Source organism: Leiobunum rupestre, chromosome 11, assembly GCF_980474605.1.
Source record: "Leiobunum rupestre chromosome 11, qqLeiRupe1.1.hap1, whole genome shotgun sequence".
NCBI lineage: Eukaryota > Metazoa > Arthropoda > Arachnida > Opiliones > Sclerosomatidae > Leiobunum > Leiobunum rupestre.
This window is the reverse complement of record NC_143394.1, coordinates 30458808-30530896: the sequence shown is the minus strand read 5'-3', so window position 1 is coordinate 30530896 and position 72089 is coordinate 30458808. Positions and strand designations below refer to the sequence as shown.

Here is a 72089-nt window from a genome sequence, read left to right as displayed (position 1 = left end):
AAAGGGCTCCGAGAATTTATACGGCTGGCGAAAAGAAAATCTGAGGGATACAAAATATAGAGAGAAAACATATACAGAAAAAATACTGCCACGGCTCCTACGGGACGGTTCGCCGAAAAGAGCGAGTTTTTGGCCAGTCAAAATATATATTACCAACGCGATATCGGAGGGAGAAAATTGCCAAAATATAGCGGACCATATTTTTACAATCCGACTCGGCTAAATGCGCTGTAAAGTTGGTACTTTGAAAATGAAGGGAGCTTCAAAATACGGTCGGAATCTACGTTACGGTCAATCTAAAAGTTGGCGAGGTCCGCGTACTACGCTGATAAATTGATAAGCAAAATATAATAATAATATATAATAATAATCAGCTAGGCTAATACCCAAGGCACCACCTTAGGCCTAAGTCATCAAGTGACTTTTGAAGCCATTAATTCAGGTGGCCGGGTTACAATGCGTAGGAGAGTGGTGGCAAGCCCTGCATGCCACGCGAGCTAACAGCTCCCTACACTAACTATTACCGTCAACCTCAACAAGTTTTTATGGAAGGGGAAACTGAAGAGCTCGGGAGAAAACCCCTTAAACCAGTGGGGAGAGAACTTGCAAACTCAACGCGGAAAGAGTTTTTCAGAGTTTTCACCCAGTGCCACAAGCTGGGATTGAACCCGGCTCCTCTAGCTGCGAGGTGAAAGTGCTGACAACTCCGCCAACCAATGATATAGGGAGAACTATGAGAGGATAGCCAAAATATGACCCTTAGTACAATGTTGGAACGACCAATAGGGAGAACTATGATAGTAATCGCCACTATAGCCTTGACCCGAAGAAACGAATTCTTAATGGGATACGCTGTTGTAGTAGATTCTCTCGGGTCCCAGGGCCGGCTACGAGGGCCTTATAAGTCGCTAACGATACCCGACGGAGTTTAAATAAGCAATGAGATAAAATCAGGCGATTAATTGAAAAGACAGAGATTGAGATTCGCTGCTTACGAGAGACCAATACGCTTTGGGAGAGGTCTGTAATTGCGGCCTGAGGAAAGCTGTCAAAGACTGATGACCATCGAGCAGTCTCTCGAGAAACGGTTGTCGGAGGAATGCAGACAACGAATACCACACACTGGGAACCAAATAACTAGTGGATCTGGGTGACTTGGGTTACTGTTTGACACCCTTATCATCACGCGTGTTTTCAATCCATTTCTAAAATGGTTTAGTTTCTAGAGGTCGGGGATGGTTAACTTTTATTCAATAGATAAAGCTCTCAAAATTATTCGAAAAACTTTTTGATCAAGTAATTTATATTTCTGTATTATCCGATTAATTTTTTGATAAATTTGTAAAATTAAACGGAAAAACGACGTTTTTTTCGATAAAAAGCTCAAATTTTACGAATAAAACATGTTTTTTTAATCATTTTCCGAAATATTAACCGGTAAATTTCTTTGTTTACATTTTTTCCCCCGAAAAAATCAATTTAATAATGGATAATGATTAACCGTCCCCGACCCATAATTAGTTTCTTCACCTCGCTATTCTCATTCGTGTTTATTTCATTTTTGTTTAATATAATTATTTATTTTTAATACAAATAATGTTGATTACGTCAATATAAGTACTTCTACATACATTTTCCTAGTTTTATACTTATAATAGTGCTATATTATTAAGCTGTTTATCGTCACGTGATTAATGTACCTCTATTGCTAAGTATAGTGCAGTGGTGATCGAGGGGTCGGACATTTACCTGTTTTGTGTACAGGATTTTGGATTTTTTAAAAATCCAGGATTTTTATTGTGGATTTGTCATACAAAGTCTATGGGAGCAAAATTCTTGGATTTGTGGATTTTTTTTCCAAATTTTGTACGGGATTTGGCCAAATGTCCGACCCCTCGCGAAAAAGTTTGGGTAAATTGGATTATATAATTAGCGAATAAGTAGATAAGTCCGTTATAAAAAGGGATAATAAAGCTAAACCCTACAAATTTGAAGAAATTTAAAGTAAGTTTTTAAATTTCTTCAAATTTGTAGGGCTTAGCTTTAATATCCCTTTTCATAATGGACTCTACTTAATCGCTAATTATATAATCCTTTGCAATGCAGTCCATATGTGGTTCCTTTTAACTTAACATTGGGTAAATTGGAACATTTTTGGGGCAAAGTTTTATTTAAAGTGGTCCAATACATTTTCGGTTGCCATGGCAAATCGTATGGGTAGTGCAACGTCCCCTTTTGGGAAATTTCATATCTCATAGGTCTACATTACGGACGACTTTTAAAAAAAATCGGAAATAAACACCTCGGGTAAGCTCAAGTTACGGCGAACTGATAGAGTTAAGAGGCAGAAAAAACAGAACGGAAATCGCGTTCCAATAAAAGCACGCTTGAAATCTTGCCAAATTGCCCTCAAAGAAGTATCGCCGCGAGAGGGCCAACTTTGAAGGACAACTATTAAAGGTGAGACGCGAAATGGCTGAGTGCCGCGAAGGAGCGTTTTTAGGCCAATCTCCGAAACAAATCCGTCCCAAGTTAATCGAATTAACGGGCGACGTGTAATGCCTCGCATTGCGGCTTGGCACTCTCGAAGAACTGGTGATTACGTCGCCTTCCGAAGCTACGGAATCCAGGCCTCACTGCACGCTACGCGGATCACTCGGAAAACGGTGAATCTCTGGCTCTGGCGTTCCAACTTAAGGCGGTATCGCGGAGAAGCGCGCCCGAAGGAGAAAATGGAAGCTAAGGCCGGAAGATTTCGGAAATAATGGAATTAGTTGGTCGCGCGCGTTGCCTAATTAGGAACGAGGGCAAACAAAAACGGCCCGACCAACACTCGCTTTTGTATAATTGACGGATAGCGCGAAAAGGTTGTTAGTTACACTTCAGCATTACTCCTTTTTCACCTATCTACGAGTGGTCAAAGTCCACTTTGCCACAAGGACGTACTGGGGAGGCAGCCTCGATTTTGAGAATAATAATTTCACCGGCTCACTTTGCTGAATATTTATCCCAAATTTTCTTTTTCTAAATAGAACGCCTAAAAATTTAATTTTTCAAATTGGATCTCACTTTGTTAACTGAAACTCACTTGGCCAAATTAAACTCATTTTGCCACTGAAACTCATTTTACGAACTGAAACTCATATTGCAACTGGAAATCATTTTATCAACTGGACCTCATATTGCAACTGGAAATCATTTTACAAACTGGACCTCATTTTACCAACTAGATCTAATATTGCAACTGGACCTCATTTTATCAATTGGATCTCACTTTACGAACTGAAATTCATTTGGCCTACTAAACCTCATTTTACCAACTAGACCTCACTTTACCAATTGAATCTCACTTTACGAACTGAAATTCATTTGGCCAACTAGGCCTCATTTTACCAACTGGACCTCATTTTACCAATTGGATCTCACTTTACGAACTGAAATTCATTTTGATAACTGAACCTCATTTAAGCAACTGGATCTCATTTTTATAACTGAACCTCAATACCTCATTTAAGCAACTGGATCTCATTTTGATAACTGAACCTCATTTAAGCAACTGTATCTCATTTTGATAACTGAACCTCATTTAAGCAACTGTATCTCATTTTGATAACTGAACCTCATTTAAGCAACTGTATCTCATTTTGATAACTGAACCTCATTTAAGTAACTGAATAACTTTGCCAACCGGACCTCTTTTTACCAACTGGATCTCATATTGATAACTGAACCTCATTTAACCAACTGCATATCATTTTCGCAACTCAAGGCTCTCCCTGAGGAACGTCCCTGTTTCGACATTCCTTATTCCTCTTTATAGTTATCAAAGTATAGTGTTTTTATTATATATACTATATGTAGTGTTATTCTTTCATTTACCAAATCAGGAGTGTAGTCGGTGAACCCGAATGAAGCGGTTACTCAGGCACACCAATCAAATAAAGTTTGGAAATATAAGCACCTTTTCCATTGCCAATTTCTAGTTGGACCAAATAAAGAGGAACAAGCAGGAAGGCCTTTTTCCGCTAAATACGGCCAACCGCCGCTGATAAAAAGAAATGAATGAAAACAAGCAAATTAATAAGTTTTTAAGGCGTGAAGGCCCCGAGGGCCTTTCCGCGTTGGGTCGCGCTTTGTAAGGGCCAACGGAGAGAGGTGGGCCCTAGTCAAAATGAGTGCCTGAAAGTATAATTACAGGAACAAAGCGGGACAGACGGCTACAGAAATGAACGATGACGACTCTTCAAACACGTCTTAATTAGAGGAAAACCGAGACCCAAATTACCTAGATTAAAAAATATACTCGCTTTTCTTTCATTTTCCTGATACAAAGTTTTGTCTAAAATAAAGCGTAAACGCCGTGGCCCGTTGCGCGACTAACCGGAGTTCCCAAAGGGGAAATTATACGCCATAAAGTCTTAACGACATCGCTTAGTTTTTAACTTGAAGAGAAAATTTACTAAGTTTTCTCTAGGGAAGATTTTAATTACAATGGAGATTTTCGGATTTATTTTTAAAAAGAACTATACAATCGATTCAATTTCTTTCTAATTGATAATTACACTTAAGCTTAATAGTCTTTCAACAACAAGGCTGATAATTATATTTCGTATTTAAGTTAGATTAGTTTAATCGTAATAAAAATAAGGGTGACGATTAGCAAAAACTGGACGCCAAATTGAAGTTCAGAGTTATTATGCAATCAATATTTAGTTCAATACAGAACTCTCTGGTGTAAAAATATGCCCAAGGCAAAATACAGGGTGTTTCAAAAGGTTGTACAAAAATTTTAAGGAGTTGTAGGGGGTGAGTTGAGAAGTATGACTGTTTTTTCCCCATTTTTCTACGAAGAGTTAAAAGAGCGCCAGAGAGCTTCAACGGGTGGCAAACTAGTCCCTGGAAGTAGGCTGCAACAAGCGCAAAACTAAGCAGCTGGATGGCAGGATATTCTTGTTACCAAAAGGATTTTAGGTCGTTTGGGGGGGCTTACGGTTAAAAAAGGACAATTTGATCTCTTGACATTTCGGTTTGGGTTGATTGTACATAGTCAGTACATTTAATTTCATTGTTTTTATTTTTGGCACATTTTATATTTGTATTTAAAGTGCTAGCGTATTTCATGTTATGTTTTTTTACCCGCGAATCCAGTAAATGGTTTCCTCCCTGTTATAAAAGGGATTTGTATTTTAAATGGAAAATAAATATTGATTCAGTCATTCATTGCAACAGGGAAATGCGAACATGAAGGTTTGGGTTCGTGTGATAGGTAAAAAGGACTTTGTAAACAAATCGAGGTAACCAGCGTAAAAAAAGTAAACCTAAACAGTATTTAAAGTCCCTGCTGCTTGTTTTTGCACTTGTTGCAGTCTACTTCCAGGGGCTAGTAGGCCACACTTTGAGTAGTGTTCGGAATTGTTTATTCATTATCCACAAATTTTCCGATTTATTTAAAAAATGTTGGTAAAAAGAATATCATTTTAACTTATTTAATTATGTTTTTACGCAACCAAGCATTTATTTGAATAAAAGTGGTATTTATAAATAATTGTTTGTTTTATTTAAATAATAGGCTTATTCACTTTCGAGTATTTAAACATTTTACAAGTTTTATTCAACTATAACCAATATATTGGTTATTTAAATAAATATTATTTAAATATAGCCGAGCTTATTTTATTCATGGATAAAAATTAATTGACTGCCGAGCACTAACTTTGAAGCTCTCTGGCGTTCTTTTATCTCATCGTAGGAAAATGGGAAAAGAAATAGGCTAACTTCTCAACTCACCCCCTGAAACTCCTATAATTTTAGCATAACCTTTTGAAATACCCTGTGTACTTTTACAAAGAACCAGAAAAGGCGTGGTATCAAAATGACCATTAAAACAATTGGAAGTGCCATATACTTCTGGTTAATAGGTTACTTATGGCTTAAGCGATTGCTGATTATTGTATCTAGAAACGACGCGGGAATATTCAGCCTCGTAGCCAATCCATTTGTTTCTAGGCGTACGATGAAATAGTCCCAACAAACATTTGACAGATTACTCCGGCAACGCGATGTGTCAGCGCGTCAAAAATGGGGGAAACCACTCTCTCGAAATCCATGGAAACTATATCTCTGAAAAAAATTACGATTTAAGTCCTAACTCCGCAAAATTTCTTCCGGCAACTGTTTTCAATTAGCGAAGACAAGTTGAACTTCAATAAAGGATAGAAACCTTTGACTTAATTAAAGCGGGGCCCGCAAAAAAAATCCAGCAGCCGGTCCTTTCTAATTTCTACTTCAATCAGAAGTCCTTAATCTCCGAATCAATTCGAGAAGGAAGAGGTAGGCGGTGGCCTTTTAGCCACGATTGGGCCAATCTCGGATCGGGGATCGAACCTTTCACCTTCGAGCTCACATTCATCCATAACCGCCGCGGCCCTAAACCTCTTCCCACACTAAAACCAGCCACCATATGCTATTCTCTCACTCTCGCTCTCTTTTCAAGAATTAGGACTCGCCTTCTACCATCGACTTCCAACGGTTAAAGAGAAGCGTAAACGGTACAACAATCCTAGGTTATTTTTCAGTGCCAGCGAAAGCTCGTATATTAAAGAAAATGTCTTCCGAGTTAGCCGTAATAAGGGGACCCCAGACAGAGAGAAAAAATGCCAAAGAAGCGCCATGACGTTTTCATTAAAAAGTGAACTCGGCCAGTCTGCGAAAGGCCGCTCGCGTTTCCAAAGAATAACGAAAGAAAAGAAGTTTTCTTTGTGAAAAATGAGACGCGAAACCATATTGGGGAAAAGGGATTAGAGAGGTTCTATACAATAGCCTTTATTAAGTAAAAGAGACGTTGAGAACGTCAATAGAAATGTTAATGCATTCCGAGAAATATACACGCTTTGATTAACGTGACTTTGGATGACTTGTTGATTATTTGGTCGAATTTGGTAAATTTACAATGTTTATGTTTGAGTCGACTTAAATATGGAAAACACGGATCTGTTTACTTCAAAATTTATAGAACTTTGTCCTTATATCGCGCCGATAATGGTTCTTTATTAGCAGTGATGTATCGTATTTAATATAATTAAGCTAAGTTAATATCTATTTAGAATAGAAAAATATTCAATTCAATTTTAAGAGGAAAACATTTGACAAGAATTTGACCTATTTCCGCCTGTAGAAGTGTTCGACATGCGGTACACCGGCGTTCCGGGTGAAGTTAATTTACAGGATTTCGTTTACTATCGCCATCTACAGAGCTGATTATTACAATAAACATACACTGGAATTTATATCGAGACTTGCGTAATTCTAATATTTACATTTGGCATATAAATTTAGTACGACATTTCACCATTTAAAGAAACAACAGAAATCTGCATTGTATAAATTATCAAATAAAATACGTGATCAAAACCTAATAATTGGTAACTTACAAGGAGACTACCCGAGGTGTTACACACCGATTTTGTTCAAACTCGGGGGATTGGTAGACCTTCATGTACCTTGAAAAATCCTAAAGGGATTTTATTCAATGGGCAACGGTTTTGCCATGGCAACGAAAAATGTTTTTGACAACATAAAATAACAAGGGATTTTGACCGATTTCCCTGTGAAACAAATTAAAAAAAAATTATCAAAATGTGACCAATTTTGATTTTTTTTTCGTCAATTTTTATCAATTTTTTGTATAATTTTGGTATTTTCATTTTTTTTTTCAATTTTGTAAAATGTTTCACAGGGGGACCCTTGGAATCGGTCAAAATCCCATGTTATTTTCAATGGAAAAATTTCCATTATCTGTTGTCAAAAACATTTTTCGTTGCCATGGCAAAACCGTTGCCCATTGAATAAAATCCCTTTGGGATTTTTCAAGGTACATGAAGGTCTACCAATGCCCCGAGTTTGAACAATATCGGTGTGTAACACCTCGGGTAGTCTCCTTGTTAGTAACGGTACCTGAAATAAAAGTAATTTTTTACCACGAAATTTCTTAGAAGAGTCGAAGCGAGCGATAATTACCCAGGGGTAATTGATATAGGAACGGGATGACCTCATTTGCTAATAAAATGGTCTCCCTAGTTTGAGGATTTCCCTCGGTAACTAAACCATCTTTTATTTTTTACTTTTATTTTTTTACAAGCTTAGGCGAATGGGTATATTTGCTTTATGACGCCTAGATTGCTTTCGGTAATTAACTAAAGCTAAATTTTTACTATCCCGCATCCTGATGACGCCGTTACTGGCCGCTTCACTAGTTTATGAACGAGGTTAAGCGGGAGTGGGTGGATCGTTAAGTGACGTCACAGTGTCAACCGTGACGCGAACAACAATAGATGCTCCGGGACCTAAGCCTACTAAAAGCGTCGCCTAATAACCTCGCTAGGAGATGATCAACCTATTACCCGCCTTCGCGCGTACTACGCGGTTACGCCGCGAGATCCGATGAACCCGAACTGACTACGACCTCCTAAGAAAGAGACGGGCTTAGGGACTGTGTTTGTTAAGGGTGATAAAGGGTAATTTCATATAGAATACTTTTAACGACCCGAAATTCCGCGAACTAAAGATTGGGGCTTCCTTTGTGTCTAAGTCACTATTGAGGCGGCGCTTTAGTAAGAAAGCGGGGGTGGCGGGGTGGCGGGGGACAATACACGCTAATTAGACGAAGTCAGATGAAGCGTGGACGGAATGGGAATTTTACATACAATACCGCGAAAATGAGGACAATCTGTTAGATTTTTATCATAATCCACTCAACAGTTACTTTGCCTCTAAAGGAAAGTTTCGTGAGAAATTTGATCGAGATGGCGGCTACGGCTAAAAGGCGTATAATGTAGTGTAATAGGGAGTGAGTTACACCGGGAACTTAACTATAATAATAATAATAATAATCAGCTAGGCTAATACCCAAGGCACCACCTTAGGCCTAAGTCATCAAGCGACTTATAATGCCTTAACAGGTGGCCGGATTACAATGCAAGCCTTTCGTGCCACGTGAGCCAACAGCTCCCTACACTAACTATTACCGTTAACCTCACCAAGTTTTTATGGAAGTGGAAACCGAAGAGCTCGGGATGAAACCCCTAAAGCCCGTAGGGAGAGAACTTGCAAACTCAACGCGGAAGGAGTTGTTCCGAGTTTTCACACAGTGCTTCAAGCTGGGATCGAATTCGGCTCCTCTGGCGAAAGTGCTAATCATTCCACCACCCCGACTATTAATGACTCGAGAATATTTTACTTTTCAATGAGACCTTGTTTCACACTGAACCTTAGTTTAATAATATTGTAACTTGGCCTACAATTAATTTAGAGTTATGATTTTTTAAAGTAAGGTAATGTTAAGTTTATTGTACTTTTGAAAAGTTTACCATGAAAATAAAATTTTGTGCTATCGAGCCACTGGATTGTCAAAGGGGATGACGCGTTTTTTGTTACCGAACTGAGCAAGGTTTTATTAAAGAAAATTTCATTATGACATCAATTTTTGAGAAAATACGTTTTTAAGAATCGGGATTAAAACAAAAACATTACCCGCGTAAAAATTTAAAAACAATATTTATGACAAAATTGCTTTGCAGATCGTGTATTATTTTCAAATACAATTGTCTTTGAAAAATATAGCAATTTAGAGAGTTGCAATTTAAAGTTAGTTTTGATTTTCTATGGTAAAAAACTGTAACTGTAAGTTGCAATTATTTTGAAGACCAAACCTAGTAAATGAAAATTAAGAAAATTTCGAGTTAGTAGTAAGTATAAATGTTAATTGCGCACATACTGTAAAAATTACCCTTAAGTAAAGCTTACATTACCATATGAAGTAATGTAAATCAATATCAAATACTGAATTATCCGTAAAAATGGCGCTTACAATGTTTTGTCATGGGACAGCCAATTTACAGTCGATAATTCGCGACCGAAAACTATCGCTACGCCCCCTTTGGTTCACCATTGAAACCTAGAGGTATCTTCCCATCGCGCCGAATCCCATTCGACCGAATTCCGCCAATGTTTTTGATGAAATTAGCCCACAGGCGGGTTTTGTATTTTTCTAATCGACCAACGCAATTTTAAATTTTTACGCTAAATTTTTATGTCAAAAATAAATTGCTTAAAATTTGTATTTGTATCTAATAAAATTTAATAAAATAGCATAGTATAAAAACTGGGTGTCTAAATAATAACAATTTTTAGTTTTCGTCTGCTTTAAAAAATTTAGTGGAAATAGTTAGGCTTAGGAAAGGAAAGGAAATTTTGGTGGTAGTCTGCAAATGAGTTGACCACTTTAAAAGTTGCCTGGTTAGATTAGGTTAGGTTTGGTTAGGTAACACTGCGTGCTGTTCTGACAGATGCTGAAACGGATAAAACCGAATACTAAACCCGGAGAAGTGCGGGTTTTTCGGTCGAATGGAACAATCCCATTAGACCGAATCCTAAATCCGCCAAAGTGAGGCTTTTTTCGGTCGAATGGGATTGGGTTCGGTCGAATGGGGTTGGGTTCGGTCGAATGGGATTGGGTTCGGTCGAATGGGATTGGGTTCGGTTGAATGAGATTGGGTTCGGGCGAATGGGATTGGGTTCGGTCGAATGGGATTCGGCGCAATGGAACAGATTCAAACCTAGATAGGTAGCGGCTAAAGCAGACGCTATTAGTTTTTTGTGTTTTTCCTCATCGTAAATTTGACATTATGAATAATGATACTTCGTTTGCTTATATTTTGATAAGTTTAGTTGAGAAAAACACGTTCTTATACCCTTTTAAGTTGTCTGTAGCAGACGCTAGATCATCGGAGCTACCTCGGTTACGCCACCTAGACTCGTTTCTGTCGCATATTGAGAAATATAACCAAAAAGAAAGTGTATGAAATCGGCGCGTTCAAAAACTAAATTTATTTCATAAAGAAGAATTGTTATAAGTAAAATTTTAATTAATTTTACTTGACAAATCTTATACCTACACCAGAGGTTTTCCTTTTGAATGTTCACCAAAAAGCAATTAGGATTAGAGGGGTATCAAATGAAATTTCTCAATTACAGACTAAGTATGGATTCGATATCGGAAACCCTACTCCAAAACGATCATTTCAATTAATTAATTAATTGAATAAGAAAATAAAAAATGTTTAGTTCCCACTAAAGAGCGTAACGGCGTGACGAAAATGTTTACACCCATAATAAAAATTAACATTTTGACTCGCGCTAGTGGAAACTAAGCTAGTTTTCATCAGCGCATGTAACTCAATTTTGGTACGTACCATAATTTTTACTGGTGAAAAGAAAAATATACTCACTTAAGTGCTAGTTGAAACTAAGCCTATAATTCTTGGTTTCCACTAGGGAGCGTAACGGCGTAACTCTCAGCTTTGTCATGTATAAACATTTTTACGCGTGTGAAAAATTAAATTATGACGCACGCTAGTTGAAACTAAGTCTAATTCTTGGTTTCCACTAGCGAGCGTAACGGCGTGACTCTCAGCTTTGGGATGTACAAACATTTTTAAAATAAAATTATGACGCACGCTTGTGGGCAATAGGCTTAGTTTACACTAGCGAGCGTAACGGAGTAACTCTCAGCTTTGTCATGTATAAACATTTTTACGCGTGTGAAAAATTAAATTATGACGCACGCTAGTTGAAACTAAGTCTAATTCTTGGTTTCCACTAGCGAGCGTAACGGCGTGACTCTCAGCTTTGGGATGTTCAAACATTTTTAAAATAAAATTATGACGCACGCTAGTTGAAACTAAGTCTAATTCTTGGTTTCCACTAGCGAGCGTAACGGCGTGACTCTCAGCTTTGGGATGTACAAACATTTTTAAAATAAAATTATGACGCACGCTTGTGGGCAATAGGCTTAGTTTACACTAGCGAGCGTAACGGAGTAACTCTCAGCTTTGTCATGTATAAACATTTTTACGCGTGTGAAAAATTAAATTATGACGCACGCTAGTTGAAACTAAGTCTAATTCTTGGTTTCCACTAGCGAGCGTAACGGCGTGACTCTCAGCTTTGGGATGTTCAAACATTTTTAAAATAAAATTATGACGCACGCTTGTGGGCAATAGGCTTAGTTTACACTAGCGAGCGTAACGGCGTAACTCTTAAGCCCCATTTTCATGCTCGCTGGTAGCGGATAAAAATCGTCAAAATTCGCATCCGCCACTCGCAAGCGTGAAAATAAAGCTAAAATATCTGTTTGAAACAGATCGAAGCGGAAAGTGAAAAAGCGTATAGCTGAAGCGGATTTTGACGATTTTTACCCGCTACCAGCGAGCATGAAAATGGGGCTAAAGAGTTGTCACGTAAAAGATTTTTACACCCGTTATAAAAATAACATTTTGACGCGTGCAAGTGGAAACTAAGACTAATTTTTGGTAACGGCACCACTCTGAGATTTGGGATGTACAAAAACTTTCACACGCGTGAAGAAAAATACGTTATTACGCGCACTTGTAGAAACTAAGCTTTAGCCTTTGTCTGTACTACGTAAAATAAATTTGATCGTCAAGTAGCACCGCGCTTTTTTCTTCGAGAGGAATAAAAGCAAAGCAGCGCCGCATAATCGAGAATCAATTATAGGAAACAGCAATTGACAATAGCCCCCCAAAAAGTCTCCTCTCCGTGGGAAAACGCTCCGATATTGAGCCGAAATCGGCAGCTCTAGTAACTTTTCTCCGTGGCGCGGCCAAAACTCCGGCGAAGATCCGATCTGGGAGACGGAACGGTTCCCACCACTCGAGTTCCGTTAGCCTACAGGTGTCGTTACGTAGTCTGACGTCACCGGCGAGGAGGAGTGGCCACGCGGGGGAGTCGAAAACGATCAGCCATCGTCGTATATAAAGTTGGCTACCCGGCACTACGTCGAACACAAGAGGACCAAATTCCAAACGAAACACTCATTTCGGGAATCCAGCACGCCGAATCAGAGACGGAAAATTGACTTCCAAACAGATCAACTCGCAGTTTTTCAACGCCTAAACTGTCCCGACACTTAGAAAAATATACAGTTTAACTTTAACGTACTTTATTAAACAGTCCCCTCGCCAGAAACGACTGAAAACAGCGAATCTTAAGTAAGTTTGACTAACTTTGTGATTTCGTTTAGCGCTATTTTAAAATAGATGTCGACTTTTACGTCGCTATAATTCGTTTAAGTACCGCGAATAATCCGATAAAAATCAATAGATTAATACACTTATCGCGATCAAGGCGTATTTTTTCGCGTTAAATTTCAAAAAGCAGCTGGTTAGAACGATTACGGAGACTTATCGTTACGTAGTCTCTTATTTGCTTCGATCTCGCAAAACCCAGATTTTTTCGAGAATATTGTAGTTAGGCGGAAAAGGAAAAAAAAATCATTTCCTATAAGAAACTAGAATGTTTCCAAGACCATAAGATCGACGTAATATAAAATTGATGTTAAACGGTTTATTTTAGGCTGACGGTAAAAAGGAGGTACGGTATTGGTTTCGCGGTTTCAAAATGAAATTTTAACGTTCATAAGTGGTCAGCTTAGACACGCCATACGGACGTTGGCTCACGCGGATATTTGGCCAAAATTGACCAGTTTTTAGAAACGTTACTTTCAAATACAGAAATACCCTCATCGATATTAGTTTAAAATATTTAATTTATTAGTTTTTAAAATCAGATAAGTTGCCTGATTAAATTTGAAATAATGATTAAATATATTTTAAGTCAGTATCACGTTTTACAAGCTATAAAATTAATAATTTTGCTATATCTATTTAAAATTTTAATACTTTTAGATTTATCTCTAAAATATCACGGTTACTAACTACCTTAAAATGCATTCGTAAAGTATCTTTTATATAGAATAGAATATTATAATTACAATTTTCCGTATTCTGTGACGTACAGGACACGTGGGAGTCTAAACAATACGTGCGTAAAACGATAAAATATATGGATTATTGTATAAATAAGAATACACAAGATAATTGCCTCGTAGCACGAAATATTGAAAAACGGTGGTTCTATAACTTCGCTGATTGTTATTAGAGAGATTAATCTCGGGTATTAAACGTCTAACGACAACGAATGGGAGCGCTCTATATTATCGACATTCCATTTTAAATGTAAAGAGTAATTGAAAATACCCTATTGGCGTTATGATGAGGCTTAGACAACGAAATAAACGTCATAAAATGAATCGTATAGCCAAATTGATTTGCTCCACACGTTCTCCGTAGCCGTTTCATGCACTAACACAATCAACTTTGACATTAGAGACTTATGTGAGATTATTGACTGCAGTGTTTAAATTACTAAAAAAAGCCTTATATTTTAAGAGTAAAGTTTGATGTCTAGTATTTTACTACGGAAGTAGAGTTTTCGAAATTTTTAAGAACACGAAAAATGTAAAGTGCAAAAGTCAAAATAAACCATTTTATTTAAAAAATAAATAAAAAGCAAACAATACAATTTTGATTTTAAAAATTACTAAACCGATCAATTAATTTTTATTAAAAAAATTCAAAGAAGCAGACAATCTAATTTTGATTTTAAAAAATATTAAGAAGCAAACCAACCAAATATAAAAAATACTAAGAAGCAAACTAACCAATTTAAAAAAAAACTAAGAAGCATACAATTCAATTGGGATTTTTAAAAATACTAAGAAGCAAACCAACCAATTTAAAAAAAAAATACTAATAAGCAAACAATTTATTTTGATTTCAAAATTACAAAGAAGCATATAATCCAATTGGGATTTTAAAAATATACCAAGAAGCAAACCAACCAATTAAAAAAAATACTAATCTATTTTTATTTCAAAAATTACTAAGAATCAGACAAATTAATTTTGATTTCAAAAATTTCTAAGAAGCATACAATCCAATTTAAAAAATACTAAGACGCAAACAAACTAATTTTGGTTTAAAAAATACTAGTTAAGAAGCAAACATCCATTTTATTTTACAAAAATTTCTTAAAAGCAAACAAACCATTTTCGTCAAGTATAACTCTAAGCAAACAAGTCAATTGCGTTTTACATAATTTTCTTCGAAATAAATTATGCTCGACAAATTTGAACGGGACCAAAGAACAGGGCGAATTCAAATAAACTGCGGCGAAGAGTGAATCTAGCAGTGAGCCGTATATATTTACTCCTTATTTTAGATTTCTCGCGGGAAACATTACAGTCTTTTGGCAAAAACCTCCCATAAAATGGCCAGAAATATTTACGACTGCCCACGTTCCATTAAGTTCGCCCCCCCCCTCCGATATCTAGCGATGTTTAAGAGGCCGAGCCCTTCAGCCAAAACATCAAAAACTAATCGGAGTTCCCAAAACAAGCGAGTCAGGCCTCGAAATGCCTGAAATTCGAGTACTTGATAGGATCACGCTCTTCATTAAGTTAATGTGTGGCAATTAGCAAAGCGATTAACGACTTGACAGATGTTTGAAGTTCTTAAGAAACTTAAGAATGTTTACGCGAAGAGCGATAACAGGCGTAATATCGCGTACTTACGCCTGTAAAAGCGTTCTTTCCGCAAAGCATTGGTGTTCGGTCATAATTTACAATATTTTAGTCCATTCTTCATTTTTGCCGGAAGTCTATGAGGATGGTTTTCGAAATGATCCGGATTGGCAAATTATTTAGACGCTAACGAATGTTATGAATAAATTTATGAAGTCGAAATTTAACTAAAATTATTTAATTTACTAACTCGATAAGTCTCAGTAATTCTAGGCCCTGTTTTTTGGTGCAAATGAACCAAAAATGTTTAATGAACGAAATAAGACCCTGCAAAAACTACATCCAACCATAATAACTTAAAAACTCTTTGTAGGTTATTTTTTAAATTTTGTTTAAAACTCTACAGAAATTTATAACAGGGAACTTAAAAATGGACATTTGTAGTATGAAATTTAAAGAATTCTATTTATTTGGAAATAGAATAGAATACCAAAAATCTATTTTGGGGGCTGCTCTTACACTTGGCCTATCCGACCAAAAAATACTGGCACCGCCCTTGAACTCACGTGTAAAGATATGGGTATCAAAACCAACCGTAATGACTCTACATAAATGAAAAATCCTCCCATTTAATAACGGTGCCAAATTCACTCATCTAGGTATCGTGCATTGGACAAATAACGAAAAAGGGTTCTGACCTCTCGCCCGTGACACACCTTGTTCTTTTAATCAAACGCAATCAAGGCCCTCGTCAAATGAGAGGAGTCCCAACCCTTCCCAACCCCTGTATGTTTTTTTCGAGGCACTTGTACAACATTCCTCTCGAGCCCTTATTCGCCTCTCATCGCGACATCTAACGGCAAAAAAGATGGGGTGACCGAGGGAATGAAGGCATTCCCCAATGAATCGCGTGTTTCGCCCTAATGATACTTCGAAGTCAAGGAAAAACGGACCCCGCTATAACAGTTTCAAGCTTGTTTCCGCGACACTTAGCGAGTCTCGAGACTCTTGGAATTGACGGACTTAAGAGGCGCTACGATTAACGGCGCGTATGAGGTACGGGATACGTCGTCCAACTACCTTTGCCCGGTCCCTAGCGATAGTCGTTGGATTTAAGACTCGAGTTTCTCTTAATTTTTTTGATCGTATCCACTCTTGGAGGAAGCAATTGAAGTAGACACTGGCAATTATATATCTCATTTTCACTAGTTGCCTCTTAGCTCGTTTTCTTCTTCTTCTTTGTGTTTTCAGTTTTTAGCCGCTGCGCTGGGTCACCTGTTTTATTTTTCATTTAAGTCCCTCCCAAACGCGACTTGTAAGACTGACCAGATCCAGTATACGCAGTCTAGAAAAATTACACAAAGAAGATTTATTGAATTTGAGGAAAAAAAAGGTCTTAAAATGGCGGGAAAAAGAGCACGCGCCACAATTAAGAAACGTTGATAAATTGTTCGCCGGTTTCGTAAGATTTCGGTTTAAAATCCTGTTGGCATTAAATTTATCTCTACTCTAACGACTATAATTCCCTCGGGTTTAGTTAGACGTTACCAACCATTCCAAAATAATGATCGTCATTCGTTTTAAAACACAAGCTGAACCGTTACCAATTAAAGGGACTATCGTCCGCTAATAGGCACTAAGATTTGTTTTTAACGTAACTAACGCCAATCACCCTTAGCTTCTGTTAATTATGGTGGCGTAAATGTGAAATTCGATAATCAATCGTAAAAATTAATGACTTTAATTACTAGAGTATATAGCGGTTAGTTTTAGCTAGGAACAACAAACGCAAGGAGAACGCAGCTAGCCTTTAAACACGCTAACGTAATGTTGCGTACAAATTTCATTGGATTAGCCTTTACGCTGAACGTTTTACGGAAAGGAGGAAGACAATTCTGAATTTTCCCTTTCCGACGGCAGCAGGCGCTAAAGCGTCTAACCAATGAAAACTGTACGCGAGAAAATGAACGACTTTTGACGGGCTGCGTTCTCCTTGCGTGGGGTGTTGTGTTTGTTGCTCCTAGGTTTTAGAGTATCCTTCTCAATGATAACTGATAAATTTCTCTTATTTTGTAGCCCGCTAAGAAGAAAGCGCAGTTGTAAATCAATCAGCCATGACACCAGCCATGTTAAAAGTCTTAGCCGCCACCCTCTGCTTGTTCCTGGTGCTGCAAGAACTGGCAGCGGCTCCCAGCCTGTACGAGGATGAAAGTAAGTAGTCCCTGCCAAACTATGTTTCACTCTCGTCACCACGACCATCAAACAAGTAAACCTCTCGCTTCATAATTCATAATACACTTTCACGGTTATATAGCACGCTCAAATACACATCGTACACCCCTCCTACCAAACACTAACTACACAGCATGTCTCGAGTAAAACGTACTATTGTTTCAATGTTTCTGTCGCCTACTGCCACCTCACACTGTTAAAGGGGCCGATTTCACGGGGGTTTTCATCCTAGCGTTCGTCAAAGTTTTAAAATACCAAACTTAGATTGTAAATCAAAATAAATCCCTTACTGTTAAAATAGTTTTACCACTAAAAGTCCATTCACACGAGTGATAATTGTTGCAAAAACATTGTTGGCTAACATGGCCTGCAAACCGAGTTGCTCCGTGTGAAATAATTAAATATTTCCACAACTAATCGGACACAGAAATGCTTCGGTTTGACAAGTTTTAAACAACGACCGGTTTCTGTGCCCAATATTTAATTTTAATACAGTGGCGTAGCCAGGATTTGGTTCAGGGGGGGGGGACACTATTGAAAAAAAGTAAAAAAGTAAAAAAAAATTAAATGATTTGTACGTACGACCATACGTTTCGCCCCTGTTTTAATAATAGACGTGCAAATCCTTTTTATTAAACAAAACTACATTAAAATATGACTATTGACATTAATGTTAATTGGCATTGAACAGTAGTAGATGTATTTTTGTAAGAAATACTACTAAATACGATAAAACTTAATACGATAAAACTCGCTTGGTCACAAATGCAACCTGTTTCTACAAACCTGAGTCGCAAAATGTGTTCACCGACAAATTGAAAAAAATGTTGGCTCGTGTGAACTGACCCTTAGAAAGTTAATTTCAACTTGAAGTACCAGTCTTACAATTTGAGAAATGTATCGAAATATTTTTATTAAAACTATACATAAAATTATCCGTTATAAATGTAAACGCAGAAAATGGGAGTAAAAACTTTAATCGATATTTCAGAATTTTCCGTTGTCTAATATACATACGAGCAACAAAGTAAACCAGCTTTTCTCGTAAATAAAAACATGAGGTACGGGAAGGTATCGCGTAAATCAACCGGGATTTTATTCAATCTAACGCGGGAGAAATCCCAATAGGACATCGGCAACTGGCCCGCAAAGCCTACCTGTTGAAGAGCGGCGGAATAACCTTCTAACTATAGAACACCCATTTCCAAAATAAATGTAAAAATCCGAGAAAAAACCGGAAAGGGGACGTAAAAAAAAGAGTAGTGCCAGAAGCCACACTGTTTCTCGAATATATGAATAGTTGATGGTATCGGTCACATTTTGCAGACGCCGTAGAATAAAATATAGAAACCTCTGGGGTCTACGAAATGCTAACGTTCTCAAAGTAACGTTAAATTTCAATTTTCTCGCCTTTTACTTCTAAATCTAGCTTGTCTCGAACCATTCGGTTTGCAGTTGAAAAAATCAACAGCACATTTTTTAGCCATTTAAAAAGAAATATATTTGGTATACATAAAATAATTTTAATACATTTATCGGATTTAATTTCATAGATAATTTAATGAAACTTTCTTATACGGTTTATGTATACGTCGAGAAAAAACTCAATAATATTTGCTTTAAAAATTCAAGAGTGCCGCGTAATTTTTTGGGGCCGACTATCGGAAAACTGGCGTTTGGATTGAGTTTATGAATTATATAGAACCGCCCAAAGTTTGCGTTTGTTGATGAGAGATAGAAACTGATATCGTTATCTTTTTTTTTCGTTTGAAAATTGGATCGCTTGCCTTTGTAGTCAGGGTCCGTTACGTACTCGCTAAATAAACACTAGTTTTACTGGGATAGACCAATTCACAAATTGCTTACGGGGGAACTAGACATTTAGAGTGATACCCTTATAGATTCGCCAATTTAAGCTTTTGGCTTGAAGGGTATAAATATTTATTTAATATTAAAAACATTTCGAACACTATTTTAAGCGATGCTTTAAAAATAAAATTCAACTTAATTAAATTTAATCATAAAAATAAAATGGGCAATTTTGAAATAATTTAAAATATTTACCTTTGAAATAGTTGGCACCATCTGTGGTAATTAAAAATCGGATTCTAATAGCATCAAATAGGTACAGGTGTATTATTCTTTAAACTATAACTGAAGTAGGTGTAGTTGATATCTGTTACCTCCCTAATGTTTTTTGTCAATTGGAAACGCGAATGCCAAAATAATAGTAACTAAGGTTTTGCAAAATCGATCGAGATAAATATCGATTCATCGAGAGTAAAAAGGGCTATTTTTGAGAAACGATCAAAATTAATGTAGAAGTTATACACGTCAGGTTAAACCACCCCTCTGCTGTTGTAGGATAAATTTAAAATGGCGTATGGATCAATGCCAAACTAGTATTTTCCAATAACCATTATTTTTAAACTGAATTGGAAATATTTTGTAATATTATCTTTATAACCTGGCAATGTTGAGAGATAAATTTGACAAACGAAACCTTGCAATAATCACTAAGTCAGGTTGCAAACGGAAAAAATAGTATTGATTCAATAAATTTCTAACTTAAGTTTACTTATACAATATTTGGATGTAATCCAATGCCACGCAGCCTTGGCCTCTAAAATTGAACCTTAATATCAAATGGCCACGTACAAGAATATCGTAATAATATTCCTAATTACGAATAAAATAGACCCCATGCAAAGGCCCCAAAAGACCAAATTTGATATTCTTGTTTCTCATTTCTTATTTCTTCATATTCATTTTGGGATGTTGGGTGGATAAGGATCGTGGATTTTCAATGAAAGAAAATATGGGTAATCTCAGGGGTCGAGGAAGGGCTTAAGTTTCAGGCGCGTATAGAGAAATACTTCACCCATCTCAGTCCCATACGAGTATATCACTTTTAAAAAACTTCAATAACGGAAAAAAGATCGAAAATCTCGGTCAAGCAGACTTCCCAAAGGCAATTTCGACAAACGGAGAATTTGCGCAACTTTTCGAATTTCGATATTTCGAGATTATTTCCCTAAAGAAAATGGTTCGAGACAAAATTGTCTTTCAAAAGCGTACAAAGTCCTATTATCCCTATTCTGGAACTGCGTTACGGAACGGCCTATTTCAATGGAGTGGAAAATAATAACAACAAACTAGAGTTAAACGACCGTATTTGAACTTTAAAATATGTTTTCGTGGCGGGTACAGTATCTCGGAGTTTCGTTTAACTTCAATCGTGTATCATCCATTTTGTTGAAGTACCGATGTTTAATTTTTATTCAAATATGGTCGATAAACATTTAGTTTGTTTCTATTTCCATAAATGACGTTATAAAAATAAGTATGTTACTGAACGATTTCGGTTAATGATAGTCTGGTGCAAAGCGAATTGGAAGTTTAGGAACCGCAAACCCGCCACGTCCTTGTTTGTAAGATTACTGCTGCACTTGTTTGATGGCATCGTTACCAGTGGCGTAGCTAGCATGGGGCGGATGTAATAATATGCTACTTACTAGTATATAGTTTGTGTAAGTTTTTATTTTTTTCACGGTTGGGTGTCACCCCCAAATCACGCCCAAACGGGTGGCATACGGGGCGGACCACCCCCGCCAACCCCCTAGCTACGCCACTGATCGTTACTTGACAGTTCCAAAGACAACCGATGTCAGTCCTTACCCAGGCTAGAACTTATGTTATTATTGACGAACCAGACTATCATTAAGCAAAAGTATGTATTTCTTATTTTCTTTATACTAAGGGAAAATTGATACGTATAGACAATTTTGGTCGTAGCTAACAATCCACCGCATTCTCTAGCTGTAAACTCCTCCTCCACAACCAAAAACCAAATCAGACCCAATAGACGCTTCAATAAAACATCTACAAGGAAATCGTCAAATAGTAATATATCCGAGAGCCAGGACCTGCGAGTTACAGTTTATTTGGTGTTTGTTGATATAATGGAAACAAAGTCATTCTCCTTAAGCATAATTAAATACGTTCTTGGTCATACTCTGTCTATTATGTTACTTATAATAGAATTTTACCGTCAATGACTCAATGACTTTACCTCGGAAAATTCTTACTTTATCATCATGTTAGATAGCAAATTTAATGTAAGGTGTGTCCTGTGAAAACTAATTCTACACCAGTTCAAAATTAATTCCACATCAGTTCAAAACTAAATCCACATTACTTCAAAATTAATTCTATAATACTTCAAAATTAATTCAACATCAGTTAAAAATTCATTCCATATCAGCTCAAACCTAATTCCACATCAGTTCAAAACTAATTCCACATTAGTTCAAAATTAATTCCATATCAGTTCAAAACTAATTCCACATCAGTTAAAAATTAATTCAACATCAATTCAAAATTACTTTCACATCAGTTCAAAACTAATTCCACATTATTTCAAAAATAATTCCATAATACTTCAAAATTAATTCCACATCAGTTCAAAACTGATTCCACATTATTTCAAAACTCATTCCATATCAGTTCAAAATAAAGTTTTGCAATAAGTGTAAAATTATTTTTACAACAGTTCAAAATTACTTTCATATCAGTTCAAAATTATTTACATATCAGTTCAAAATTACTTTCATATCAGTTCAACATTATTTACATATCAGTTCAAACCTAATTCCACATCAGTCCAAAATTAATTTCACATCAGTCCGAAACTAATTCCACATCAATTACCAACTAATTCCACGCCAGTTTCAAACTAATTCCACATCAGTTCCAAACTTATTACACATCAGTTCCAAACTTATTCCACATCAGTTCAAAGCTAATTCCACACTAGTTCAAAGCTAATTCCACACTAGTTCAAAACTAATTCCACACCAGTTCCAAACTAATTCCATACCAGTTCCAAACTAATTCCACATCAGTTCCAAACTAATTCCATACCAGTTCCAAACTAATTCCACATCAGTTCCAAACTAATTCCATACCAGTTCCAAACTAATTCCACATCATTTACAAACTAATTCCACATCATTTACAAACTAATTCCACATCAGTTCCAAACTTATTCCACATCAGCTCAAAGCTAATTCCACACTAGTTCTAAACTAATTCCACACTAGTTCGAAACTTATTCCACATCAGTTCCAAACTAATTCCATACCAGTTCCAAACTAATTACATACCAGTTCCAAACTAATTCCACATACGTTCAAAACTAATTCCACATACGTTCAAAACTAATTCCACATCAGATCCAAACTAATTCCGCATCCGTTCAAAACAAATTCCACACAGATCCAAACTAATTACACGTTAGTAAACAAGAGCGCGGACTTCATATCCCAAATGAGCACTGATTTCGTGTCTCAATTGAGCGCGAAAAACAGAGCGCGGATTTCATATCCAAGATGAGCGCTGATTTCGTGTCTCAAATGAGCACGGATTTCATACCAAAAAAAGAGCGCTGATTTCAAGTCTCAATTGAGCGCGAAAAAAAGAGCTTGAATTTCATATCCCAAATGAGCGCTGATTTCGTGTCTCAATTGAGCGCGAAAAGCAGAGCGCGGATTTCATATCCAAGATGAGCGCTGATTTCGTGTCTCAAATGAGCACGGATTTCATACCTCAAAAGAGCGCTGATTTCAAGTCTCAATTGAGCGCGAAAAAAAGAGCTTGAATTTCATATCCCAAATGAGCGCTGATTTCGTGTCTCAATTGAGCGCGAAAAACAGAGCGCGGATTTCATATCCAAGATGAGCGCTGATTTCGTGTCTCAAATGAGCACGGATTTCATACCCCAAAAGAGCGCTGATTTCAAGTCTCAATTGAGCGCGAAAAAAAGAGCTTGAATTTCATATCCCAAATGAGCGCTGATTTCGTGTCTCAATTGAGCGCGAAAAGCAGAGCGCGGATTTCATATCCAAGATGAGCGCTGATTTCGTGTCTCAAATGAGCACGGATTTCATACCTCAAAAGAGCGCTGATTTCAAGTCTCAATTGAGCGCGAAAAAAAGAGCTTGAATTTCATATCCCAAATGAGCGCTGATTTCGTGTCTCAATTGAGCGCGAAAAACAGAGCGCGGATTTCATATCCAAGATGAGCGCTGATTTCGTGTCTCAAATGAGCACGGATTTCATACCTCAAAAGAGCGCTGATTTCAAGTCTCAATTGAGCGCGAAAAAAAGAGCTTGAATTTCATATCCCAAATGAGCGCTGATTTCGTGTCTCAATTGAGCGCGAAAAGCAGAGCGCGGATTTCATATCCAAGATGAGCGCTGATTTCGTGTCTCAAATGAGCACGGATTTCATACCAAAAAAAGAGCGCTGATTTCAAGTCTCAATTGAGCGCGAAAAAAAGAGCTTGAATTTCATATCCCAAATGAGCGCTGATTTCGTGTCTCAATTGAGCGCGAAAAACAGAGCGCGGATTTCATATCCAAGATGAGCGCTGATTTCGTGTCTCAAATGAGCACGGATTTCATACCCCAAAAGAGCGCTGATTTCAAGTCTCAATTGAGCGCGAAAAAAAGAGCTTGAATTTCATATCCCAAATGAGCGCTGATTTCGTGTCTCAATTGAGCGCGAAAAGCAGAGCGCGGATTTCATATCCAAGATGAGCGCTGATTTCGTGTCTCAAATGAGCACGGATTTCATACCTCAAAAGAGCGCTGATTTCAAGTCTCAATTGAGCGCGAAAAAAAGAGCTTGAATTTCATATCCCAAATGAGCGCTGATTTCGTGTCTCAATTGAGCGCGAAAAGCAGAGCGCGGATTTCATATCCAAGATGAGCGCTGATTTCGTGTCTCAAATGAGCACGGATTTCATACCTCAAAAGAGCGCTGATTTCAAGTCTCAATTGAGCGCGAAAAAAAGAGCTTGAATTTCATATCCCAAATGAGCGCTGATTTCGTGTCTCAATTGAGCGCGAAAAGCAGAGCGCGGATTTCATATCCAAGATGAGCGCTGATTTCGTGTCTCAAATGAGCACGGATTTCATACCTCAAAAGAGCGCTGATTTCAAGTCTCAATTGAGCGCGAAAAAAAGAGCTTGAATTTCATATCCCAAATGAGCGCTGATTTCGTGTCTCAATTGAGCGCGAAAAACAGAGCGCGGATTTCATATCCAAGATGAGCGCTGATTTCGTGTCTCAAATGAGCACGGATTTCATACCCCAAAAGAGCGCTGATTTCAAGTCTCAATTGAGCGCGAAAAAAAGAGCTTGAATTTCATATTCCAAATGAGCGCTGATTTCGTGTCTCAATTGAGCGCGAAAAGCAGAGCGCGGATTTCATATCCAAGATGAGCGCTGATTTCGTGTCTCAAATGAGCACGGATTTCATACCTCAAAAGAGCGCTGATTTCAAGTCTCAATTGAGCGCGAAAAAAAGAGCTTGAATTTCATATCCCAAATGAGCGCTGATTTCGTGTCTCAATTGAGCGCGAAAAGCAGAGCGCGGATTTCATATCCAAGATGAGCGCTGATTTCGTGTCTCAAATGAGCACGGATTTCATACCAAAAAAAGAGCGCTGATTTCAAGTCTCAATTGAGCGCGAAAAAAAGAGCTTGAATTTCATATCCCAAATGAGCGCTGATTTCGTGTCTCAATTGAGCGCGAAAAGCAGAGCGCGGATTTCATATCCAAGATGAGCGCTGATTTCGTGTCTCAAATGAGCACGGATTTCATACCTCAAAAGAGCGCTGATTTCAAGTCTCAATTGAGCGCGAAAAAAAGAGCTTGAATTTCATATCCCAAATGAGCGCTGATTTCGTGTCTCAATTGAGCGCGAAAAGCAGAGCGCGGATTTCATATCCAAGATGAGCGCTGATTTCGTGTCTCAAATGAGCACGGATTTCATACCTCAAAAGAGCGCTGATTTCAAGTCTCAATTGAGCGCGAAAAAAAGAGCTTGAATTTCATATCCCAAATGAGCGCTGATTTCGTGTCTCAATTGAGCGCGAAAAACAGAGCGCGGATTTCATATCCAAGATGAGCGCTGATTTCGTGTCTCAAATGAGCACGGATTTCATACCCCAAAAGAGCGCTGATTTCAAGTCTCAATTGAGCGCGAAAAAAAGAGCTTGAATTTCATATCCCAAATGAGCGCTGATTTCGTGTCTCAATTGAGCGTGAAAAGCAGAGCGCGGATTTCATATCCAAGATGAGCGCTGATTTCGTGTCTCAAATGAGCACGGATTTCATACCTCAAAAGAGCGCTGATTTCAAGTCTCAATTGAGCGCGAAAAAAAGAGCTTGAATTTCATATCCCAAATGAGCGCTGATTTCGTGTCTCAATTGAGCGCGAAAAGCAGAGCGCGGATTTCATATCCAAGATGAGCGCTGATTTCGTGTCTCAAATGAGCACGGATTTCATACCCCAAAAGAGCGCTGATTTCAAGTCTCAATTGAGCGCGAAAAACAGAGCGCGGATTTCATATCCAAGATGAGCGCTGATTTCGTGTCTCAAATGAGCACGGATTTCATACCCCAAAAGAGCGCTGATTTCAAGTCTCAATTGAGCGCGAAAAAAAGAGCTTGAATTTCATATCCCAAATGAGCGCTGATTTCGTGTCTCAAATGAGCGCTTAAGAGAGGAGAAATAATTTCATATATCAAATTAGCGCTAAAAAAGTAGGATCGCTGATTTTTAATCTCAAATGAGCGCAAGAAGAGAGTGTCAACTTCGTTGCTCAAAAAGACGAAGCTTTAATTCATCGAAAACAGACTAAAAAAGCAGCGTTTAATTTATAATTCACAATGGCAAAAATGAAATAGAACAGCGTCAGTTATTTGAGAAGCTCACACGAAGAGCGAGTGAAATATTCATCACCTCACATTCTCACTATATCAAATTTCGGAAAAGAGGAGTGACACTTTTATCGTTGTGAACCGTCATAAATCTTAAACGGCTTGAAACGAAAAATTGCCTTTTAGCGTAGGCCGACGATTTGTTTCTAAAATGCACTGAAAAAACCTATAGATCGATTTACAATTCATAACGGGCAAAGACGACTTTAAAGGAGTAAAATTCATCTGATGTAACGTGGTGATAGCGTTATTTGATAGTAGATGGCGCTCTGATAGCAACATGACGTCATAATTTTTATTTTCAACGATTGGTTGAAAGTTTTCAGTTTTAGTTTTTGTCGAGATTTAAAATACAAAATTATCTTCCCTGATTGGATAGTTTAAAATCGTATTATAGTGCCATCTATGGCGAAGAGTGTTAACTACGGTTAAAATTAATTGTTAATTTAAATTACAAAAATTATATATCTAATAAAGTACTATAATTTAGTAATTAATTAATAACATTTTAAAAACGTTTATTTTTAATCATCTTTATAGTGTCGCCATCTACCTCAAACATTATTAAATAGGAAGGTACCTCGGATGGATTTCGCCCCTTTTTGAATATTTCCCTGTAGGCAATATGTGAATGTGACATGCATCAATATGCAGAGTTGCCAGTTGATTAGTTTTCTCACCCGATTTAAAAAAAGGATTTAGAAAAAAGCTATTTTTTAAAAATACAATTATAATAAATATGGGTTTTGGGTTAGCTTTATCTCCATGTCGGATTATTTATGTCACTGCTTGCCGTAGGACCAAATTCTGATACTGGTTTCGAGGGGGTACGAGCTACAGGGCGAATGAGTGCGAAATAAAACGTTCGATACGCAAATTGCTTACAGGGAAACAAACAGCTAATACGACGCCATTAGTGGTTCGTTTTTAATGCTTTAATTTAAATTAAATGGCGCCAGTTTAAACGTTTTGGAGGGAAGGAAATAAACGATTATCGATTTATTTAAAAAAAACTTTTAACCCTATTTTAAGCGATGTTTTATGTAAATACTATAAACAAAATGTCAGCTCAGGAAAATTTCATTATAAAAAAATAAAATGTTTCGCCATTTTTTTGGGATTTTAAAATATCTACGTTTTAGGCCGCCATTCGGTAAGACTTCGGGTATTTACAAATCGACCTCTAACAGCTTTACTCCTGTGAAAGGATCTTCTCCGTAATGAAATGTGTATCGTTGTACGTATTGACCACAAAGGATAGGATTTCCTTTGACCAACAGATGCTCTTATAATATAGGCAAGAAAATTAATTATTAATTATTCCAAAATCTCCACAAAATTAATAAATACAAAAACCTAAATTACAAGTACAAATTAACCTAATCGTTATAATTCAAACTAGAGAATTAATTAAACGAAAATAAATAATATTAAAAAATTATTCAACAAAAGCTTAGAAGATGGGGGTATGGAAACTGGTAAAAAAAAAACTCTTCTTGGAAATATAGGGATTTTGTTCAAGATGGATGTGTTTGCTGTAACCCAAAACCCAGTTCCCCATTCCTACGCTATCCTCATATAAATCACTTTCCCATTCCAAATATGTTTAAAACGTTTTTTCCCCAAAAAAGCAAACGTGATGAAAAGTAACAAATCACCATTCGGAAATATATCTGTTTCGGCGACTTTCTCTACGGTCCCCATCAATTGCAACTTTAAACATGCAGGGAAAAAATTAATCGGTTGCTTCATTTGAAACGTTACCGCGTTGAAAGCACTAAGCTATGTAAAGTCACATTTAAAACTAAAGTGTTTCATCTTAGTCGAAAACGTAGAAAATTGACGAATTTTTTTCCAATTGCTTAAAAGAAATTTTTATAACAGTTAGTATTATTAATATTATTATAATAATATTATTAATATTATTTTAATAATAATATTAACATTATTATTATATTTATTGTAATAATATTAATATTATTATTATATTTATTGTAATAATATTAATATTATTGTTATATTTATTGTAATAATATTAATATTATTGTTATTTTTATTATTTTTATTATAATATTAATATTATTATTATTTTTATTGTAATAATATTATTAATATTATTTTAATAATATTAACATTATTATTATATTTATTGTAATAATATTAATATTATTATTATATTTATTGTAATAATATTAATATTATTGTTATTTTTATTGTAATAATAATAATAATATTATTATTGTTATTATTTTTATTATAATATTATTATTATTATTATTTTTATTGTAATAATATTAATATTATTATTATTTTTATTGTAATAATATTAATATTATTATTATTTTTACTGTAATAATATTATTATTATATTTATTTTTATTGTAATATTATTATTATTATTTTTTTTTATTATGACATCTTTTATTTCATGGTGAGGCTATACAATAATAACATTATGACATTTCATAGGTATAAAGGAATATTTTTTTAAACAAGTTGTATAGGAAAAAGAGGAAAACCGTTAAAAAAATATGCACAAGGTCTGTATGTCAAGCAAAAACGGTAAAAACGTAATTTAGTTTTTAGAAGGTTGATCAATCAAATCAATTATTTTTATTGTATTAATATTATTATTATTATTATTTTTATTGTTATAAAATGAATATTAATTGCATAATTTATTAATATTGATAGCTCACAAATAAAGCATAAGCAAGTAAAATTTTTTCAAAAATCTACTGAAATATTCGATAAGACTAAAAGTCTGGAAAGATGCTGCTACACTTTGATCTTAGCCAAACTACGAATAATCTGATTATTAAATTTCAGAATGTTTATATTGTAAGGAAACCCAAACTAAACTTAATTTCAACGGCCAAAAGTGTATTTGACTATAGAAGGCTACAGTGTCACCCCATTTACACCCACTCTACTAAATATCCAAAGTTTACACACCGTAGAATTGTACATCAAACGGAGCAGACGATGGAAAACTAAATTACAGATATTCTACAGCACTTAACCGCTCTTAGGAATTCATGGGCCAGCCATTCAACACAAGGCATTGAGACTGCCGCTACCGCTAATGTTAAGATATTTCGGCTTGTATCAAATAGCTTCGCCAATTAGCAAACTTTGATGTCCGGTTCAATTTAAGTCTGTTCGGATATACACTTGTTTGGAACCCTACTAAAGTCCGCGACAACGCGCGCTCGCTTCATTGAATAGACCAAGATCGCGAGTGATTATAAAGATTTGCGGAGTCTTTCCAAATTAACAAAAATTTAACCAGTTGCCCTAACAACTATCGCCCTTGTAACCAACTCGGCAAGGACTTGTACGTATATATATACATTTTGTAACAATAGAATAAACTTTGCGTAGAAAATTAGACGGTGATGCGGAAACTATAGGAAATAGCACCCTAGGAAACTCAAGCGGATTGCTCTTCGTATAAACGGAAGAATCCGCTTTGGTAATTGGCCACCATACGCCCATGTTGATTCGAATAAGATTCCAAGTTTTAATCGAATTAAGTCCCGAGTTGGAGGGGTCTATTTTGATTAGCATTGATCCTGGCTATTTGTACGGAGCAAAATATAGTCCAGCAACTAACAACAAAGAATCCCGATTCCGTTTGAAATCAACCGAGATAAAACGCTTATCCACGCCGATAATTCTCTCCGGAAACTCAAGGTATCGCGCTGATTACATTTTTAATCAGTGGAAAGCGATAGACTGTTTAAACTCGGATTAAAACTTATTGTATCTTTCGCTCATACTCTCCTAAACTTTGACCTTAATTATAGACTATCTAAATATATTTCGTTTGGTATTATTCCAATTATGACTATAAAACTTAAAGTTTCCAAATTTGGATTGACTCTGTCGGTTACCCTAAATCTTTGGCGAAAAGTAAAATTTAATTTTCGCGGATTAAAATGGGAAGTTGTTTCGATAGCGTATCTCAGGGGAAAGCTGAATATCCACTTTTGTTAAAAACTTTTCCTTTATTTTGGACTACGTGGGATTCTCAGTAGTTGGATTTTCCAAATATTTTCCTCCGAGTTAGTAAAACATTTAAATGAAAGAAGAATATTTACGCGACAGAACAGCCTTTTTATTTTTCAACGCCGGGAACCGCGCAGCGAGACGTTTTATAAATAAAGTAATTTACATTATCCCTAACTGTGTCATTAATTCTAAATTATTTACATAAGAATAACAAACGGGAGGCGCTTATTGGAAAGCGTATTAACGCTAGCTTGAACGTTGTTTGAAGTTTAAAGTTGAGTTTAGGCCTAAGTCATCAAGCGACTTTTAAAGATATTAATTCAGGTGGCCGGGTTACACTGCATAGGAGGGTGGTGGCAAGCCCTTCATGCCACGCGAGCCAACAACTAGCTACACTAACTATTACCGTTAACCTCAACAAGTTTTATGGAAGAGGAAACCGAAGAGCTTGGGGGAAAACCCCTTAAACCAGTGGGGAGAGAACATGCAAACTCAACGCGGAAGGAGTTTTTCAGAGTTTTCACCCAGTGCCACAAGCTCGGATCGAACCCGGCACCTCTTGCTGCAAGGCGAAAGGGCTAACCACTCTTTGATTACAGCTCGCAAAAGTTAATATTATACTTTTAGAAAGTACTAAGCTGAAGAGCAACTGTGTAATCTTTAAGCACAAATATTGCAGCGTGAAGATTTCACTAACAAATTACGCAAGAAACGTCTTTGGGAAATAATTTTAAATATCGCATTCCATGACCTTTGACCTTAAATATCATGACAGCAATGGATACACGTGGTTTAATGAAGTGCTGAAATACTTTAGTGCAAATGTACAAGTTGTAGTAAATCGAGTCGCTTTAGTATTGGACACGAATCGTAATCATAAACCCCATTCTTTATATCACATCGACCACCAGCGCTCCTACCGGGAAATTCACTTAACATTATACGCACCTGATAATGTTATATTAAAATTATTTTTTAATCGAAAGAGTGGTCGCGATCTTGATGAAATGTTTCGCGATTCCGCTTTAAAAATATAAAAACTTTAATTTGATTTCGAATTTCCAAACACCAAAAAGTGGGTTCCAGGAATAACATATTTAGCATACCTATGTTCATTTAAAATCTATAGTTTTTTCATTTACTGTGTCTGAAATTGCTTTGTACAAAATGTAATTCTTCATTTTTACATAAATGTTATTAGCGCTTTTAACATTTCTTTATACGAGACAAACCTATCCGTATCCAGGTAACGATCGTCATATTACCGGGATTCTTTAGAACTAGAATAAATTTAGGTTTTTTTTTAAATTTAGAAAAGGAAAAAATACAGTAACACGGAAAACTAATTTAAATATTTTCCATTTCCGAAAACTAGAAAAAAAGTAATAAAACGCCTCCACCCGAAACTCATTTAATGAAATTTTAAACTCCCTAAATTCTGTCGAAGTTCATTAACGGAAAGACACACCTGAAAAATATTAAAATATTCTAAGCTATTATTGAAGTGAACCGAATTGAAAAAGTGCACGCCAAGAAACGTTCCAAAGAATAGCTATACTTCCATTAACTGTCTATATTGAACAGAGTAAAATTTAATTTCCACTACAAAATGTTAACAAACTGTTTGCGCAATGTTGTGAGTCTAAAGGAACTCATCACTTTCTCGTCCCGTTAAATAGATAGTTCATTATTACAGAAGGAGCTTACAGCCAATAAGCGGTCACTTAACTTTGCGCTTTAAACTTTCGAATCGACTGCTAATAGATTAAAATCCAGTAGCTAATGAATCAGCCTTGCCAATAGTGATATTTTTGACTGGGGGGTCTTTGTAACCCCAGACCCCACTGGTCTATTTTTCTTGAGGTCCACTGATCCTCGGGAGAAGAAAATGAGCATAAAAATTAGGAAATTATACAAAGAAGAACGGAATATAAAATTTAGATATTATATATAAAATATATTTGAAAAATTTCTATAAACAATTCTCATTTAAATTGGGAGTCCTATCAGTGACCCCTCGACCCTATGATTGGTTTATTTCGATGGTACCAAAAAACTTAATTGAAAACTAGTTAAGATAAAATTCCACGAATATTCGTTTTAAAATCCGGGTTAAAATTGATCAAATCGCTGCGTAGGCCACCACCTTACACATTTCATTTTTTAAATTGTCGAAAATGCGTCATTGTTTACGGTCGATTGTTTATCAAACACTCTCAGAGCTATTGAGAGGCCAATCCCCAAAATAAAGGAGTCAACACTTTATCGAGAAAGAACGGAAGACTTAAGTCAATAAATCTATTTCGGGTTGAAGACGATTTATTTTCGCCTTCTCCCGCCCGGTGGCGCGCGAGTGGCGGGATCAAACATCGATCAAAACAGCACCTTCTTTATATTGAGAGAACTTCACGGATCACAGGCTCCAAAACAAACCCATCCCCGCTTCTAAAGGTTAAGAAGGAAGTGCAAAAACCTTCCTAAGGGTATGCCCTTCGGTAGTCGATGACAGGCCATTCTGAAGGTATTCGACCTTTGAGAAAATTGTCAATATCGAGTTACCGACTCAGCTTTATACATCGAAAAGGTTTTTGAAATAAAATAATTTAATTCCTTAGCGAAAACTGTCAATTCAGAGTTACTGTTATTACTTATTCCAAGAATTGAGCTTTACATACGCTAAATATTATTTTTAAATAAAACTAGGATGTAGTTTATTCTGCAAGGACATTGAAGGGTATTAACCATGAAATAGCGTTTACAACAAAACCTCAACGTAACTGCACCGATTGATATTAAATGAAAAGGGTCTCGTCTAGAAACTTTGTTGAAAAGTTCCACAAATCTGTGTAAAACTACATTCTTAAAAAAAGGTGTATTTTCAAACCTTTAAGGGTTTTTCTGGTCCCATATTTAACACCTTAACAGGTTTATAAAGGATGTTATTCTACACTTTAAAAAGCAGTTTTCCTGCTAGGGTGTTTATTTACACTGTTTCGGGTGCTTATGTCCTCCGTTTTGGTTCCTTTGTTAACAGTTTGTGGTATAAAACTATTCCCTTCAGGGTTATTATCTACTCCCTCTAGGGTACAAGACCACTCCTTTTAGGGTACCAAACGACTCCCTTCAGGGTGTTACACTACCCCCTTCAGGGTTCTACAATACTCCTTTAAGGGTTCTATAATACTCCCTTTAAAGTTTTTAATACTCCCTTTAAGGTTCTAAACTACTGCCGTAAGGGTGCTACAATACTCCCTTTAAAGTGTTAAAATACTCCTTTTAGGGTACTAAACTACTGCCTTAAGGGAGCTACACCCTTACCAGGTGTTAAATCACTCAATTTACGGGGTAATATAACACCCTTTATACACCTTTTCAAGTTTTCAATTTGGGACAATAAAAATCCCTTTAGGGCGTTTAAATTAACATTAAAGAGCGGTTTTTTACCGATATTACACCCTTAATATACCATTTAAACACCCTTTTTTAACAGCGATAGCCAGATTATCATTTTTAAATAGAATAAAAACATCTTCAAGGAAATTGCCTAGAAGTAATATTTCGGAGAGCCAGGACCTGCAAGTTGCTGTTTATATAGTGCTTGTTGAAATAATGGAAACGTTTCACCTGTACGGTACGCAACAAGTGTTTCCTTTTAACAAGGTAGCTTTTTTGACGTATTAAGGCTTAGTAAAAACACGGCGTTCTTTTTATAGGTAAAAAGTTTCCATTATTTCAACTAGCATTGTATAAACAGTAACTTGCAGGTCCTGGCTCTCAGAAATATTACTTCTTGACAATTTTCTTAAATATGTTTTATTTAAACGCCTATTAAGCTTCACGATAAATTTGGTCAAAACCTAAAGCCAGGCGCTCACTGCTCTTCGTAACGTCTCCGTCCTACCTTTCACAAGCCTGTGCTTCGTAACGGAGACAATGCCTTGTGGAAGGCAGGACGGATACGAAACGGAGAGCCAATAGGCGCCTAGCCTAAGCGTTTGGCTCGTAATAGAACGACCACGTCATTATATTCTTAGCCATTGTCCAGTTAAAAGTCGCTCGAAGACTTGGGCCTAAGGTGGTGCCTTGGATATTAGCCTAGCTGATTATTATTTATTTATTTATTTACATCGCACGCGCTGGTGATTAGACCATGTTTCTGAAAAACTCTTTTAAATACACTGTACACAGAAATCATCTTAGGCACAGACAAGCTTGGACGCGATAACAGGTCATTACGACATAATTAAACGTCAAACAAAGTAATTTACGTTGAAATAGGCCTAATTATGAAAGCCGTTAAGCTTAATGAGGCTATTCCTCACAGTTATCGCGTGGTCTCATTATAAATTCTCAGTCTTAAGGGGGCTTAAATAGCTCGTTAATACAACACACACCTCCGGCCCTCTAAATTACCAAACGCTTAAAGATCTTAAGTACGCGGAAATTAATTAAGTTGCCTTTTAAAAAGACGCTAAGCGTATTCTCAATTATAAACCAATAAAAATTGGATCCTTAATTTAATTATACATTTTGTCTGCGTGGCAAACAAAATGTATAATTAAATGTCAATTGTGTTGTCGTCCATTTTAGAGAAATTAGCGTATTCAAAGAATATGGAAATTTGATAGTTAAACGTTTATGGAGGTTATTCAAAAATTGGAAAATACCACCCTTTCCTTGTCTGAAGATTCTAAAGTACCCGAGTAATGGACTGGTTAAGAATCTGAACTTTATATTTACAATGAATTGAGACTAGGTGGTAACATTCATTATTATAACACAAAAATGGTAAGTCGCAACCACACGCAAAACAAATAGGGACCTAAAACTATAAATTTAAAACAACTAGCCGTACTATCGTAGTACCTCGATGGCTCAATAGTTGTTAGTAAGTATTAGTGTATTAGCTCTCCAATTGATTGAGATTTCCGAAGCTTACGTAAATATGTATAATTGCGCTTCCGTAAAGGGACTAAATAAGTGGTGTATAATTGCAAGTGGGCAGACAGTGTAGCTTTAAAGTCCTATTCCTCTGTCTACGTCCAGAAATTTCACACGCTAACACCTTCCTCGTCTTATCGCCAAGGCTTAGCGACACATTTTATTTGGAAAAATTATATTTTTGTCAACATACATTGTAATAGATTAACAATTTTATAAAGAATTACAATAAATTTTCGCTCTGCTGCAAAGATAGATGGCGGTACTTTACAGAGTCGTTTCGGTGTAATACGTATAGATTAAAAACTTCTATTTCGAAGTGTACACGAAGAAATACTTGGGCGAATTATATATTTTCAAATACAAAATAAATCTCAGCACTGTATTATACAGGGTGTTTCAAAAGGTTATCCAAAAATTTGAAGGAGTTGCAGGGGGTGAGTTGAGAAGTATGCCTGTTTTTTCCCATTTTCCTACGATGAGTTAAAAGAGCGCCAGAGAGCTTCAAAGTGTGGCCTACTTGCCCCTGGAAGTAGGCTGCAACAAGCGCAAAACCAAGAAGCAGGAACTTTAAATACGGTTTAAGTTTACTTTTTCACGCTGGTTACCTCGATTTGTTTACAAAGTGCTTTTTTACCTATCACACGAACCCAAACCTTAATGTTCGCGTTTCCCTGTGGCTTGGTTTTGCGCTCGTTGCAGCCTACTTCCAGGGGCTAGTAGGCCACACTTTTAAGCTCTCTGGCGCTCTCTTAACTCATCGTAGGAAAATGGGAAAAAACAGGCATACTTCGCAACTCACCCCCCAGTGGCGTAACGACAACGTTTGGGCCCCCCGCAGGATATCAAAAAGGCCCTTTATAAAAACAACTTTTTTATTGGTTATCAAGCATTAGTACAGTTTTCGTACCAAAAAATTAATTCTTAAGACGAAAGGGCCCCCTATTTTGTGAAAATGTCATGGGCCCCCCCCCGCGGTCGTGGGCTCTGCGGGTCCCTAGTTACGCCACTGTCACCCCCTAAACATTTTGCATTACCTTTTGAAACACCCTGTATATTCCTTGTTAAACAATTCAGAAATGTTTTAGAAGGTAAATGTAGGAAAAAGTTATTGTTTGGCTGTGAAAAACTCTCGAGTCATTATCATAAAAAAAATCGTGAAATTTTTCTTAACAATTTTAGAGATTTGGTTATTGAGCACTTCTAGTTTGGATCTAAGCAATAATGAATTCAGGGCAATAGAGAATATGTACCCACAACTATATAGCCTCTGTTTTCATGGTTTCCGGATTATGTTAGCTGTATTGTATCATGCGCGTTTCACAGATCTATAATTACCGTTTTTGCCCCAGCGAGTTCTACAAGTAACCTTTAATTATTTTTTTCCCACGTATCTGTTTTGGTGTTAGAAAAGGTTTTTACCGATCCAAATGACTAGCATTAAACTTGACCGAGATACGTGACTGTATCCTTTATTCATTTTATCGGGTTACACATAGTTTGCACCTAAGGGAGGGGCCTAGGGTCTCCATGGAAACCGGAATGGGAGATAAAAAATTCAACCCATTTCGCGCGTAGCTACTAAATAGGTAGCCATTTTGTTGGTAATCTCATCGATGAGACAAAACGTACGAAAATTAGATTTATGTTTTAACATGAATAAAATGACAATTTTCGGTCTCCCTTTTAATCGAACAATTTTTCACCATTTTTAACGTGAAACTAAGTTCTTAATCATTTGAAAATAATTAAAATCGGCAAACATACGATTGAAACTGTTAACCCTCGCTTTTTACTAAGAACTTTACAAAGTTCATTCTTGCTCAAATTACATATTTATAATAATCAATTAATCAGCTAGGCTAATACCCAAGGCACCACCCTAGGCGTATATCTATACTGTGAACTGCGTCATTGATTGGTATGCAAACTATGTATATTGCCGTCTGTGAAGAGGGGAGGGGGATAAACATTGGTTTTATTTAACTCCAAGGATTTTTCGTTACTGCTAACTATTAGCAACAAACACAGCACCCCACACAAGGAGAACGCAACTCGTCAACAGTCGTGCATTGTTTCGTGTACATTTTTCATTGGTTAAACGCTTTAGCGCCTGCTGCCGTCGGAAGGGGAAAATTCGTAAAACGTGTAGGGTAAAGGTTCGTCCAATGAAATTTGTACACAGCACTGCCTTAGCGTGTTTAAAGGCTAGCTGCGTTCTCCTTGTGTTTGTTGCTCCTAGCTGCTAAGAATGAACAGTATGCACCTGGAAACAACGATACTTTAAAGACTGGAGGCATAAAGACCTATTTTTAACTAATTTGATTGGTGAGCATAGTTTTCGACTCTTGTTCGGAATACACGTAGCGTTTTCGTTCACACGCTTCACGAAAGTTTGTCGCGTGTCAACCGACGTAGAAAATTGCTCGTAATTCTTAAAAAAATACTTAACCTACTACGTAATAATGCAATTTACAATAATAAAGGTATTTTATATTGATATTCTCATTTTTGTTTGTTAAATCAAAATCATGTGTACAATAATTATTAGATTTATATATTTGGAGCAAAACCAGGCCTTTAAAAATTTTGTCAGCTAAAAGCGTTTTTTGTGGAAATGTTTTAACCATTCAAGCCAAGCAGCTCGGTTTGTGGTTCCCGTTAGCCAACAATGTTTTGCCAAAATGTTGAAATGCGGCGAAACACCGTGTAAAGCCTACAATGCTAAGTCCAATAGTTGCATCTTATAGGGGAACGGTAAAGCTTTAACCAGTTAGATAGCCCTATAGCCCATTAAAAACTAAAATTTATGGCGAAAACCGCATTAAAAAATATTGGGTGGTTAATTTTTAATAAAATAAAGAAATTTCGGGAAATCGTAAAGCGCGCGTCCGCCGTGACACCTGGTGAGAAGTCGGTGAGACAAAAACAACGTAAAAGCGCGCGCTGCTGAAGACGCAAAAAATATGTTTTGCACACGCGGCGCGTTCCAGTTATAGGCCTAACGCGATTTTTTTTTGCGTCTCCGCTAGTCATAGAGCCTTATTTCTGGCACACCTTTTAGCCAAAGGGGCACGGACTATATAAATAATAGTTTGTACGTCCAGGCTGTTTGTAATAATTAGCGAATTGCTGAATCGGAGCTATTGAAAGGCCTATTTTGATTAATTATCTTATCTAAGAGACTTAAGCCTAAATTGCGCGATTTTAAAAGTTTAGGATTAGTCCTTCTAATTTCTATCTGAAACTGGCAACCTGTTATTTGTTTCTCGCAACAGATTGTAATCAAACAGATAAATAGATATATCCGCTTATCTTCCCCTTAGTTTATCTGATCAGGTATGATCTTATTTCTTTATCTGAATTATCTATCTGAACAGTTGCGGATTTTTAAATTTAGATAATAAAAGAGATACGCGTGCCAATATCTGTCTACCAATTAAGATAAGAGTTATAATTATGTTTTTTATTTGTTTATTTTTATCAATTGGATATTTTTAAAAATTAAATAAGCAAAGCCTAACGAACTGATCAACTGTGGCTATCGCAGATAACAGCAGAGATGGGCGCACTCTCAGCTCAAAAGAGTGGGAGAGCTATTTTTGAGCGCGAGCGCCACTCTCGGATGAAAAAAGAGAAGAGCGCGAGTGCGAGCTCCACTTTCGGATAAAAAAAGAGAAGAGCGCGAGCGTGAGCTCACTCTCGCATATAAAAAGAGAAGAGCGCCAGTGCGAGCTCCACTTTCGGTAATAAAAAGAGAAGAGCGCGAGCGCGAGCTTTACTCTCGGGTGTAAAAAGAGAAGAGTGCGAGCGTGAGCTCCACTTTCGGTTAAAAAGAGATGAGCGCGAGTGCGAGTTCAGCTCTCGGATAAAAAAGAGAAGAGTGCGAGCTCCGTTCTCTTAAAAAAAAAAGAGGGCGAGCTCCAGCCTGCCTTTGATATAAAAAGAGCGCGATCTCCGACCTCTGAGTCAGAGGTTGCCAGGTCGGACCATCGAACCGTTGGAGATGATGGCGGTTTTTCTTTCTCTGACCACGGCCAACTCGCGCAATAGCGGCTAGCCCATTCATTGAATTTTCTATGTTAACCTACGAACAAAACTATCTCTCGGCGTCGAGCGCCCCTAGCGGAAAATTACTTTAAGAATAGTTTTTGCGTTGATGCTAAAATAAAAACGAGCGTGGCGCTGAACGCCGAGAGTTTATAACGGGAAAATCCTTGTTCATGGAATTTCGGCGAATGGGTTGGCGGCTATTGCGCGAGCATCAAAGTTGGCCCTGCTCTGACAAAGAACGATAAAAGTGCGGGTTTGGTTACGAAATTTTAAATTCGCGGGGGTCACGTGCAGAGATGGGCGCACTTTCAGCTCAAAAGAGTGGGAGAACTATTTTTGAGCGTGAGCGCCACTCTCGGATGAAAAAAGAGAAGAGCGCGAGTGCGAGCTCCACTTTCGGATAAAAAAAGAGAAGAGCGTGAGCGCGAGCTCACTCTCGCATATAAAAAGAGAAGAGAGCGAGCGCGAGCTCAAGCTTCCGCCATAAAAAGAGAAGAGCGCGAGCGCGAGCTCAAGCTTCCACCAAAAAAAGAGAAGAGTGTGAGCGCGAGCTCAAGCTTCTGAGAAAAAAAAGAGAAGAGCGCGAGTGCGAGCTCCAACATCTGACTCTAAAGAGAGGAGTGTGAGCTCTGAAAATTGATTTTTGCCCATCTCTGGATAACAGACACAAATTAAAAAACAGATACCAATCGAGTGACGTAAAATATGTTCCGATAAGCACTGACTGGTAACTGTTATCTGTAGATTGATATGAAAATTCGAAAATCTGCTAACTGATCAGATACCAAAATTTGCAGTTTATCTGTTGTCTCTAACAGATAACGAGTTCAGTTAGAAGCACTAGTTAATAGGATAGTTCGCAAATCGTTCATACGGGGTTAGGGGCGCTGGCGGCAGCCTCTAAGATGGCGGCGAAAATTCAAACCCAAACACCTGGCGATATTTTTCGTTTAAAGTTTTTGGTCAAAAGCTATTTTTTCAAGACAAAAAAGGTACGTGTTAGTATATTGAACGTCTTGTTAATCTTTTGATACGGAAATAAGGCCATATTTGGAAAAGCTTGGCCGTTCCCCCTTAAAGGGCCTGGATTTACCACGTGATAGCACATACAACCAAAAACATTTTGGAAACAAGCGTGTGAAACTAGTTTGAATCAAACGCCACTGTGTCCCTATAAATTCAAGAAAATACAAGTATTAAAACCAAATTAAAGCTTAATTTATTATTGTATAGCCCTAAACAGTTTGCGCCGAACTCTGGAATGAATAATCCCATCCCCCTTAGTAAAGAATAAATATTTTATAAATTTCTATTTCCCAAATCCCATTGCATACTATACAATTTTTATTTACATCTAGAACCAAAACAAAAAAAAATCAATCAATTAATAATAATTTTTAGAAACCTTTGTAAAAATTCACTCGAATGTCGATCTTTTATTTTAAAAGATTTGATGACATGGTTAAGTTTTTACTTAAATTGCGTATTTTGTGTTAAAAATTAAACTTTATTAGATAAGTAAAAAATTTCGAGCAGCTGTAAGTCCCTAAATTCAGATTAAGATTTTAGTTTTTTAATTTTTAAGTAGTTTTTTCTGATATTTCGGGTGGTTGGTACTTTCCCGATATTACTTTTTATTGGATCTTTTCACTGTTTGCGACATTTCGAGGGTTGAGGCTCTTCCTGCTATTTGAGTAGTTTGAAGATTTCTTTCTGTTCTAAACTGGTTCGATTGGTCAGTTTCTAACTTGATTGTGGTTTTCAATTTCGGTAATTTTTGCGGTTTATAATGTATGATTATGATTTTTGACGCTTTTTTCGGTTTCTGATCTTTGTGTGGTCAGAATATTTTTGACAATTGAGTATTTTCAGGCATTAAGACGATTTCGTGGGAACGAGGGGGTAGTAACTACTAGCACGATTGTACACCTGATTACTGATTTTTGAAAGACGTACGTCTGTGATTTCCAGGGTTGTTCAAAATGCATTTTGATTAAGAGAGAAAGTTCGTCTGCTATTTATTCCCAAGTAATCATAGATGGCGCTACTCAGTGACTCACTCACTCAAAAGCAGGCGAACATTCGTACAGTGCCCCCGCTTTTTTTTCCCACGCTTTTTGTGAGGATGGTTTTCACATCTCTACGTAATTATTATTATTTACTAATTAATAATAATAATTAATTAGTAATTAATTAGCAATAATTATTAATAATTAAAATATGAGTAATTAAAAGTAAACAGAGTATATTTGTAAAAACATTTTTTATTTTGAAAACCATATTAAAAATGCATTTTGTATTTTTATTTTGAGCTGCAAAAACCATTTTATATTTGGCATTTAGAAAAACCAATTTTCAAAATGCATATTGTATTTTGCCTTTTGAGTTCTGGAGAAAGTATTTTGCATTTTGAGTTCTGGAGAAAGCATTTTGCATTTTGAGTTCTGGAGAAAGTATTTTGCATTTTAAGTTCTGGAGAAAGTATTTTGCATTTTGAGTTCTGGAGAAAGTATTTTGCATTTTGAGTTTTAGAGAAAGAATTTTGCATTTTGAAAAAAAAAAAGAATTTTGAACAACCCTGGTGATTTACTTTGATTTCCTCCAATTTTTCTGTGATTGTCACCGATTTCTCACAATATCTCGGTGATTTACAGTGATTTTCTTGATTAATCTTAATTACCTACGATTTGTACACCTGATTACTTAAGTGATAATCAAAATTAACTTATCTAATTTAACGTTTTACACTAACAACGTATTTAAGAAAATGAGGAGGTTTCCAACAACATCATCCCAAAAATGTAACTAAATTGACTTCTTTTGAGAGGGGTGTACCATTAGCAGAGACACGAATGAGTTATTGTACAGTATCGTTTCTATTTTATAGATAATGACGACAGCTATTTGAGTAAACAAAATCTATGATCGTAGATAATTTCGTTTACGTGGGAAATGATAGATTTAACGAATTAAGTAAGAATATCCATATATATATATATATAAAGCAATAAAGCCATTTATTTCGCGTTGATAAAATACACTGACCGGTGAAACAGATGGCCGAAAGTTAGAAACTTATATAGAAAACGTTATTAATTATACCACGAGAGTGGTGGACCCGCGCTAAGGTCACGGAAACGGCGCTACAGCGAAAGAAAAAACATTGACGCCAAAATATATATTTTTTTTATTCGTCGAATTCCCCGCGGTCCATTAAGGAAATTAGTAATGAAAAAAACTATTTTGATTCTACGCAGTATCCCATACGAAAAACTACGCGCCACCACTACAGCGTATTGACGCTAGCTTTGTTTCCATAAGGTGCGAAATAAAAAACATCAAGAAATCATTCGGACACAACGACCAGAGACTACCGTTCGATTCCCGACTGCCCTGACTGTACCTTCGCCTTCGTTTCTAGCCGTGATATTAAGTTACAGCGGACATTTCCTAACAAGACTTCTCTGTTTATTTACAAAGGGCGGAAGGTGTTTTTTTCGGTATGTACCGGAAGACGCGTATGGTAGTAACCAGAAACCTTTTAAGACTTCATACTTTGAAAGGTTAAAATTAAAGGAACTATACGGGCGAGGCCACGATGTAATCTGGACCCAAAGGAGAAGGAGGACTGTTGGGGGTCGTGGAAAATCGAAGATTAATTTCACCTTAGCTTGCCAACACCTTATTATTGATTAGGGATCAAAATAATAGTATTTACATGGTTGAATAACTTTATTTGTACACCTATATGTGTATATGGATTTAGCGTGTTAACTGCGTTGTTAAACGAAATATTGGATACACGCAACGAGTATTTCTAACACCAACTCTCGTATTGAAAAACCTTTGACATTAGAATAGAGTTTTTATTTTTAAATGCGCGTCATTCGTTTAATTTTCGATAAACATACACAGGCAGGCGTTTCCTTAGAGCCACTCACGAGGAGACTACCCGAGGTGATTATCACCGATTTTGTTGAAACTAACGAGAAGACTACCCGAGGTGATAATCACCGATTTTGTTGAAACTAACGAGGAGACTACCCGAGGTGATAACCACCGATTTTGTTGAAACTAACGAGGAGACTACCCGAGGTGATAATCACCGATTTTGTGGAAACTAAGTGGGTGTGTAGACCTTATGGAAATATGAAATTTCACCAAGGGAAAAGTGGCAATGGGCATTAGTTATGCCATGGCAACCGAAAATGTTTTTGACAAAACAGAATGTAAATTTTCCCATTGAAAATAACATAGGAATCTGAGCACTTCTAAGGGTCCCCCCTGTGAAAAATTTCAAAACAAAAAAAATAGATCAAAATTGACAAATTAAATTAATTTTATGATATTTTGAAAAATAATGATATTAATTCGAATTAAAATTGTTAATTTTGATCAAATTCAAACAACTTAATTCCATTTTATTAATTTCGATAACATTCATTTATTATCGTCGATTTGGAGATTAGTTGGCAAATACAACTTTTTTATCTTCACATTTCGCTTTTCTCCATTTTTACCGATTCTGATCAATTTTTATATATTTTTATTAAATTGACCAAAATTCATCAAAATATCATAAATTAATTTAATTTGTCAATTATGATCTATTTTTTTTGTTTTGAAATTTTTCACAGGGGGGACCCTTAGAAGTGCTCAGATTCCCATGTTATTTTCAATGGGAAAATATACATACTGTGTTGTCAAAAAAATTTCGGTTGCCATGGCAAAACTAATGCCCATTGCAACTTTTCCCTTGGTGAAATTTCATGTTAACATAAGGTCTACATACCCACCTAGTTTCAACCAAATCGGTGATAATCATCTCGGGTAGTCTCCTCGTAAGTCAATAGGCCTAATACGCGATCTTTGCATTTCAAAGATGAACGACCAGTCACGTTTAAAAACGTTTTTAAATGTGAACTACCAATCACGTTTTGAGACGATTTCAAAGATGAACGACCCGTCACGTTTCGAAGCGTTTATACAGAGAAACGACTCGTCACGTTCCGAAACGTTTATACAGAGAAACGACTCGTCACGTTCCGAAACGTTTATACAGAGAAACGACCCGGTCACGTTCCAAAACGTTTATACAGAGAAACGACCCGTCACGTTCCGAAACGTTTCTACAGAGAAACGACCCGTCACGTTTCGAAACGTTTATACAGAGAAACGACCCGTCACATTTCGAAACGTTACTACAGAGAAACGACCCGTCACGTTCCGAAACGTTTATACAGAAAAACGACCCGTCACGTTTCGAAACGTTTATACAGAGAAACGACCCGTCACGTTTCGAAACGTTTATACAGAAAAACGACCCGTCACGTTTCGAAACGTTTATACAGAGAAACGACCCGTCACGTTTCGAAACGTTTATACAGAGAAACGACCCGTCACGTTTCGAAACGTTTATACAGAGAAACGACCCGGTCACGTTCCAAAACGTTTATACAGAGAAACGACCCGTCACGTTCCGAAACGTTTATACAGAGAAACGACCCGTCACGTTTCGAAACGTTTATACAGAGAAACGACCCGTCACGTTTCGAAACGTTTATACAGAGAAACGACCCGTCACGTTTCGAAACGTTTATACAGAGAAACGACCCGTCACGTTTCGAAACGTTTATACAGAGAAACGACCCGTCACGTTTCGAAACGTTTATACAGAGAAACGACCCGTCACGTTTCGAAACGTTTATACAGAGAAACGACCCGTCACGTTCCGAAACGTTTATACAGAGAAACGACCCGTCACGTTTCGAAACGTTTATACAGAGAAACGACCCGTCACGTTTCGAAACGTTTATACAGAGAAACGACCCGTCACGTTTCGAAACGTTTATACAGAGAAACGACCCGTCACGTTTCGAAACGTTTATACAGAGAAACGACCCGGTCACGTTCCAAAACGTTTATACAGAGAAACGACCCGTCACGTTCCGAAACGTTTATACAGAGAAACGACCCGTCACGTTTCGAAACGTTTATACAGAGAAACGACCCGTCACGTTCCGAAACGTTTATACAGAGAAACGACCCGTCACGTTTCGAAACGTTTATACAGAGAAACGACCCGTCACGTTTCGAAACGTTTATACAGAGAAACGACCCGTCACGTTTCGAAACGTTTATACAGAGAAACGACCCGTCACGTTTCGAAACGTTTATACAGAGAAACGACCCGTCACGTTTCGAAACGTTTATACAGAGAAACGACCCGTCACGTTTCGAAACGTTTATACAGAGAAACGACCCGTCACGTTTCGAAACGTTTATACAGAGAAACGACCCGTCACGTTCCGAAACGTTTATACAGAGAAACGACCCGTCACGTTTCGAAACGTTTATACAGAGAAACGACCCGTCACGTTTCGAAACGTTTATACAGAGAAACGACCCGTCACGTTTCGAAACGTTTATACAGAGAAACGACCCGTCACGTTTCGAAACGTTTATACAGAGAAACGACCCGGTCACGTTCCAAAACGTTTATACAGAGAAACGACCCGTCACGTTCCGAAACGTTTATACAGAGAAACGACCCGTCACGTTTCGAAACGTTTATACAGAGAAACGACCCGTCACGTTTCGAAACGTTTATACAGAGAAACGACCCGTCACGTTTCGAAACGTTTATACAGAGAAACGACCCGTCACGTTTCGAAACGTTTATACAGAGAAACGACCCGTCACGTTTCGAAACGTTTATACAGAGAAACGACCCGTCACGTTTCGAAACGTTTATACAGAGAAACGACCCGGTCACGTTCCAAAACGTTTATACAGAGAAACGACCCGTCACGTTCCGAAACGTTTATACAGAGAAATGACCCGTCACGTTCCGAAACGTTTATACAGAGAAACGACCCGTCACGTTTCGAAACGTTTATACAGAGAAACGACCCGTCACGTTTCGAAACGTGTATACAGAAACACGACCCGTCACGTTTCAATACGTTTATACAGAAAAACGACACGTCAAAATAACGTTAGATACAAAAAGGACAAAAAATTAGAACTTCTATAAGGTAATTAGTAAACCCATTCTTTTTAAATTTCGATCGGAAAAATATTAGATAGACGTTAATAGAAAATTTACGCTGGTGGCTCTACCTTTAGATTTCAATAGAATGTGTTTGACATATTGTATGATGAATTTTGCGTTCTAGCCTCTCTATTTATATTTGCGAAATATCGCTTCAAAGAGATATTTACTTTCCAAGGCTAGAGAGCTTTGTATACCCGCTCTAAAACTCCACTTTCGCAAACAAATATTCATTCTTACCAAATTTCCAAGCGTAGACTCAAAACATATCCCTTCATATTGCTACAGTAAAGCTTTCATATTCGTTTAAGGGGTGAAATTCATTAATATTTGAAAGGGTCTTCGAGCAATTACAAAATTAAATTAATCAAGTTAGGAAATAAGCGCTTCATACTGGGATTTAAATCTTCTAAAATACTATGGAAATCGGCAAATCTCCGAGGAAAGAGTGCCTGTACAGAAATTTTTCAAGCGGAAAGATAGGAAAACATTTCTTAAAACTACTCGTTTAATCTATTTTCAACGAAGAAATTTTGTTTTCTTTAATATTTAGAGCTAAATACGGAACGCCAGCTATGGGCTTAAAAGTATTATTTTGAAATTAATTACGGGAATTCCGATGACCAAGGTAATTAGGTATCTTTTAAAATCCCCGCAATTTATTCATTTTGTTTCGCGTACTATATTAGACCGAAACTCGCTCAAAATGACCAGGTTGGGGTCAAATTTGCGATTAAAAAGGATTTAAATTAATTAATATGGGACTTCTTTTAATTTCCACTTGAATCTTTCTAATAGATACAATAAAATTAACCTAGTCTCGCGAGAGGAAGTGAAGGGTTTTCGCGAGGGAACAACAGGTGTTTTCTTTTACAAGCGGGTCCTTCTTAAGTAAGATAATGGAAATAAAATCAAGAGCCACTTTTTGGGGTCCTCTATTGTCGTCGTTAAAGAAAATTAAAGCCTTTAAAAAGCCGCTCTTTGGCGCGTGCGAAGAGAGAGAGAGCTATTGTCTTTAATCCTTTCACACGAAAGGAAAGAGCGACTCCTGAGATATGAGGGAATCGAGGAGAGTAATGGAATTCAGCGAAACATAAAAGCAAAGAATGAGGAAGAATTCCCACGGGCTTCGTGTAAATTTCCAAAGGAAATAGCACTCGTTAAAAGCCCGCAAACGTGGACCCCATTCAGCTTTAATTCCCATTATTTCAAACAATAAATCTTTAAGAAACGAGTCAAATGTCGACTGGAAAACGAGAAAACAAATTCGCTTAAATTTATACACGCGCTGGAAGTTTGAAAACTGCGGAAGTGTCGCGTGATAGACTTGACAAATGTCGATATTAGCGCTTACTAAGGGCCCCTTAGTAAAGTTTTATACGAACAAATAAAGCTTGACAATAGGTTGCTTAGAGCATCGCCTGACGCCAGCGCTGCGGTGGCGGTATTCGGCAACTCCCGTACTCCAACGAACTACGTGATAAATCCCCAAGACACCAAATTAGTTAGTCCTTTTACATTTCTCCTTGAACTTAATATGGCAATCAAACTAATGATTAACCTTATATTGCAAAAGTTTAAAATCTATAGTTCCGGTTTACAATTTCAATAACGGCTGTGGGCTATTTGGAAATGTGGTTTTAACATGGAGTGTGCCATCTCTTATATGTTGCTATAAGGTAAAGTTCAAGCCATAAATTTGAAGAACGACTGAGGGTTGGATGTAGCAAGGATAATATAAACTTCGTGCCCTAGATTCGAAATAACCGCCTCTCGCGTAGTCAATAGCGTTTAACCACTTCCTGTCGGAACTCAGAAAAAATTTGGTCCATAGTTACCAATTAAAGGCTGGTTTTCACTAGGGAAAAAATGCCACAATGGTGACAGTCGACGCAAAAATATTGCATTAGGCCTAACGGGAATTTTTTGCGTCGACGTTCACTGTCGTGGCGTTTTTGCCCTAGTGAAAACCAGCCTTTAAGATGAGAACACGGCCAACTTTGATGACGCCCTGTTGCGCGAACAACGCGTCATCAAAGTTGGCCGTGAGAGGACAATACAGAGACCGATGGAGGCTGACTTTTTCGGAGGTCAAGTGGGTAAACGCTTCGTTCCAAAACCATAAATCAGAAAGCTCTCAGAATTCGAATCTAAGGTACGGAGTTCTATATCATCTTTGGATGTAGATAGAACTTAATGGAGAAAGGTGCTAAATATAAATCTGCGGAGAGTAAAATTTCGTGTTCCAAGCTACAGCGAGATATCACTGCTTGTTTATAGCAACTTGACGCGTCATTTTAATTAAAACGTAGCATCTCGAGTAATTTCAACCACGGAAAATCAATACGGTAACTAAGGTTACACCGGTTTGCTATTACAAATACCCAATATTCAAGTTATTCAATTATGTCGTGGACATTTATAATATTCCTGTAACAGGATTTAAGCTCTATGGTTACTTCTACTTTTAATCCAAGGTGGCCCGAACTATAGATAGACATACTCTTAAGCGCAAAAATGGGACTTTGGAAGCATCTTTCAATTGTAAATGTACGGTATAATAATTAATAATTAATTAATTTGGGATTTCGTTACTTGGAAATGAAAATTCACAATATATAAAAGGTGGGGTGGCGGAGTGGTTAGCATTCTCGCCTCGCAGCAAGAGGAGCCGGGTTCGATCCCAGCTTGTGTCCGGAACCACTCCTGCGTAGAGTTGCCAGTTCTCTCCCCACTGGTTAAAGGGGTTTTCCTCCGAGTTCTTCGGTTTCCCCTTTCCATAAAAACTTGCTGTGGTTAACGGTAATAGTTAGTGTAGGGCTTGCCACCACCCTCCTACGAATTGTAACCCGGCCACCGGTAAATAAGGCAATAAAAGTCGCCAGCTGACTTGGGCCAGTGGTGGTGCCTAGGGTATTAGCCTAGCTAATTATTATTATTACGTCTGTGATGGTGATTTTGGTGTTTTATTAAAGTTTTAAATTTGAACGACCACATTTATTACGCCTTGATAGCCAAACCGTCGCTGCAACTGTAGTTGCTAAAATGTATAGAGGCCAAAGGTCATTCCATGACAAATGGACACACACGCAGTAAATTTAATTAAATTTTATTTTAATTACATCTAAAGATTTTTTATGCAAAAATACGAATTCTGCAGTGACTGGTTTTTTAGTTATTAGAATAAAAATTGTTAAAAATGCATTGACCCTCCTAATTTAGTTAAAACAAGAATTGATCTATTTATGTATAGAGAGAATGTTTATATTCCGTCGATTTTTCCCTTCACTCCCGTTGCAGCTCTAGAATAAGAACCTGGCCCCTCCCCTTCAAAATCAATCAACTCCAGGCGGCGCATTATTGGCTCCCTAAATACTACGTCCTCTTGACGGCGTTGACGCCATTGACATTCGCGTGAGTGACGCGTTAAATAAGAACGCCTCTTTTATATTTCCTCCCCCCTTTTGTTGATAGAAACATTCTCTCTATATATAGTGAGAGCGCATGGTGATAAATTGTTCGAAATTGGTATACAGCTCTGAAAATTAATATACACGTACCTTGAACTATACCCTCGACTACATAAATTTTATTTTTCAAAAAAACCGACTGGAAAAACGTTTAGAAGCAAAAAATGCCTTTGTTGCCGAGAGCGCGCGCATCTTAGGTTTTATGTGTTTTTAAAACTCAGGTCTCTACGTTGCACCGCATCTCAGCAACTTTAGGTTTAAAAAATGGTAAATCGCGTGTAGCTCGCGTGGTAAAGGTGGTAAAGTTATGAAATTTTTTATGGTAATACGTGTCACAGTGCTACTAAAACCTGATATGGAACCACATCGAGGTATTTTTTTTACTTGATGTTTTTTACCATTTTTCATTATTCTCCATAGGGAAAAATGGTAAATCGCGTGTATCTCGGGTGGTAAAGGTGGAAAAGTTATGAAATTTCTTATGGTGATACGTGTCATAATTTATTTCCGTCGGCTATATGAAGATTTTATAACAATGAGGATGACCAGTGGAGAAAAATATCCCGCCGTAAAGCCGACGTTCACCTTCAATTAAAATTGAGTGTGAAAGACACAATTAATTTTCATAAAGTCGCTTTTGCAAACTACATCTCTGTGTTTTGGAAACTTCCTCGAATAATATTTATCTTGGAATATTAATGTTCGCTACCTAGTTGAAGCTTTACAATACTCTACAAAGGCGTTTATAGTTAAATAGAACCAAAAAGTTTTCCGAAAGTCATACTTGATTATTTAGAATATTTAATCTTATTTCATTATAATTGAAAGATACACTTATGGCTTTTAGGGTTCAGGTTTATTAAGGGCGTGTTTATATTACAACCCATCTATTTTTAAAATAACCTAATTAAATATTAAATATATATGTACTATTTAAGAATAACGATTTTCCGCAAACTTTCGCGATATTTAAAATGTTAATTCGAGAATTATTAGACAGCATTATTTATGTAATTTGAAACACTATAGGTTGATAAAGCGCTTCTCAATAGGCAGCGAAATTAATTTCAATATTTAACTTTATCTAATAAAAATAAAACGATCTTCTCGGCGCAATTTAAAACGCGATTTCAAATAAATTTAATGTCAAAATGTCAGCGTCTTTATCTCAAGTTTCGTTGCGAACTATTCCAGAGCACGGAGTGTGCGAGTATTTTAGGCGTAAAGACACCGTTTGACTTTGTATTTGGTCAAATATCGGGTAAAAACGGTCGCTTTTAACTGGTTAACAAAGCAAACGACGAAAATTTTAATAATCAAGTCCAGCCATCTCATTCTTTGCCTAAAAAGAGAGTTTATCGGCGCGTTTCTAACGCGCTTTGACTGCTCGAACCACCCCGAGAGGAGCCGAGCTTGGGATCCTTGGCTTATTAAAAGAACGGGGAAAGTAGAGTTTAAATTATACCCGACCGAAACTCAAGACGCGATAAAAATGGAAAAGGAACCCTTCGTATCCTATACCCATATGATAGGTTTAAATTTATCGGGAAGCGTATCCCGCACCCCTCATCCTGCCTTTAGAAACACTGCCAACTAGCGTTCATTCCAAAAAGTAAGGATCAATTAACACTCTACGCCTTCCCGACAACCACCGTAAGCTTGGGAAGACGTCACCGTGAAACCGAGAGACAACACTGTGGCACACCTGAAGAGACGCGTATTATGCAAAATTATTCTACCATGCTTCGGCGGTAGGTTGAAAATGATACAGTCACTCTATCTACCCCTGGCCATTATTCGTGGTTTTTCTAAATTGAGACGCCAGTTTATGCTTATGTACTGCCTTTTTTACGTATATACACTGTTAAAAATAAAGGTTTATAAAACGACCAAAATTGGACTTTTAATTTATTTCAAACCATTTGGTTACTGAAAACGGTCTAATCAATTATTTTACTCTTTCATGTTGAATACAATACCTTTTGGGGTATTGAAAAGGAACGAGCCCTAAGAATAAACTTTTTCCAGTCCTGGTGGTAAAGGTATAAAAATGTTATGTTTTAACATTTAGTCCTTTTGAATACCCATTTCATTCCCTTAAACGAAGAAAAAAATGCTATAGACCAATTTCGAGATTAGTATTTGAATACTACGTTATTTAATTTTTAATATTTACTTTAAAATAACCTAATGCGAAGAAATTACAATCACCAGGAATATTTAACTAAGGTTAACTCTTTAAAAATTTGATAACAGATTTAAATATCGGGGATATTGATTATGGCGTCAAACTATTATAACCCAAATTCTTGCTACGTGTATATAAAAAATTGAAAGTATTAATTGCTACATGTAATTTACGTGATCAACTTCCTTCGTTCAACGACTATTTCCCCCTAGCGAAAACCAGCTTAATCTGGCCATGTTAATGGTTAATCTATTGAGTCGTATTGAATAATGATAAAAAAGTATTAAATAAGGGCCTATAAAGGACTGAAAATAAAGTTAAAAAGGATTACCTTCTTACTGTTTATGAAGTAAAATGGATAAAAGAGTGTAAAATAAGTACTTAAACACTCCACAAAAGGACTGAATTTGGAGAGCATAAGGTTTAAATATGTTCTATGATAAAACCCTGAATGGTCTTAAATATTGGAAAATGTTTTAAGCACTTTAGAGGTCTAAAATAAGACCTTTATTTTTAACAGTGTACAGGGTGGAAGCCTCAGGCGTGGTCCAGCCTCGGTACTTCTCCTGGTACACCAGAGTGCTGCGGATCGAACACTTCTACAGGCGCTGATATTCCACCAATAGACCAATGGGATAATTATAAGCGCATCTTTATCTAATCGCCCGATAAAGCATTTGGAAGATGCGCTTCTAATTCTCCCATTGGTCTATTTTTGGCCTACTAACGCCTTGCAGTACTCTGGTGTACTAGGAGAAGTACCGAAGCTGGACCACGGCTAAGACTTCCACCCTGAATTTATATTTATATTTAGCTAATTTACTTTTCAGTTCCTGTTTTCCAAAAATCACATCAAAGTCTATAAAATAATAAAATTGATCTATTCGCAATGTAAATATGGCAGTGAAAGTATTTGGCAATGTATTTGGCTAATATAACGCGAACCGTGAGGACCAAGGGTACTATAAAAACCTCGAAATACCGTATATATGATAATGTAACAGCGTGCTAAACGGGATAAGATAATACCGCATTCACTCTGGTTAAAGACACAGTTGACGCAGCGCGTACCTATTTCACAGCCGTATACCTCTAGTTCGCGGTCACTGGACTTCGTTTCCAGTCAGTCTATCAAAACGATCTGTCAGAAATAGCCAGTATTGAAATATAGATCCATCTATCATCGAAGGCAATGGAACAGGCTTGGTAGTGAGGAAAAGCAATTCCAGAACAACAATCTCCCAACTTCCTTTCAATGGCTCGCGAGGGAATATCGAATACGGCTCAACAGACAGGCTATAAAGCAACGATATTAGCCATGCAGTTTTTCGCATAAATGCCCGCCTAAGAAGGCTATTTAGCCGATCATAAGTAACATAATAAACATAAGTATGACACTTCCTATTTACCCAAAGCAATTTTTTTACTGATAGTCTGTTTCGCCAATGACAACGTAAACCATTACGTACCGACGGACTGAAAACTCTCCGCAAACTGTTACTAGTATTTAGAGGATGCCCGGAAAATCGTTGACGGTGCGTCAAGGCCTATTGAAAATTGAAATGCTTTCAAAAATGCAAAGAACGCTTACTTTTGGAATATAACGATGAATTATTGAATCGGAGGATATAGATAACTTTTGTAGACACTGGCTCCATTTCAGAAGTTAGTTATTTTCGAATTTAAAACCTTAACGCGTGTACGCTCGTATTTCTCGCCATCAAACTAACCAACTATTTAGCCAACGGAAACAGTAGGAAGGGTGAGTTTCCTGCTCAGAAACTTCCTATTTCACAATCACTCCACGACAGACTAGATCTTTAACCGAATTCGTTCTGTGCCATACTTATGTTTGGTATGTTACTTATGGCCGATGTATAACAACGCGAATATAAGTCGTCATTGATGACCCAGATGCAATATTAATGCGCGTTTAATGAAGCACGCCGTAGAACTACTTTTTCTTTAATGGAAAATCCATAACCTATCTGATTACGAAAATGATAAGAAGCTATCGGTAACGTTTATTTCAACGAGGATAAAGAGCGCTAAAACAACTCCAAGGACGGGCCTTGGTTTAGGCCTTGGCTCCTATTGGAAACGCATTTTGAACTAGAGTGATCCGGGCATTGTTTTAATGAGGCTGCCTACTAGATTGTAAGTCACACACACTCAAGCACTTACGCGTAGGCGGGCTTGGAGTAGTTTCGACGCTTGAGTGTTTAATTAAATTATAACTGCTCAATCAAATTAGTGCCCGGCCGTTTACGAACTTTGATGTAGTTTGCCGGGTAATATAACTGTACGGAGATATTTACCAAGATTTAGTTATAGTTATACCGGTGTTAATATCGTTCATTCCAATTACGCGGAGTAAACCTTGTTAACATTGCGGAATATTGAATGTAAATATGTCGTCGCTTCGTTCGCGAAAGACGACACTAATAATCTACAAAACGTGATTACAACACAAAATGAAAATTTTCTCATTGAAAATAACATGGGAATCTGACCAATTTTAAGGGTAAAAAATTTTAATTTTTGAAAATGCTAAAAATAGAAAATATAAATAAACAAGTTGGCAAGCCAAAATGTACCTCTCCTCGGAAGAGTTTTTAATTTTCAGTGAAGCGTAACTGTATCCGTGGTTCTGAGGTAGAACGCTCACCTGTCGTGCAAGAGGGCTCGGGTTCGAATCCCGGCCGATTTAAAAATTATACTACACCCAATGACAAAAAGAGGGCGCTTTTGGAAAAACCTTTTCCCTGATTCTAAGAAACTGGGTACGCAGTGATTACCCTTTGCCCCGACAGACAGACAGACAGACTGACAGACAAACAGACACGGTGGTTGTATAACCCCTCCTAGGGTAACAAGTCCCCTCGAAGAGGTAAAAAATAATGAAAAGGTTCGAAATTGATTAAAATGTTTACAGGGGGCACCCTTAAATTGTTATATTCAATGGGAAAATTTTCATTTTGTGTTATCAAAAACATTTTTGGTTGCCATGGCAAAACGGTTGCCTATGGAGACATTTCCCTTTGGGGTTTTTCAAGTAACATGAAGGCCTACCAAATCCCCGAATTTGAACAAAATCGGTGCGTTACACCTCGGGTCGTCTCCTTGTTAGTGAAAATTCGGAAAAACTCTATCAGCATTGAGATTGCAAAATCTCTCCCTGTCTGTTAAAGGGGTATTCCTCCGAGTACTTAGGTTTTCCTATCCATAAAAATTTGCGGAGGCTTTAAAGAAATAGTTAGAGTAGGGAAGTTAGTGTTTATCTGTAGCAGGGTTGGCTAGCTTCAGCTTTCCCACCCGTTTTAAATTCCGTTTTATAGAGATGTTAAGCGGAGCACTCTAGATGTTTGAACATCAACGTCGCTAGTCACGTGAACATTTTTGACGTTTACTTTTCCCGTTTGTACTTCGGAGTCGAATATATACGTAATATATTTGTAGTGTTTAAATAAAAATACAAATATAAATTTTCCAAATCAAGAAATCGAGACAGAGTTATGACAACCTATTATTTATTTAGCAGCATACAAGTTAAAAAGCGTAAATACTTGTTTGAATTGAAATACTCCTATGTCTTGTACAATTCAAATTTGGCGAAATAAGTACCAGTATAAAATGAGAGACATTTGCTGTACACCTAGGCACACGTAGTAACAAATAATTGTATTTAGATAACACTCATACCCATACAAAACGCAGTAAGAGGAGCCGGGTTCGATCCCAGCTTGTGGCACTTCGGCGTTGAGTTTGCAAGTTATCTCCCCACTGGTTTAAGAGGTTTTCCCCCGAGCTCTTCGGTTTCCCCTTCCATAAATACTTGTTGGGGTTAACGGTAATAGCTAATGTAGGGAGCTGTGGCTCGCGTGGCATGAAGGGCTTGTCACCACCCTCCTACGCATTGTAACCCGGCTACCTGAATTAATGGCTTTAAAAGTCGCTTGATGACTTGGACCGGTTTTAGTATTATTCATTCTTCATATACCCTTAGTTAGTGAAAGGTGAGTATTTTGTTGAAATTCGTTTGCAAACGTACTTGATTAAGCCCGCGAACTGAAAACATGCTTAACAGATTTTATAGAACGGTACTCCTCGAACGTCGATGTACTCCCGACGTGGTTGTTAAAACTTCTAGAGCATTGTGCATAACTACTCTATTATTATAGAATTTCCTTTCGGATTGGTGATGTTTAAACCGGTTATCAATATTTTTCATATAAGATTTTTATATTTTGGAACCCCTATTTTGAAATATTTTGTCAAATTTTACAACACATCTATTTCAAGATTTTTAAAATGTGTTTCGATGAATTTCCTATCTAATATACATATTTGTTAGTTTCAATATTTCGTGATATGGAAGGGTTAAAAGTGTCACCGTAGCCCGCATTACTGTAATCACGCTTTCGCTTGCTTCACTAACAGAATGTCAATTTTAGTCTAAATTATGAACGCAAAGCACCGGCAATCGAGTGGCGCCACCTTTTGCATTTTCCCGCAACCACGGCAGGAGCTTATACGCTGAAAAGAGCATGTGATTCTGAGGTTTGCCCCCTTCCGAACTCTAGGTTCATTGTCGCCCAGTTGGGGCTGGTCCGCGCAGTACAACCCGGAAATAGTCCCCGTTCCAGCGAGACGCGCCGCAGGACACACGCCCGACGCCAAGATGCTACACGCCAAGATAAACGCTGTTTTCACATGCAAGTATTTGTTCATAAATCTGTTCTCAAAATTTTGACAAAATGCGAAATGACACAACACCATCGCGACCTTTCCCTGGCCACGCGCGTTAATAGAAACGATCGATTTAGTTTGCCTCTAAGCACGAATTTAAAACACATACATTTTGACGTACAACATTCACTACATTGCATGGGACTGCGTAGTACACTATAGTTGCGTACGAGTGGATTTGTGGTTTCAATTCTACGATTTTTTAACCTCCAACTTCAGATAAGTCCTCGTTAAAAAACTAGAGAATTTAGAAAAGCAGACAAAATTATCTTAAAATCTGTAAAATTCGTTGTAATAAAGCTTTAATATTTCTTAATCATTTGAAATTTACTTTATAAAGCTAATTTAAATCGATAAAAGTTCACACAAAAAAGTAGTCCGAATAAAATATTTTTAAAGAAAATTTTACCTTTTTGCGTAATTGGAATTTCTGTATTTTGCCCGTAATACAAGCTTATTCTTAAAAAAAATCGTGGGTTTATTTTATATTTTTCTCGTCATATTTTTTTTTAATTTAATTCCCGAGAGCGTATTTTCAACTCGATTTGGACCCTCGCTAACTCATCCAAATATAAACAAATAACAAACTCAATTTGCCATATAAAGAATTCTACAAAATAATAAAAGATTTGTATTATTTGTATATGTATACAGGGTGTTTCAAAAGGTTACGCAAAAGGTTTAAGGAGTTGTAGGGGGTAAGTTGAGAAGTATGCCTGTTTTTCCCCATTTTACTACGATGCGTTAAAAGAGCGCCAGAGAGCTTCAAAGTGTGGCGTACTAGCCCCAGGAAGTAGGCTGCAACAAATGCAAAACCAAGCAGCAGGGACTTTAAATCCTTTTAAGTTTAAATTTTACGCTGCAGGTTACCTCGATTTGTTTACGAAATCCTTTTTCACCTATCACACAAACCCAGCAACCCTTAATGTTCGCATTTCCCTGCTGCTTGGTTTGGGTCTTGTTGCAGCCTACTTCCAGGGGCTAGTAGGCCACACTTTGAAGCTCTTTGACGCTCTTTTAACTCATCGTAGGAAAATGGGGGAAAAACCGGCATACTTCTCAACTCAACCCCTACAACTCCTTCAAATGTTTGCATAACAATCTGAAAGACCCTGTATAGAAGCGAAACATTTTTTTAACAAATAAGAAGAATTTAGACCACAAAACAAGTTACTCTTCGCAAACCGAAATAAAAGTAAAAATGATTAACATAAATTTAAAACCAAAACTTCAATGGGTTTTCTTTAGATCTGTTGAAAAATAAATTAAAGGATATCCACGCCATCAGAGCTCTGAGTTCACCAGAAAGTAAGTTCACACTCAAGTACCCCGATCTCTAGCTACAGGATGTCACCTTGCCCCTTGGACCAGCTAGTGCATTTTCGCGACACTCGGGTGTATTGTAAGTTAGGAGGAATGCAGTATGGCCTAGATTTTTCCACTCCTTTACCCCCGCCTCGTTTCCAGCCCTTCGTTAATTCCTCCAAACTTACAATACACCCGCGTGTCGCGGGAAAGCGCCGGCTGATCCTAGGGGCAATGCGTCACCCAATAAAAACCCACGCACGCGACTCGCCACACAATAACACAACCATCCCAATCAGTTTCCCTCAAAAAGACAGGAAAAAATTGAGATATTTTTTCAACAAAATAAATAACGAAACAATACTCTAAATGGAGTACGTCCCAAAGATAAACAGCGGAGAATAATTGGACGAAAATGAGAAGAACCACTTTCGATATTAGAGAGGGATAAGTTCAACCCTGTCATTGTTGATCTGCTGGAAAGAACGGCTCGCGATCAAAGGCAATAAGAGTAAAAGATACGGCGAAAATGAAGAAAATAGAGCCGTCGAAATCAGTGGCCAGGAAGCGGAATGCAACGCGAAAGACAATCTTGATTTGAGAAAGTGCCCTCGCCAGCGCTATCCAATCCATCTGCTACTTCTGATTACATTGAAGGGGTCGGGGGGGGGGTGAGGGGAGGGAACCACCTCGTCGCATTCCCGCTCTGTACCTATTACCGGAAGTACGCTGCTCATCGCGGGACCTCTTTTCCCGCGACTTCCGGTAAGGAGAAACCCCCCGAATACTTTTCGCCCACCACCAACGGGCAAGACAACGAGGACCATTTTTCCACGGAACTAAACTCGTAACTGTAAGGTTTAGGGGACATTTTTATTCGTGAGTGACACGCGTGGACTTCACCCTATCCTCGCCTTTTCCGATATTACCATCTGACGTTTTGGGGGTAGGAAGAGTGAAGGGGGCTGATGAAGTTGAAGGGTCGCGGCCCCTTTTCTGTACGTCTGGGGTGAGGGCGGAAATTGTCCGAATATGGCTGTGGTGTTGGAGTGTTTATTGGCCAAGCCGAATTGTCACGGTTATTTTTAGGAAGACAATCTTTTTCTCAGGAAACGAAAGGTTTTAAGAGAAATTTGCTCGAGGAAATTTTGGTTCTTCTCGGGAAATTTGGTTTCCGAACTGAAGGGAGGGGGGGCCTTTATTTTGCATAAACTACCGGCGACTTCAATCCGAAATATAAAACATTTTCGTTTCAATAATGGAATTTAACTTTCCAAAAAATATTCCCTTTCGCGTTTATAATCGCATTTACATTTAAATGCAAACTCTTGATGTATATAAAGAATTTATAAGCAAAGTTCTTCCAGTTAAATATCTTTAAATAGCCATAATTAGATAATGAAGAGTTATATAAAATCATTTTTCTCTAACGAAATTTACTTCATACTTCGTACGGACTAAAGCCGCACTCACCAGTAGACATTAAAACTCAGTTTGAGTCGGTTTGATTTCCAGTTTTGACCAATGAAATCTAGTGTAAAAATGATTTGTAAAACTTGTCTAATTCCGCCTGTAGAAGTGTTCCACACGCACTACATTAATGTACAGAGTGAAGTTAATGTACAGGGTTTAGACTAGTAACTCCATCTATACAGAGTTCCGTTCAGAGTGCAATTAGTTACTTTTAATGATCTACCAAATCCGCTAGAGGCTGCACAAAGAGCGGTTCGCCATGTAGCTGAAAATAACCACCTAATAACCTAAAAATGAACCACAAAAATTAAATAGACTTCAGATCACATATTAAATAGAGTTCAGATCACATATTAAATAGAGTTCAGATCACATATTAAATAGAGTTCAGATCACAAATTAAATAGAGTTCAGATCACATATTAAATAGAGTTCAGATCACAAATTAAATAGAGTTCAGATCACATATTAAATAGAGTTCAGATCACATATTAAATAGAGTTCAGATCACATATTAAATAGAGTTCAGATCACAAATTAAATAGAGTTCAGATCACATATTAAATAGAGTTCAGATCACATATTAAATAGAGTTCAGATCACATATTAAATAGAGTTCAGATCACATATTAAATCAAGTTCAGATCACATATTAAATCAAGTTCAGATCACATATTAAATCAAGTTCAGATCACATATTAAATCAAGTTCAGATCACATATTAAATCAAGTTCAGATCACATATTAAATAGAATTTGGATCAAATATTTAATAGAGTTCAGATCACGTATTAAATAGAATTCGGATCAAATATGAAATAGACTTCAGATCAAATATTGAATAGAGTTTGGATTACATATAAACTTCAGATAACATAAGAACACATATTAAATATATTTTAAAACACAGTAAATAGAGTTTGAATCACATATTCAATAAGATTGGGATCACATATTTAATAAACGACAGATCAAATATTAAATAGAGTTCGGATCAATTATGAAATAGAGTTCAAATCAAATATTAAATGGAGTTCGGATCATATATTAAATAGAGTTCAGATCAAATATGAAATAGAGTTCTGATAGAGTATGTGAAAACTAAGTAAAGTGACTAACGTATTGTCCCTCCGTTCCTGCCTTGCGGGATATTTTTCGTTTCTTTCAGATCTGAGGGACCTGTACGACCTGCTTCTGCGAGCGGACCGCGGCCCGAGCTACACCCATCAGATGGAACGCAAGGGAGGCCGATCTCCGTCTCTGCGACTGCGGTTCGGTCGGCGAGCGGACCCCGTCTGGGAAGCGGCCATGGGATCAGCCGAGTCCGGGGCCCAAGCGGCCGGGCCCGACAACCCCTCCAATTAATCGGGAACACTCAGTGACGAACTCTTTTCATTTCAACACACGCCCTCCTCCCTCCATCCGTAAACCTTCCATTTCTTTTCGTGTCCCCCTTTTTTTTTCGCGCCAGTCATAAAATTTCGCGTAATCAGAAGAGAGGAAACGCTGAACGGACTTGACAGATATTCATTTCAAGGTGATTAGCTTTTCTTTCGCTAAGTCGTTGGAGCGCGTAATGAGACCTACGCTTGCAAATAACACCCTCAGATGAAGGCCCGCGAGCGGAGGTCGATCACTGGAGGCAATATGTTGACGCCATTAAGAAGTTATAAGAAAGTTCGCGATTCATTTAGTCAATATGGCGTCAAATGCGGGCACGTGATAGGAATGAAACTAGAGTTAATTACGTCACGTAAAATATACCGTGGAATTGAGGGGAGCCACCGTTGGAATGGAGAAAGATAACTATATAAAACCAATTAATTTTTAATAGGGAAACTACTTTTACCGATAATCCTCCCAGCGAATATAAAACTTAAGACTAAAGAACGCCATCATAAAAATAAAATAAAATAAAATGAATAAACCGAAAAGATATAAAATGTGGTTCTTAATTGGTCTAGAATATAAAACTTAATACTAATGAACACCATAAAAAAATTAAAATAAAATTAATAAAAGGAATAGATATAAATGTGGTTCTTAATTGGTCTAGAATATAAAACTTAAGGCTAATGAACACCATAAAAAAAATTAAAATAAAATTAAAAAAGGAATAGATATAAATGTGGTTCTTAATAGGTCTAGAATATAAAACTTAAGGCTAATGATCACCATAAAAAATTAAATTAAAAAAAGGAATAGATATAAATGTGGTTCTTAATAGCTCTAGAATATAAAACTTAAAACTAATGAACACCAAAAAAAATCTAAAAAAGGAATAGATATAAATGTGGTTCTTAATTGGTCTATCAGTTGAAGTACCGAGTGTATTCTAGTAAAGTATATTTTATTCACCATCCAAAGTTGATTTTTTAACTTTTTCAATTTGTTTGAATGTTTAATTTCTTCAGATCAACGGTGGCTCTTGATAGAGCTTTATTAATAAAGTCTTCGCACGCGCTAACTTAAAGAAATTCCACTGGCGATCCTAGTCAACAAGTAAGAAACAGTGACGTTAAAGCTATAGCCTTAAAACCAAAATTCCACGATACTGCATAGAATGTATTTCCATAAAATATATTTATTTATATTTAACACGTTAACAATCCTCTCAATATAATTAATTAATTAAGGTATTAATTAATACATTCTTGGTCGAAATATAAAAATGATTAAAAATAAAATCTATCTTTAGTGAAAGCTTAAAAACTATTTGGATCGTAGATATTATACCAGGAATCCATACCTCTACTTGGAATGCTTATCGCGGCAGATTTTCGTCTCGAGGTGGCTGACGGTTTTTTTGACGTCACTATGTTAGCTTAACAAACAACAACGTGAGAGGGGAGCGCGCGCAGATGAGATATTTTCTCTCGTAGGCGGTGCCAAAGCCGTCAGGATAAGCATTCTAAGTAGAGGTATGAATTCCTGATATTACGTATACGAACAAATTTATTCATAATTCCATGACACCAATTTCATTGTAATGTCTAACAATTGTTTTGTTTTATTTTCAGATTCACCATTCTGCAGTGTCCTCTCCGTACGATTATTCGAGACTAATTTGCTACCCTCCCATCGTAGTGACATAAAAAAAATACTGTAAGAATTTGAAAAGAACCAAGTACAGCACTACCCAATTTTTATTTTTGCAGTAGCTCTTCTCTAGAAAAATGATAATTTATCAATTAGCCGAAACTTTGGTTTCCGCAACAATTCTAGTAATTTTAATTTTAAAAATTTCAATTCGTTTGTTAAACCCATTTCGCGTGTAAAAATATATGATTTCGAAAAGAATGTTCAAAATAAATTTGAAATTTAATTTGAATAATTCGCGTTATAATTATATATATTCAGATTTCTCTCGAGATTATGTAAAATAGAAAGAAAAATAATAAAATATTTTAAATTCTTTTCTTTGAATCCCAGGAATATGCATTCAAACTTTTAAGTCTGCTTTATTTCATTTTTAAGACTGTGAGTAACTGTAGGAAATTTGTCAAAAATTTCCCACATTTAGAAAAAAATAATTGAAAATGTGGGTTTATAAAAATTACATATACTAATCTAGATATTTTTGTAATTATGTCAAAGTTAAAGTTTGCTAAATTCAAATCCTTCAATAAGTTTCCACATAAATATTTATTTAAACTACATAAGCAAATAAACAGTTAAATTTTTATTTTTACTTTAATGGTAGAAAAAATTCACTTAAGAAAACATAATAACATTAAAATATATTAAAATACAAAAACCCGTATATATAGGCGTTACGGATATATATATATATATATACGTAACGACTATTGGTAGACGGGATGTATTATGGGAAGTGGTTGACCAAGTTAGCCCACTAAAAACGCCCTATAAAGCGTCAAATGTGAAAAAAAACTCTTAAGTAGTTTTATATATTAAATTCGATAGAGTCTGGGGTGACAGAAATTGGGTATTAAAAGTCAGCGTGTCAGTGTTTTTCTATCGCAACCCCCTCATCCTTATCGGGGGTTCGCGGGGCTCAGGGATAAAAATAATACATAGACGGACTGATAAGCTAATAAATTCCCAAGGTGGCGGAGACGGCTGAGTGACAGCGCGGAGCCCATAAGGGGTCCCTGGGACACCCACATCCCGAGATGATTTAATAAGAAATAAAAAAGATAATCACCGCCGTTAGAGGGTGAATTGTGTTTACGATATCCGCGGCGTTGGGTTTACCCCTTCAGTATCACCTGTATTCGGGGGTAGGGAATGGATGGGACTTATACCACTAATGATATCTTTCGGCAAGCCCTCCGTAATGGTCATTATTAAGGTAGCCGATAAAGCATATTCCGCTATATTGAATTTATGGCCTGTCACATAAAACGGGATAAGGGGAAGGTAATTTCAGGTTATAACTTGTTGTTTGTTGTTTTTTTTGGGAGGGGGAAGGATCGTGGACATGCACTAGCGACATCTAGACGCTAAACCGTTAACGATGTTAAGCCACTTTAGCCGAATGCATTGACGTAAACGACCATTTTACTGGCCATTTTGTGCCGGAGAGAGGTAGATAATTAATGTGGCTTGAAATCGTCAAACTTCTTGAAACTCAGAGTAAAGTTTCTCTCAGCCAGCCTAATACATTTATTTATTATAGCCGAAATATTATATCTTTCCGGATATTAAACCACGAAATATTAAAACTAATAAAAATAATTAGCTTATTTTTGTTGACAATATTTTTATTATTCCTAAATTTTAGGAAGTTTAACGACTAAATAAAATCGTTAATGGATCGACAGTAAAAGTGGAATTTTAGAGAACACGTTTTCGAAGACTTACGAATCTAGACTAATTCTTGAATGGCTCACTGAATAACCATTTTAATTATTTGACATTTAAACGAGAAGTTTGATTCCAGAACCCTCGAAACTCTTTTGGAAAAAAAATTTAATAATTTTTAGTCTTGTTGGAAATGCTTGAATACGTTAAAGCTGATAATTTACTAGAAAATAAGATGGAGTTTAGTAAATTTAACCTATAATTTTATACATTTATTTAAACCTAATTAAGAAATTAAAGTTTAATTTCATCTTAAGAAATTATGCTTTATAAAGAATTCCACATCTTTAACCCGTCGATTTGGAAGTTTTGAACGAACCTAAAAGGGGCGGATTAAACTGTTGGTGACCACCAGGGGCCCCGAAGCTCCAAGTGGCTCCGAGCTCGATAGATACCTAGTTAAAAACTGCCACAACAAGAAAAGCAAAAGATGCAAAAAATTTAATATTATTCACGTATTCTACATTTAAACGTAAAAACCAAAAAGCCTCGAAATATTTAGCGCCAGGTAGGTTCAACGATGCCCCCCTCCCCTACCCTGGTACCTACGCCCCTGGTATACAAATTGATAATTTAATCTAATTACATAATAAAAATGATATATCTCAATTAGTGCTCGGAATTATTTATTCATTATCCACAAATTTTCCGATTTATTTAAAAAACGTTGGTAAAAAGAATATCATTTTAACTTATTTAATTATGTTTTTTACGCAACCGAGCATTTATTTGAATAAAAGTGGTATTTATTTAAATAATTGTTTGTTTTATTTAAATAATAGGCTTATTCACTTTCGATTATTTAAACATTTTACAATTTTTATTCAACTATTGGTTATTTAAACAAATATTATTTAAATATCACCGAGCTTATTTTATTCATGGATAAAAATTAATCGAAATCCGAGCCCTAATCTCAATCACTTTTAAGTTGGATAAACACGGGAACTGAAAATAGGAACGCATTCAAATTCACTTTATAACGAATCAACAAAGGAATCATTATATTATCTCGGATAATTAGGATATCTCTTAATTGTACTAGCATCTACATTGGCGAAGAGAAAAAAAGGCGAATGAATCAAAGAAATCGGTAAGATAACAACCCTTTTTTCCGGAACATTAACGTTGGGGCAATTTTTATTAATAGGGTTTTCCGCAAAAGGGACGACGCCAAAGCGAGATTTCTTATCTTAATGGGTGGAGAATCGAATCACATTACCTCCCAATCTCATTAATAAGCTGCTTAATTAACAATTCAAACTATTGAATATATACGAACAGGTTTCTATAGTTAAACAAAACATTGGAACGGAAGTCATTTGGTTGGTGGGGTGAGGGGGGAATTGGATAAGCCTATAGCGACGTTACGTAAGCCTCGCTGGTGCCCTCTAGCGGTTGAAAGAAAAAACAATCCGATTATCTACTTTTTTTATTTCAAACGAGCTGAGTAAAGAAAGGGAGATTTATAGTTACGCCGATGACTCGAAGACGGATTAACAGTTAACGTCTCGGCACGAAGACTAGACCCTCTTTATTCAGCCTTGATCGTATTACCAACTGACCAGCGTCGGCGTAAAAATTCCCGAATTCGCTTAACGCGTCTTTAAGATATCAAGGATAGATTAAAAGAGTTTGGTCGAGGATGAAGTTGACAATTAAGTTTCAATATACGTCATTTTAACGTTATTATTATTATTATAAAATACGCGTAAAAATAAATGTAATGTGTGTAGTTTTTAGTAAGTCGTATTGGGAGATGTACATTAATGAATGTTATAAATTTCGTCAAGATTGTTTTATTAGAAGGCAGGTTTTAAATCGTTGGTCTAATATCGATTGCCAACTTTAAGGAAGACCATCTATTCCACATCATACAAAGGGGGCAAAAGGGAACTGGTCAAAATGGGTATTCGTTACCCATTGATAAATGGTCGAACCTCAAACGCAAAAGGGGGTTAAGAAATAAACCCCTCTCCCCTACCAGTGACAGCGGAAAGGTCAAAAATAAATCTTTGAAGGTTTGTGAGAGACTATAAATTTATTTAAAATTACGGTGAATATTTTATTTAATCGAGAATGTATTGTTCGTCTACTAGGACCAAGGGGAAATATTAAAAGGGGGAAGGTGAATGGGGCGTGGTTTATCTTCCTGGAATGCTGCTCACATATTCTCTGTTAACTCGAAACATTCTTGCTGATATGGATGGAAATGTTTCTATACTATTTAATCTGGTAATTCAATGACAAAAGTATAATCAATCATTCAATTTTTAATATTTAATAGGTTTTCAATATTGACAACTGAGCGTTATATTTAAAAAATGAGCTATTCTATGGAAATGTCAGACTACTAATTTTATAAATTAATTTATTTTTTATATTTTATTTTTTAATAATCATCACCTTAGCGCACCACCTTAGGCCCAAGTTACCTAGCAACGATTACATTCCACGCGAGCCAACAGCTCCTTACACTTACTATTACCATTAACCTCAACAAGGTTTTATGGATCACCGAATGAAAAGTTTTCGCATTTGGAAACCCTATTTATTATAAATTATTTTTACTAACCAAGTTAAAAGTATAATTAAATGATTGGTAACGAAAATTACTATCGTCAGAAGTAACACAATTTTAATAGTACGAATCTGAAAAAATTCGTTTAATGTTAGTGTCCGGAGTGATTGCGTAATTGGAAGTTCCGTAAGAGGAATTGACGTACTGTAGGAAATGGTTTTAATATGTAAATTCAATTGTGTAGAAGAAATGGTTCACCCGCGCGTAAAATAAATAATTAAAAATTGTTTTGACGATACGTGCAAAAAATAACGCGATTTACAAGTTAGTTTTGTATTTTGAAGCACGAATGTTTTAAAAATTTCTCTTAAAATAAAAAGGTTATTATGAGTTCGTCGTTGATGTTAGGCGGCCATTTAGGCCTAGTGTTTTAGCTGGCTAGATAGTGGCTCTTACAAATTATTCAATACGTGAATTCATTCACAGATTTTAACACCTACTAAGTCCATTAACAAGAGCTAATATTATTTTTACTGCTGAAAGCGTTTCAATTTCCAATATACCTTGGCTGATCTGGCACCTCCAAAGACTGTAACAACTAGCGGGGAGTTTGCAGTCCTTAGCCACGTATTGATTTATATGGCTAGTTACGAAACATTCATTAAACAAATTAGAGAGAGAATGTCAGACTTAGGTTTATTACGTTACTTATGTTATAGTTAATAAATGTGAAAAATAATACCTTGTCAATAGTTTGAAGTTCAATTTTCTATTAATTTTCAATTGTTGTTCATACTTTCGTCATTAGATTGAAGTTCAAATTTGTATTGGTTTTCAATTGTTGTTCATATTATCGTCATTAGTTTGAAGTTCAAATTTGTATTGGTTTTCAATTGTTGTTCATGTTTTCGTCATTAGTTTGCAGTTCAATTTTGTATTGGTTTTCAATTGTTGTTCATATTATTGTCATTAGATTGAAGTTCAAATTTGTATTGGTTTTCAATTGTTGTTCATATTTTCGTCATTAGTTTGAAATTCAATTTTGTATTGGTTTTCAATTGTTGTTCATATTTTTGTCATTAGTTTGAAGTTCAATTTTGTATTGGCTAACAATTGTTGTTCATATTTTCGTCATTAGTTTGCAGTTCAATTTTGTATTGGTTTTCATTTGTTGTTCATATTTTGGTCATTAGTTTGAAGTTCAAATTTGTATTGATTTTCAATTGTTCTTCATATTTTCGTCATTAGTTTGAAGTTCAATTTTGTATTGGCTAACAATTGCTCTTCATATTTTCGTCATTAGTTTGAAGTTCAAATTTGTATTGGCTAACAATTGCTCTTCATATTATTTTAATTAGTTTGAAGTTAAATTTTTTATTGGCTAATAATTGTTGTTCATATTTTCGTCATTAGTTTGAAGTTCAATTTTGTATTGGCTAACAATTGTTGTTCATATTTTCGTCATTAGTTTGCAGTTCAATTTTGTATTGGTTTTCATTTGTAGTTCATATTTTTGTCATTAGTTTGAAGTTCAATATTTTATTGGCTAACAATTGTTGTTCATATTTTCGTTTAAATGTAAAGGTCTAAGATTCGATTAGGAAAATAATATGTTTTACGAAAACATGTTTACCAAAGACAGGCCGGGTCGGATTAGAGAAAATGAAACGACCTTAATACGAAATATAAAACTAAAAAGGGAAAAGATTAGAAAGATTTAATGGCAAAAATCGCAAAATCAATTCTCTAGAAAAAAAAAAGCAATTGGGGATGAAATTGGGAGGCATGGATCAGTCCGCAGATTCGAAACATAATAGCTAGCAATTTCCATTTCATCCTCTGAAAACTATTCGGACATTAGATTTTTTTAAATGAAAGGGATTTTTAACCCCATTGGCGGAAATTTTACGCTCAGAATGGTACCATAAAAAAGGTTCAGCAAATGGCTTTTTAAAAATATCGGGTTTGGATTTCCACATATTGCGAACTTTCACTGCGCCACGATAAGTTCCCATTCCAAATGGCCGATAAATATTTTTACTCCGACTTGCTGAAAATGGCGCTACATATCATTAGGGGCTAAATAATAAAAATAATACCTTGCAAAATAGACTGGAATAGTAGCAATTTTGGTTTCACCTAGTGTTGTAAGTCGGAAAATTTTCCGGAAAATGACCGAGGCCTTTTTTCCGGAAAATTTTCCGTATTTTTCCGAAAAAAATAAAAAAAGTTTTCATTCCATGATTAGTCTAATATATTGTTTGCAAATTGAAATAAAGCGGTATTTTCGCCTCATTTTTCGAATCTGAAAGTAAAACTAAACCTCTAGACTAGTTTAAACTGATTAATAATGTAACGCTATTAATGTTTTGTAGTATGTTTACTGATATTAGACATTTTATATCGAGAAAAAGTTAAAAACATTAAAAACCCTTAAAAGGTAATTTATGTTTCAAATTTTTATTTTTCCGCAATTCGGAAAATTTTCCGGAAACTTTTCTGGAAAATTTTCCGCATTTTATTTTTCCGGAAAATTAACAACACTAGTTTCACTTTCACCTGTTGGTTAAGAGCTGCCGAAGCCCTGCCCTCGGAATAGGGGTTATCAACACCTCACGCCATCTCTGTTGGAATGAGAGCCGAAAAATGTCGAAATCGCGTATAGTTGCTTTATTTCAACACAGATGGCGCGAGGTGTAAATAAAAATAATTCCGAGGGCGCGGGTCGGTGGTTCTTAAGGTAATACCATAAGTATATAAGATGTTACATAAGTGTGACGCTTCCTATTCTTCACATGCAAAAGTTTTACTGAGAGCTATTCACAAGACAGACTGCATTACGGAATTCGTCTCCGTTTTGCGTCCGCTTGCTAAAGCGTCACACAGGGGGAGATTTTCTTCTTGTGATGACTACACACCGTTACTAGCTCTCAGTAAAATATTACCCAAAGTGACAAACTTATGAAAGCATATTATAGACTTATGGTAATACCTTCCGCTCGTTTGTTTTCTTGGGTGAAGTAATTCCGAGTAATTCAATTGGAATATATAATTAAATGGATTTGAGATGTTCTCTTATAGACCTAGTCGATAATTCAAAATAACGGTCAAAAACGCCGCCGATCAGTTTAGTAAAATATTTTCGGCAGCGTAATCGTCGGCCATTTTCGGTAATACCCAAAGAACCACCTTAGGTTATATTTAAATAACGGCGCATGACGCACGCTCGGTATCACATGATAATTGGAGAGTGCGTAGCGCCATCTACAGCACAGTAAGAGTAAAAATCTTCCTTATTGGTGTCCAAATGCATATTCAATATTTTTTAAAAAATATTTTGCAAGTTGCTCCGTGTGAATGCAGAAAATATTTTTACAACGTGGTGATGGCGTTATTTGTTAGTAGATGGCGCTCTGATAGCAGCAGGACGTCATAATTTGGATTTTCAACCATTGGTTGAAAGTTTTCAGTTTTTAGTGGAGAACGGTTTTGTCCAAGGTTAGTAAATTTTAGGCTATAAAAGGTTGCCTCGATACGCTGTGGTTGCTAAGGGCTAAGGTTGGTAACTTCGTTGCTAACGAACATCGTGACGTCACTGAGATGAGATACAATTGAAAATCAATGGGATCTCATCTGGGTGACGTCAGCAATAGACGAATTTTGAAGGCAATCCAAAAATTCTTTCAAACTGTTTCTCGATCGAGACCCCGTTGGGTTTTGTCGAGATTTAAAATTCAAAATTATCTTCCCTGATTGGATAGTTTAAAATCGTATTATAGTGTCATCTATGGCGGAGAGTGTTAACTTCTATTAAAATTAATTGTTAATTTAAATTACAAGAATTATATATTTTTAATAAGAATTTAAAGTACTATAATTTTGTAATTAATTAATAACTTTTTAAAAAAAAGTTTATTTTTCATAAACTTTATATATGTCGCCATCTACCTCAAACATTTTGCATATTTCCCTGTAGGCAATATGTGAATGCGTCTATTATTTTCGTATACATCCTTTTGAATGAACAAAATGTTAATATAAAATATCTTTATTAATGTAAATTGATATCCTTTGAAGTAGAATAAGTAGTTTTACAAGAGATACGACTTTAAGACAACTTTTCGTTGAGCGTGTGAACGAAAATGCAACTTGTTTTGCAAGCACGAGTCGGAAACGGCGCTTACCAACATAACTATCCCAAAATGTTGGCCCGTGAAAACTATAGAGGTATACACTTGGAATGTCTACGGTTCCATTGGGACGGTGATATGAAAGCGCGTCGAGAAAAAGGCGGGGCTTAACTACGTCAAGTGTAACTGTGTAAGACGTAACACGACATTTCATATTCATTGGCTCGAGGTTTGGCAACAAATAGGCGATCTTCCCGCGCAAAAAAAGTCTTATAAAAAATGGATTTAAAAACCTCAATTTGTTATCGTACTTAATAATTTAAAGTAATTATAATGTTCTTCGCGAAAGAAGTGTAGTGATACCTAATTTCAGGTATTTGTATGTTTATAAAAGAGATAATCAGGTAAGCTAATAATATAATAACCATGACTAGGCTTAATGGCGAGTTTTCGTCGTATTAGGGTAGCGAGGCGGAGAGTTTTTTCGTGAGTTTTCCCGCTTTAAGACACGCCCATTTCTACGAGCTTCATCACGGCCGTAAAAATCTTCCTTAGACATTCCAAGTGTACACCTATATAGTTTCCTGCCTATAGGCTATTAGGCTTTTGGGTAACACCATATTCCATGGAGACTTTTAAAAAACTTCATAATAACGTATTTCGAGAGGGAAACCATAATAAATGTTAGGTTTTTAGGCGATAAATAACTGTCAAGCATTTTGCGACAATTCGAATTGATACTTCTTTAACTCATCCATACCTCGTGAAGCCTGGAAATTGTCGGCTTATGTTTAAACCATCTACGTTTGTAAAACTGTAAAATACTCTTTTATTTATAATATATATTTATATATATACGTGTATATATATATGTGTATATATATATGTATATATATATCTTC

General features: G+C 36.5%; 1 protein-coding gene across 2 annotated transcripts; it reads left to right on the top strand.

Moving 5' to 3' along the window:
• The first annotated feature begins 12849 nt into the window (after window positions 1-12849).
• Window positions 12850-63077, top strand: sNPF (short neuropeptide F precursor). Of its 2 annotated transcripts, XM_090163994.1 has the most exons (6): window positions 12850-13067; window positions 17516-17650; window positions 56767-56898; window positions 58181-58240; window positions 60878-61246; window positions 62730-63077. In XM_090163994.1, exons 2-5 carry the CDS (start codon window positions 17554-17556, stop codon window positions 61072-61074), a joined length of 486 nt encoding a protein of 161 aa, XP_090020120.1. In that variant the 5' UTR covers window positions 12850-13067; window positions 17516-17553; the 3' UTR covers window positions 61075-61246; window positions 62730-63077. The 2 variants fall into 2 exon arrangements, with proteins under 2 accessions (XP_090020120.1, XP_090020121.1); XM_090163995.1 differs by lacking the exon at window positions 58181-58240 and having other exon boundaries at window positions 62730-63074.
• The last annotated feature ends 9012 nt before the right edge of the window (window positions 63078-72089 follow it).

Excerpts from the sequence above, each read along its gene's own strand:
- sNPF (XM_090163994.1), top strand. The coding sequence starts at position 17,554 with ATGACACCAGCCATGTTAAAAGTCTTAGCCGCCACCCTCTGCTTGTTC. Across the intron at positions 17,651-56,766 it reads CAGCCTGTACGAGGATGAAA|GTTCATTGTCGCCCAGTTGG; the intron begins GTAAGTAGTCCC and ends TCCGAACTCTAG. Across the intron at positions 56,899-58,180 it reads GATAAACGCTGTTTTCACAT|ATCTGTTGAAAAATAAATTA; the intron begins GCAAGTATTTGT and ends GGTTTTCTTTAG.